This window comes from Anopheles merus, chromosome X (assembly GCF_017562075.2).
Source record: "Anopheles merus strain MAF chromosome X, AmerM5.1, whole genome shotgun sequence".
NCBI classification, from domain to species: Eukaryota; Metazoa; Arthropoda; class Insecta; order Diptera; family Culicidae; genus Anopheles; species Anopheles merus.
Genome location: NC_054081.1, coordinates 8399248 through 8471336, shown reverse-complemented (window position 1 = coordinate 8471336; position 72089 = coordinate 8399248). Strand labels below are relative to the sequence as shown.

Here is a 72089-nt window from a genome sequence, read left to right as displayed (position 1 = left end):
TCTTCTTCCTTGCGGAAATGAGGCTCATCATCCCCATAATAAGCCCTGCAGCAGATAACAAGAGAGAGACACACAAAAAAAAAACAAAACAAAAACAAACACAAAAACAACAATAATTCGCAAATAGGCGCGCACATCCCTCGAAACACAGCACCACTCGAAAGGCGTCGCGGAGCGCGGAAAGGAAAATCAGAAGCAAAGGCGGTAGAGCAGACGACGAACCTCCCGCACGGCACAAGTAACGCTCGTTCTCTTCGAGCATCCCAAGGTGTTCCTTCACGTTTTGTTTTGCAATAGCTGCTATACAACAACACACACACACACAGACACACATATATACACACGGTGGTCAGGGGCAGGTCGATAGCTGCTGTGTACCGTAATATCCTAACATCACTCAAACTCGAACGAAATCACATTTTATAACTGTTTCGTTGGTTTGTTTGCCACTCTTGTGCCGCTGATTTTCCTTTGCCGTGTGCTGCGCACGTGTGTGTGTATGTGTGTGCAACAGTAAAAAACCAACCCAGCTGCAGAGCCATGCAAACAAACAAATAGTAAAGCAAACACAAGTCTTTGAAACAACAGCCGGAAAAAGGGCAAATCAAACAGGATAATTAGCAAACCAACCACCCCTCCTACACACAACACACGCTCGCACACACCTAAGCAAGGAATGCGCATGTGTGTATGTGTGCGTGTGAGTAGGAGGTGGTGCATTGGGCTGGGTTACGGTTTATCTGTAAATATATGTATAAACAAGCTAATGAAATAGAATCGACACAAAACCGGCGGGGGGAATAATGCGTTTAAGGAATGGGGGATTAAAAAACTAGTGGAGCTAAATATAGAGAAGGAAGTGTAAAAAAAAAGGAGAATGAAGCTTTGAATGGATGAGTAAAAAAGCAACAGAGAGAGAGACAGAGAGAGAGAGAGAAAAAAATTAACAGATCTAATAAACAAAACGAACAGAAAACACTTCGGAGAGCAAAAGCAAAACACGTGTGTGTGTGTATGTGTTAGCAGAAAAGAGGGACAGACAGGACAAAAACGAAACGAGGGTAGAGACAACCGGAGCGCAAGATGGGAAGGGTTTTTAAGAGGAGATAAAGCAAAGAAGGAACAAAAAAAAGACGATCGTTTAACAACAATTATGGAATAGCGAAGAACGAACCGAGTTGGTTAAGAACAAAACAAATAGTATTTATATAAATAAATCCATGAAGCAAAAAAAAGAGAAACAAAAATCAACACATAAATGGTAACGGCAATTCTATTGGCTTTGGCAGCTGCGCCATCTAGCGGAAGGTAGCGCAGTCTAGCGGCTGCCATCTGTGCGGTCGGCGTTGAAAGCGTTCGCGTAGCTTTGTCATCCCGACCCTAGAGGGCGCGAAACCATCCGAAAGTGGGTCCTGGTTCTAGGCTCTAGTGTGTTCCAATCCCAGCAGGTTCAGAGTGGTTCAACGAATACAGTTGTTTTTACTTATATTTTCAGTTCGTCAAATTCTAATTAACTGTTTTTGATGCAAAGTTTTCGCGAGTGTCATCTGCTATCTGATTGTTTCTCAATTTCTCTGTTGTTATATTGGTTCATATTACAATTTTAGTTATGACTAGGGACTGAGTAGCAACGAGGTCCTATAATGTAGAACGATTTGACAAGTAGCCAAACGTTGCTTTTTAGGCCGTTTAACATCTTAATGCCCTTACCAATTCAAATTTTAAATGTGATTCTAATGATTAATCGGTCTTTTCATACTGTTAATAGGTTCTTGAGTTTGACATCAAATGTATTTATTCCTCTTGTAGTAATACTAGTTTAAGGGTTTTGAGGAATTTTATGGACCTTTTGCTGTCAAATGGCATCCAAGATAGCCAAACCGATTTTGGCTGTTATTTAATCTCGTTCCTAGACAAATCAGGGTTAAGACTTCCTCAATTACTTCAAAATTCTCCGTAAAGAAATGAATTCCAAGTAGATATTAGAAAACTAGTTATTTAAGTTAATTATTTTTGGAAATTCGTTCTATTCCAATCCAACAAAAACCAATTGGAAAATAGTAATTGATAACTACCCTGCTAGCATTAAATGACTCTGAAGGCGTTTAGAAGGCATTTTTGGGCCTTAGTCGCCTTACAAGGCAAGTACGGATTTCAACAGAAGCTTCCACGGCTGTAACGGGTTTTTTTGTTCGAAAGTTTTCAATGTTTGAATTGAAGGAGAACAAATTGCTTGCCACCAGCAGCGACTTTAACGGTAAGCAAAGAAAGCAAATGCGGGGGCTCCGTGTATTTTTAGTCCAGGATTGATAGAGTTTTTTTTTATCATTTATTTTTATAGAGACTTTGGGCCAATTGCCCTTATTCGCCTCTTTCAATCTGTAGATTAATTCTAAGCTTAAAATCTAACATTCTTCTCTGCAAGTCATTTGTGGCTTGTAGCTACCTTACACCGGGTAGTCTCGGTTTACTTAAAGCCATCCGTTGATTTTATTGTCTGTTTTGCTTGTGGTTGATAAAGTTGATAGAGTATGGACCTGTGTTAGCAAGTAGGGCCCCGTGCGTGACACAAAAAAATCACAAAATTATCAGGATGGGTGAAATATTGATCAAATTTGACAAATATATTTAATTAATCCCATCGAAATGAGTTAAAACATCAAACTATACCTTTTATTGTATTTAAGATCGTTATAATGCAGTCCATCTTTAACAAAGTGAAATAGCTCACAGGTTAACGCAATAGAGAAATAACGTTCGGATCGTGCCTTAAATTCCAATTTGCCAATTAAAAATTCAAATTGGAATGGAAAGTTAAATACGAAATTTTTCATTGAAATATATCAATACATATTTCATTACTGCTAAATCCACTGCTAATCGCCTTCAATTGACCGGCGCTTACAAGGCATTGAAAGGAAATTTCCTGGCAGGGTGAAAATGAGAATGAAACCGTTTCGTAACTTTTTGTGTTCATAATTCCCATCTCAAATGCCAACCGATTTGTACCTGGCTGCATCAATTACAAGGTACGAAACGATTTATATCTTTATTTAAACAATATTAAAGTGGGGCTCGTGTCTTAGCGACGAAAGTTTTCGCGCTTCGTTTAAATAAACTGTGTAATAATGTAGCCAATTTCTCAAGGAGTGTATATTGATTCGCCTAATAGTACTCGTCGAGAGTGTGCTGATTCTATCTGGTTCTATGCAGCTGAATGGAATCGAGCGTTGATTATTTTTCCAAACTCTAAAACTAAGCCACAAAAGCAAAAAAAAAAACACCCTCACTAATCAGGACGAAAACCTGAAAATGCAGCCCACGAATGCCAGTGCATCAACGATCCCAAAGGTGGATGCAACGGTCGCAAATTAGAGGCGATTTTTTGAGCGTGTCCTTTCGCTGAAAGCAGCGCCCACTAATGAAAAATCTATTCCAAACGTGGAACTCAATCTTTTGTCATTTCGCTCCCCATAGCGCCTGCTGTGAATGTGTGCGAGTGTGTTGAGTTTCAAGAATTCATCATTACATTGGCGACAGTTTGGAGCGAGCGGAATGGCGCCGTCCATTGCAACGGCAATGCTTAGAGTGCGTTCCGGGTTCGTTCCAGGTGCAGAGCATTAATTAACAGAACTAGCGTGTGCGCGCGCGTGTGCTTGTAAAGCCTTCGAGCGGTACCACAGCCGGCACGGGGAGCAACGAATCGCAACGCATGGCGAGGTAAAGGTTTAATTAACGCCGCGAAACCGAACACGCGAAGAAATGTGCACCGGACAATGTTAAGGGTTAGTCGGAAATCATCAGAATCGGCTTGCGAGCGCAACGCAAAAAAGTGCGTTGTTTTTGGGGAAAACTTTTTTTGTTGTTACTGCCGAACATGGCTCCCATGGTTTCCAAAATCCGTTGCAGTGTTCGTTCGAGAGGGAGAAACAAAAAATCCCCCAGTCGTAGCGAAAGTCGGGAAGCCAGCACCAACCTAACGTACCAAAGAGCGCGTTTCGATAACACACATTGTGGGCCCGGCGGCAGACTTTGATTGAATCAAAGCATGTGTGTGTGTGTGTGCTTAGCAAAAAGTTACAAAATTCAAACACATTATTCACACGGCGTGCCGGAATTCGTTGGTGCGTAATTAGATATCCTGGCCGTGCTTGAGGAGGTCGAGTGTATAGAAAGCGTGCTTTTCGAAGAAAACAGGCGCACCAAAAACACTAAAAAAAGAAAAACAATTTCTAACCCATACAGTGTCACTCGGTACTACGGGAGAGGTGAGGGTTCAAATGGAGGGAAGGGGTCAAATGTGCCTGGAGCAAATGTGGGAGGAACTCCGTCCATTAAGGTCTACCGAGTGGCGATTCTACACAAAAACCGGCCCAATATGCCACACAACGCTGTGCACGATCCGGTTCGAAGGACCAAAGTTTGGAAAAGTGCGCGAAAAATCTACGGCGCGGAAATTTGTAGCTTGCTACGGGAAGGACAATCTCGATCGAATACTTCTGCCATGTGCAACAAAAAAAAAAAAAAAAACACACAAATTGTAAAAAAACAAACAGATAGACGCCCACCCTTACCATCGATACGCGCGTTGGCGGCCATTAGCATTGGCGAACGTACGTAACGTATGGCGCGCATAATCCTGTGCTCCAGCTACCAGGTTTTTACTCCATTCAAATATATGCCATCAGTTGTTTGGTTGAAAAATGTTACGAAATAGTAATAAGAAGACCACCAGACAACAACAAAAAAAGAACAACCCCGTACGGAACACACAAACAAGAGACCATTTATAAAATTAAATCCATTTTTGTTTCTTTTTGTTTGGCGTGTGTTGTTTACTCTTTTTTTCCCATCTCTTTCTCACCGTAACGTAATACAGAGGAGAAAATGTAAATTTTTCGCGTCCACTTTTTTTCTTGCCTTTTCCCTTGCTGCTCCCTCCCCCCGTCGCCGCCTTCCAATAATGTCACTGGAATTCGTTTTTATTTCACCTTCCCGAATGATAAGGATTAATCACGAAGGCAGGCTTGTGGTGTGCCTTCCCGGGTGAATGTTGTTGCTGCTGCTGCTGCGAGAGAGACCATCCAGGATGGGCTTAATGCGTCAGGCTCACAGTTTCGTGAGGGCATTAGCTGTGAGGTTTTGCCCCCGCTTCCCCACTGCTCGTTGAGTTGTCCGATGGTCGGCCGACAGTGTGTGCGGACTGGACGATAGAACGGCCCCATCACTCATGTCATAATGGAGCGCTAACATCTCGTGCCGGTGTGTCTGTACCTTTTTTTTTGGTACTTCATTTTCCTTTTCCTGTGTGTGTGTGAGTGTGTGTAACATCGAGAGAAGCAAAAATCGGTGCGAGAAAAAAAAATTGCATAGCATTAGAACCCATTAACCCATTGGTGACTAAGAAAACTGGCCGGTGCCGTGACCAGGATCAATGACGTATTTTTGCATTTATGAAAAACTTCTCATTCGATGATACTTTTCTTGCACCAATCTCTGATCATACTGTAAGGCAGCAGGGGTTTTTGAGCTTGCCCGGTCGCTTCAAGGGTTACTACCGACGCAAACCGACGCCGACAAAGAAAGAATCCGCATCCGAGCACGCCCGCTATTGGAACCTACGGGGATGGGAAATCAAAGCTCCGCACGGGCGTGATGAACGGGCTCTCGCACTGATGATGATAGAAATCTTGTTAGCGTTGACGAACTGCTGGTGCACACATGCGGATGCATCAACACTAAGCGGAATAGGCAATAGGCAGCAACCAAAAAAAAACCTCGGACTATAAAGAAAAACTGCGTGGAAATAGGCGTGAAGGAGGCACAAAAAACTGCCCCAAAGCCCAGATTCCGATACGTGCGGGCAACACTACCGGGCAAGAATCGGCTGGCTGCATGAATAATGGATTATGTGAGCAGCAAAAATTGCACCATCAAAAGGCAGCATGTGGGAGGGACAGGCGGATGTTGCGCAAGCAAGGACAGGAGAGCGGGGACAGCAATGGGGCGGGTGAAGCGCGTTGCCCATTCGTTTCAATTACGAGCGGCGACCAAGTGCACTGATGGATGGCGCTCGAACGCCCGTGTGTGCGTCGTACGCCAATCCCCGAAAAAAAAAAACCCGGCGCTGATGGCGCGACGTGATGGCCAAACGATGTCACGGCCACCCCGGGTGGCCAGGTTTTCCCAGCGCGGTGTGTGTAGCCGCCGGCAGGCATCACGGGATCAATTAGAAGAAACATTTGCATTCTCGCAGAGTAATGGGCTTCGGGCAGGGAATGCTTTTAGAATCTGCATCGCCCGGGATTGGTTTGACGCAGCGCAGCGCGTGTAAGCCCAGCGGACGTTGGAGCCACGGGTTTTTGCACGGGTCACACGGTGCGGCAGAGTTGTTGGACACTGGCAATGGAACGTTGCAGCAGCGGCCGAGCAGAGTTTGCCGGGGAAGAATTAAGTAATGAAATAAATAAAAGAGAGATAAAAAGTCCACACTTGCTGCAAAGCCGTTGGCAGCTCCAAAGACAGTATTCGGCAGTCTTCTTGAGAGGTGCACGTGCGTTCGCCAAGAGGCCGCCTCGGTCACAAACGGAATTATCATGTACGCAATTAGCGAGCCGCTCAGGAATCGGATTGTGCCGATACCGATCGCGACACGGCGCGCCGTCGATCGGACCGAGATACCGGCCGTGCCGGAGGCTTTTGCCAATTAACACTTGGGTGAAGGAAGGACGGCTTCTGAGCCTGCCGGGCTGTACCGGGCCCGATTTGTGCCAGAGAAATAGCTTGAAGAAGGAAACACACATACATACACGCACAAAAGAGGTGCCGGTAATAGGATTACCGGGTGGCAATTGGCCAGCGCATCGGGCGGCTTCAAAATGGTGTGAGCGAATGGCAGTTTTCACTCCTTTTTTTGTTGTTGTTGTTGTTGCTCCAGGTACGCTCTGGGCTGAGCAGCCCGAGATAATTAGATTTTCGACCACTTGACCACGCGGCGGGGGCAACGGCATCCGGATCAGGCGCCGGCGCCAGTCGGAGTTTGCCTGCCCAATCCGTTCCGAGCCGGGAGATGGTCGGATTTTTCTGCTGATGGCAGGCCCTTGCGCCTCGTATGCAGATTAGCACCGGGCCCGGGAGCGTTTGGGCCAACTTGATCGCTTGTACCCGGGCCGGTGCTGCTCTGGGGAAGCAACGATTAAGGTAAGCGGCACTGGAACAGTGTCGGAAGTAGCCACTCGGTTCAAAACCACTTACCAACTCGTGGCAGTGTAGCGTTGCAGGATCGGTTTCGGTGAATATTCGATCAATTAGTTGCTGGAAGATGATGCCAAGCGGTAGAAAGGACAGAAAAGACCAGCTTACTGAGGCTGAGATATTGGGCGCAAGTATACAGTTAACCCTTAACGGCTATGCCGTAAGGCAATATGATACTTTGTCGTTGTTTTTTCCTTGTTTTGTTTGAACGTTAATTTGGGATTCTTATTATCAAAATGTTCAGTAAAAAAATACAATTTTTTATAAATATCTGTGTTGTCCTAAAAGACAACTAGCTTTAGACACTAATGTATTTACGTATTCCTATTATTACTAGTACTTTACTTACTTTCTCTCTAACATCACTTCCTCATTTATTCTCTTGTATGTTATCTTTATGTTTTTATTTTTGCTATCTTCTTGTGATGTGTTCTCTTCGCCGAATTTGGGCATCGTATAAGACATTAGGATCTAGAAGGTACGATTAGGATCTAGCAGCTACTAAGCAACTAAGAGGCTCGAAAAAAAAACTTACTTGAACTGAAATAATATTTTTCTTTTTAAAAATTGCCTTTTTTCGAATGGCTGTAGTAGGCTGTGCTTTCCATAAACATCCGTTGAAAGGTTATTATTTACCCTCTCGTGCAAACTGGCTTCCGGAAATTATCCAGAATTGGCGCCAAGGCGGACGAAGACTCAGTTTTTGAGACAAACATTGTTGGAGTAGAGCTTTTGCCTCATATTGATCTTTTTGGAAATTCTCGATTGTACTCGGTTGGGGGACGTTGGACTGGTTCGGTGACTCGGGTTGAGACCCGAAATTCCGTCGAAATGCGCTTGAAATGATCGCATTGAGTTTAGGCGTCTTCAGTGGACTCAATTTCTGCTTCGTGATATGTTTGTATATCTATCTCAGGTAGTATTTAACTGTTTGGCCTGTTGCATCGAACTCCCTGCCAATCGAACGCAGCTTTGTAGCGACTGTTCCCTAGGTCTTCAACTTTCATCTAAACTTCCAAGTCGCTCAGGGTCGTCGGCCATTTGGAACCGGACTTTCGAGCCATCATTCGATGCTCTGATTGTTGTTTAATAGCACCAAGATGTTGTAGATGCCAGAACAGGCACAAACTCCCGCACTAGAGCTTTCAAATGTGGGCTACTGACTCATCAGATACTATTAATTGAATGTTCAATTAACGTTTCGCTAGTGCAGGTGTCCATGAAGAGTTGACACATTTAGTCAATTTTTTTAAATGCTTTTGTTACTTTGAATGATCTATAGTATATCTTTCATTTGTTAGGATTAAATTAGGAAAAAAATGTGAAAATGGAAAGCAATGGCACTATTTCTTCATGAAAAAATGATCCACGAATGTTTTGGAACAACAGCTTCTTTTATGGAGAAACGTTATTGTGGTATTTCCGGAATGTCTTACCAATCGTCACATTGAGAGCTTAGTAAACGTTCACAGTTTCAAGGGTTTCGTTATAGCTTGTCAATTGCAATTGCTTGCTTTTGTTTATCCCAGCTGGGCCTAATTCTTACATGGGCCTAAATACATGATAAATGTAATTATCAAATAACTCAGCAATGTAACATCCAAGCTGATCGTATGGCAACTGGAACTGACACCAAAGTCCAGGTTTCAATTGGCGATGAACAGATCAATATTTTCAATATCTTAAGTAAGTGTAAGTAAGTAAGAAACACTGGTCATAGCAGCCACTAGACTGATGAGGTACTTCACGAAACCCAACATGTTTAATCAATAATGTTCCCACTTTAATCAATAAAAAGAATAGGCATTGATGCAACATACTTCAGTACTAGATGTGAGATTCTACGGGACTTAAAATAATTTTGACTTGGTGCAAACTTAGTGACTAAAGGACCTATTCACAAGTCCACCAATCTTGCTAGTATCGCTGACTTGTCCAATTTCCTAAGAGTATGCCTTAAACTGTTTTTTCTGTTATCTGGAGCCAGATGTTTCAATAATGTCTTAGATTCTGCATGTTACAATTAGTTGGATGCGACGCTTATAATTCCTTAATTCACTTGCTGAGCAGACCGCAAAAGACCAAAAACATATGATTTGTACCTACGTTCCAGGACGTAGAAAGCAATAGGTAGTGTTAAAATAAAGTAAATCACATTCATTTTCAACCTGTTCTCCTTTCCCATATCAAGTGTCAGTGTCATGTGTCAAGTGTCAGTCAAAACTGCACTAAAGACCTGTTTTGAATTGATGACAAAAACATAAAATTTGACAGAAACTTGGGAGTTTCAAAGCATTTTCTGATCGCAGATGAGACTAACACAAGGTCTGCACATTTTCAAGGTCGTTATATTTATACTTCCTTAGATTTTTTAACATTTTCCTTAATGTGTTCGTCTTTAGCTACCTTCTTCTACTAGTTAGTCTTTGGTTTCTGGCACAAAAAAGTGTCGTAGTCTTAAGGACACTATCTGAGCGTTATCTGAGCGTCTGTCTCAATATCAATTATAAGCTCTACCCCATGCCTTTACCCTTGCTTTTGAACACTGCCCTAACGCTACTACTGCAGGCGTTACGCTAAGCGTTAGGATAAGCGTCACTCCCCTCCATCCCACCTCCGATGCCGTACCTCCACCGTACGACAGACAAAGGCTGCCGATGCATTTCAGTAAATTGTTCGCCATTAAAACCGTTTGCCGGCGAGTCCCAATCCAATGCCAATCAATCGACGCATCAACAGCCACAACCGGCGGCTGACCGGCAGCAAAGCAGGGGCAGAACCGTAAAAGTGTGCAGCGCGCAGAGTGTGCGGGAACCAAAAACCGAAACGCAACGCAAGCGAACAAAAGCAACCGGCGATACAAACCGGCACACAACAACGGGACAAGGAAAACAAAAAAAAAAACCTCCCAACCATTGGGCCGCGGCATTTGGGAACGAAATTGCATTTGTTGCAGTTCGGCATGTTCCCGGAGCAGTGCCCGTTTGCTACGGAGGAGTGCGCGCGCGCGCGAGGGCTCCCTGGTTTCGCGAGCGCGCCCAGCGGGTGGCTCCCTTTTCTTTCGCTTTGCCGGAGCGGGGCTCAGGGCTTGCCGTAACCGTACCGGAACGATTTTTCCCATTCCCGCCGGGGCAAGGCGCGTTTTGTTTGATGATTTTTCGTTGTTTGCACCTCAAAAGCAGACAAGCGAGGGACAGAGAGAGAGAGAGAGCGAAAGCGAACAAAAAAGGAAGATCCCGAAACGGTAAAGCTAATCGTTCAACAATGGCCCGTGGGACGGTAATTACTTACCGGTGCTACCGCTCGAGAGAAGTTATACAAACATTTCACCCATGAGGGAGGGAGAGAGCAGGGCTTTGCCGGCTCCCTTCCCTCTCATCGTCTGTTTATCCTTTTTTTGCACAATTTGTTGGATGATCCTTGAGGCGAGGTTCCATAGAGAAGCACGAAGCAGATAGCCGTGGCGTACCTCCTCCAGGGGTGGTCCGTGAAATTGTAGTCAACGCACACTCGAGAGAGCACACACACACACACACACTGAAGCTCCTGCCCCCGCTGGCTGCATTGTTGTTTGATGGGTCGGGCCGCTTTTCTTTCTTTGCATTTGGTTCGGCGAGACCTCCTTAGATCCTACCTTCGAGGCGGGAGATCATCTTCCCTGGGCGATGGCAATCGAGCCAGCAGAGCGCGTAGATTAAACGCGGTAATCGAAACTCGATCGAAGGACACTGAAGAGATTGGATGATGAAAAGAGCGAGAGAGATAGAGAGAGAGAGAGAGTGAAGAGATGGAAGCGCTCCAATTACTGGCAGACTCGCTTTACTGCAACGCCGACTGGGCAGATCCGAGCGGCCAGATAGTGTCATTGCCATCGTATTTTGCGCCATTGTTTACATCTGGCGTCTCGAGATGTTGCGCTTCAGCCTCCAGGTCCGATGAGGAATCTTTTTTACTAACGTAACGTCAACACGTAACGCACTTTGTCACTACTCGCCTAAAGATATGCAATCGACATCACGCATCAACACTAACAGCGCTCTAATTACACAGCTTTAAGCCTTTTTTTTGGGTCATGTGGTACACATTTGGGTTTCAAAGGAGAAACTTTGCATCAAATCCACCCAAGAAGACACCGGGACGTGTAGGACGCAGCATCCCGCTACGCAGAAACAAAAACTTTCTGGCTCATTAGTGCCACCGGCTAGTCCTCGGCTCACATGTCGCTCACTGTGTGTGTGTGTGTGTGCGTGTGTGCTTGTTTTCTTCTTTCTCTTCTCCCGCAGCGCACGGCGGAAGCGATTTGCCGCAATGGTCGGCTTAATTAAACAGAGGACAGGGGTCCTTTCACGCGGGTATGAAATTGATCCCGTGCGCGCGCGCGCTCATCCTTTCCCCGGGGCTGGAAGAGTTAGAGCCCGGTGCCGCACATGCATAGAGGAAGCAATTTTTTGGGTTGGTTACGTACGTTACACTGTTTTTTCTTTCTTTCGTTTTACCTGTTCCCTTCTTTGTTTTGTCACGCTCCCAAGTTGCGCTAATGAGCGCACTGGCAGCGACGGTAACGCAAACGCGATGGTAGGGGAAAGCGGGGCAAACTGGAGCTTCCTTTAGTTTACGCATTAGCTTACAGCAAGGCAAAACTCCAAGGCTCAAAATTTAATCAATGGAGTGTTTCTATAAATCGCATGTGAGTTTAAAAACTCGTAATTCAAAAATTACCAAGAAAATTAAAAAAAAGAGTCAGTGTCAGATTGATGTAATTTATATCACTTCGAATATATAGGGGATCCCAAGCCACCTTCAAATGTGCGTATAATTATTCACCGCATCCAAGATGTTTTTCAACAGCTGTCAAATGGTGTATTTTCTTTAAAATGAAATTTCAGTTTTTAGACATGATTTTCAACACATAACAAAGAACTGTCAAACTCAATCCAGCTTGAATCGTGCTGAAAATCATGCTGAAGAAATAAAAATTATTATGCAAATGAAATATTCATGTGATTTAAGTGGACTAACATGTTGCTCGCGGTGAATAACAATGTTTACATTCGAAAGTGACTTGGAAAACCCTGTAAGCTTTAATATGTCACAGGGATACGTAGAAGTTTTGCATGATATATTTTTAAGATTTGTTGTTGCCATACAAATTTTCTGAGGATTTTTCAAATTTTCAAAGGCAATTAAATGAATAGTTTTATTAAAAAAAAATCATAATGTTTCACGGTGGGGCAAAATGGGCAGTCATGCTTGAGACAAAAAAGGGACAGATACTTTTGACATAATTGACAGACTTGGGGCGAGGGTATTTTTGCCACACAATAATGCTCTCAGGAACAGCTGCAAAAGATTCGACCTCGTGGATTGAAACGTGTAAAAAGTGAGTAAATTTTAATAATAGTTTATTGGTTAAAATTTAAAACGGCTTTGCTAAACAGCAAAAGAACAAGATGCGGAAGAGAAAACATGTCACAATGCGTCCGTCAAAAGCTTTGGCTGCATTATCTAAGTGCTGTTGTTGTGGCCCATATTTATTTATTTATTTATTTATTTATTTATTTATTTATTTTGACAATTTTGGGATCTGGATCTACATAGACTATGACCCTTGTCATTTAGATTCTATATGTTAAAAATAAGCCTGATCTCCTTGTTTTGTAGAAATGCACGTTGTCTATGAGTGCTGGATATTTTTTAGCAACTCAGGCGCATCAATCCTCATGTCTCAGCAGCTTGGCTACAAACACAGTTTGTGCAACTTTTCGGCGATTTTCGAGAGATTGCAGCCCAAGCAACACACATCGCGTGCGGTAGTTAGGCATATTAAAATTTCCCCTCCAAGGGAGCCAACGAACCGTGACTCTAGTAAATCTACGCTGCACAGATTCAAGTGTCACACAGATCCCTATAGTTTGAGGGCACTACATTACAAAGCCGATCTTAAGGATGAATGGGACTAGACAATTATACAATGACTTTAAACACAAAGAATCTCTAAATTCAGTTGATTGTCGGATAACGAAACCTAACATTTTGTTTGCTCTGTAAGCTATGTTCTCAATATGTGTCCTGAAGGAGAGTTTTTCGTCCATTTCATCGCCCAGATCCCTTGCTATAGTACAGAGTTGAAATTCTGTTTCGGTTAATATACGTTTTGGTGAACTTTTATATTACACTTTTTTCCATATTTTTACGCTATTTTCAGGCTATGTTGCAAATTTTATCTATAGATAAATGATGGAAGGATATAACAATGTTTAACAGATTGGTTTTAGTGAAAAATTGCAAGAAATATTCATTAAACTGCCTAACATGCCCATTGTGCCCCACTTTGCCATAAGAAAGTAAATATGTACTCACACCGACACACATTTTTCGGGCCAAAGTAATTCGAGCCTGATTTGTGCGAGCACCTTGTGCCTGGTCCTGTGCATGTACGCGCAAATCATTGTATGGGTGTGTGTGTGTGTGTGTGTGTTTCACGCTTTAGGTCCTCGGATTTTGGACGATGAATTTTAATGGTTGCGTCCTTCAAACGGAGCTTGTTTCATTTAGTTATTTTTTCATTTGATTGTCTTCTTTAATTATTAGTTTCACTTTATTTCTTTGTTTTATGTGTTTATCCATTTTGTTATTGTTTTGTGCAATAGCTTATTATTACACTATCTTATGTTTCTTCTTCCCTTTCACAGTTTAATAGACAGTTGTTTGTTATCATTTCATTACTTTATTAGGCGTCATCCATAAATTATGTAACGCTGATGAGGAGGGGGTGTCATCAAACGTTACAATTTGTTACACTAAAGGGGGAGGGGGTAAAAAGCTTGCGATTGTTGCGTTACGTAATTGATGGATGACACCTTAATCACTTGTGTATGATGTTGGTGCTACTTGTTTTCTCTTTCATTTTTTTTATTTGTGTGTCCATATTTGTATGTGGATGTTTTTTTGTTTTTAAAATTGTTTGCTGAACCCCATTTCCTATTTCTCTAACAACCCCTCTCCACCACCACCACCAGCAGTGTAAGTGTGTATGTTTTGCTCTTCTCCATTGCTCTTCTCCTCCTTTTAATTGGCATTGCTTTACATTGCTGTCATGCGAGCTGGAAGGTTTAATCTAACTTCTTGCCCTTCTCCCCCTCCTCATCCCCATTCCACCCCTTTGTTACCAATTTCTTAACGCTTCCTTTTCCACACACACACACACACACGCATGGACGACGCCCACGGTACGCCATGTTTTGCCCGAAAAACTTTTCACTAAACGAAAGAAACGAAACAAAAATACAACATACGAAAAATAAAATGTCCTCCATTATACTACATGAATGTGTGTGTGTGTGTGTGTGTGTGTGTGTGTGTGTGTGTGCACGCACGGGAAGGAAAGTTTCGCAGCGACGGGTTTTCTTTTCCATCACGTCCATCACGGCGCTCAGGCAGGGGGACACGTTCCGCGACGGGGCGTGTAATTTTCGAATCCGTGTATGTAAATGCCTCCGCCACCGGGTGGCGGCGGGCGGAGAAAGGTTGAGTGCTCGTGCGCCTTCTCAGCCCTGCAGCACCGCCATCGCGGTCGTCGTCGTCGTTGTCGTCAAATTAGATAAAAGTTTATTAGCATTACCTGGTAGCAGCCTCCGGTTTCGTTCGCTTTCGCCCAATAAACCACGGCTCGCGCACCAAACAGTGGAACAGGCAGGCACTGGTGGCAAACGGGGAGCGGCGGCGGCAAGAAGCAAGGCAAGAAATTAAGTAGTTTTTATTAGCAGCATCATAATGAGCCAACATCTTCCAGCGGTTGTACTTTCTCCGTCTTGTAATTTTAACATTTTCTCCCGCTTCTCCTTTCACTCTCTCCCTCTCACACACACAGACACGCTGTCCTGCTCGATCCCGTTTCATCCCTGTACGCTTTATCAGCAAACGTTCTTTTTACACGTCCTTAGTGCTTGGCCCCGGTGTAACGTCGCCCCGAACCACGCGACGGCAAAGGCAAGTCAAAGTTGCTTCCTTTGCGGCAGAATGTGTGTGTGTGTGTGTGTGTGTGTTTGTATTTAAAATTCATAAGAAGCACAGCACAAGAAAGCTCATATAAATGGTAATGATACCGGGCGGTACTTTCCCACTGAAACGGGGGATTCGTACCTTGGGCGTAATGGTGCAGTATCGGCTTTTATTTTGCATGCCATAAAATGCGAACTGCACGAGTTTGATGGGTTTTTGGGTACGTGTGCAGGTGTCTATCTCGCAACCGGGCACGTCCGCCTGACGGGTGCCCGAACCATCATAGCGTGGGCGGAGGGATGCGCTTCTCGTTCTGCTGGAAAAGATTAATTTAAACGCGCACCATTTTTATAGACCTCGCCCTTTTTGCGCCACGACGGCCATCACGGCGGATGATTGGACCAAGTTTTATGCCACCTACTCAGCTACTTATCCGCTGCCTTGCTGGAATGTGTATGAGGGGGGGCGCTTGAGGAACGTTTCGTGCCCTCTGAGGTGAGATATATTAATGCGGAAAGTGGTTTTCATCGTTCCCGGCGCCCGCGGGTGCTGTTTTCGGCCGTGTTTCATGATTAAACCTGCCTCGCAGAGCTTCCCCCCCCAGGGGAGGTGGAAAAGATGGCTGCAAGAAAAGCACCCCCGCAGCCACCCCGCCCACATAAGCTCTTGGGAATGGGAAATTTCCTTCGAATGGGAGCGTGATTGTGGCAATTTCACGCAGCAAGGTGCGCTTTACGCTTAAAACGCCTAAAAGTATGCAGCTCGCAGAGCAACATTGCAGTAACAAGTTGGTATTAGCCGCTTTAGTTGCTTAGCTGTTTGTTCTTGACGGTGCTTTATGATAGAGGAGAAAATTAAACAAAAGTTAAAGGGCAAGAAACGAAAAAAGGAATCATTTATAATTCAGCCCGGCTTCTTGGACCGTCTACAAGTCAGCCCATACTAAAAGGGTAGGGTTAAATCAATCTCAGTCGGTGAACCGCTTGACAAGACATGCAAAGTGAAGCAATAACCCTTCGCCTCCTCTCACGCTGCACTGCCGGTGGTAATATTTACGAGCTGTCGGGTTCCATTCGGTGCTTCCGCCTCGGTGCGCTCGTTCAACAGCTTCCATGCATTACGTAATGGCGTTAAAATTGAGTTGTTTCAATTTTCAGGCAGCGCTGCTGGAATACTCCGTTACCGATATTTTAATGCTCGAATTGATCCGATCGTTTAACTGTTTAACATACAGCTGACAATTATATGGAACTGAAAGTTGTAGAAAGATATATTTATTGCATTGCATTATAGTCCGAACGCAATTTGCTCGGAGGAAATATGCTCTGAGGGTATTGGTGCATCCCGTATACAGCAATCTGACTCATACTCCATCTTTCTCAACTCACATTTTAAAATACAATGTGTCGCACTCTTTTTATTAAAGTGTAACGTTACACAATTAATGGATGCTCCCTGTTTTGCTAACATTAAAAAATGTAATTAATTTTGAACATGATTTTTTTTACATTACACGGATGAGGTTGTCCAATGGCTGTGTGTAGGGATAGAGGCTAGTACAATGTTTCTTTTCTAATCGATTTTTCTTTCAAATGCTTTGCCTGTCAATACGGGATAAAAATACTCGTTAAAATGGCGTTTTTATCACACTCTTAGCTCTTTTTAAAATAAATTTTTTTTAAATTTGAATTTTGATAAAACCATTGCCAACAGCTTAATACAGTTGCCTTTCGCTCGCAAAAGGATTAGTGCCACGGTGATTTTCCTCAGTGCAATGTGCAAGAAGTTGATGGAGTCACTGTACCAAAAAATTAAAACGGAAAGTGTAGTAAAATATTAGATGATTTTAAACACTTGAAGATCTGCAAAGTATCGCCTACGTTGAATGAGATTTCATTTACTTAATTCTACTCTTCTCTCTCTCTCTCTATCTCACACACACACACACACACACACACACACACACACACACACACAAACACAAACGCAATGCAAGGGAAATAGTAAAGAAACGAGGAAAACTTCATTCAATAATCTGCTAAGTTTCGTGTATGAGAGATCACAGGGAAAATACAGTCGTTGCCGCTAAAATTTGACTCTAACTCATCTGTTTTTGTCTCGAAAGCACCAATTTTTGACACCGTCTCACGATTTTTGCCTCGAAGGCATCAATTTTTGACCGTGAGTCAATCGCTTTATTTACAAAATTTTAAGGAATTCCTGAAACTGTGGGTTTTGAAATGATTGATATTAAGTTAAGTAGTGAATCATTTTAGAGATAGAATTTAAAATTAAACATTTGCCAACTTTGGAAGCTTTAATGGAGTGAAAAAAATTGGCATGTATTTTCAGCTGTAAACAAAAGCTTTAGAATTTCTAAAATTTCATCATTTTTTTTCTCAAGAAACAATCAATTTACACAGTTTTTGTATTTTTTGAGATGTAAGATACCAAATGTTTAAAAATCTGCTTAACAAATACCTTGTAAAATTGTCATGATTTCTACAGGAGTCAAAAATTGATGACTTGCAGACCAAAATAGGTGCGTTAGAGTTAAAAATTGATGCCTTAGAGCCAAAATTAGGTGGCAACGACTGTAATGCGAAATCTCTAAACATTTAAAGAACTGATAGTTTCAGACTTACGTAGACATATTTTATAAAAAAAACTCAAATCGCAGCTAATAAAATAAAACTTTTAGCTGCACTACGTGAAACCAGGGAAAACCCCTTGTTGAATAAAGCTTGGTGGCCGACCATCAGGGAGGTTTGATTCGGTGTAATTAAAATTGAAGCAAAAACACTCGCAACTATGTCATCGGCAGTCACATTTTTTACACATTTTTTTCAGTTCAAAATTGTCATAGCTCTCAAAGTAATGGATGAAAATGAGTGAAACTGTGGGTGAAGTAACCATCCTACTATCAGTAAACCCTGCTTGAGTATGAAATATTGCGAAAAAAAAAACACTTTTGAAGCCTTATGTCCGCCCACGAGACCGCTGTGGGTAGTATTTTCCCATTTTGCATTGCCTACATGCAGGCGTTTTGTGATGCTGCACTCCCGCTCACTTGTCACAGCAAAAGCTACTTAATAATGAGCTGGTGGGTGGCTTAAAAATCGTGCACACACACACACACATAGATATGATCCTAGAAAAAAACGGTGTCAACTGTGACGTCTGCTGTTCCATTATTCCCTTTGCCCTGCGCGCTGCCGCAGCTATACAGGATCATCTTCTAACATTAGCCAGGCACTTTGCTCCCCCTAGGCCAACGTTTAGCCGGTTGAGGCGAAGCGCTAAAGTGCAGAGACTGCATACCCACTCACACACAGGCGCGAGTTAATCTTGCGCTTTGCCGTGTGTGTTGCCGATAATGTGTGCCATTAGTGTTCTCTGCGAGCGGCTAAATGGAAAGCATTCCATCGCCATCGGATGCAACAACGCAACAATGGAACTGCCTGGGACTAGCCGCATACAAAGCTGCACCCAGATGAGCGTGTGTGTGTGTGTGAGATGGAAAAAGATAGAGAAAGCGAGTGCATTAGCAAAGCACTTTGAAGAATGCAGCCGGCCCCGGGAAGAAAATTGGCTCCCGCACCGAGTAAGAAGGTTTGTTTTTGTTTTTTTTGGCAACACTCTTGAAGGATGCGAACCCCTCCTGAACCGGGTGCGGGAGGTACGCATTGTTGGCTCGGTTGGCGGCGGCCTCTCGAGCCTCGCTGTGCCCGGTAAGCGATATGGTTCCGTGAAATAAAATAAACATATCACCTACACGAGATTATCGGTGGCGAGGAACTGATTTTGTTCATTTGTTCAGGGGTTCCTCTTTCATTGATCCCGTGCGCCCGTTCACACATCACGCACCGACACACACACACACACAGATGGGTGCGGACACACACACGCACAAAAGGATGAGCTGGGTGTGTTAAATGTTTGCTCTGTCCGTGTTCACACAACAACAAAGCCAACAACGGGCAGCCCACTTGTGTTCCGCATTCTCGAGGTAACGCAAATCCCTACACATGGGCCTCAAAGAGAGCGACACACACACACACACACGCACACACCGCGGAAAAAGGAGCCGGTATGCATATGTGCTCGGTCCGGGTTTGCTTAGCTGGGCCGTTAAGGAGGGCTCAGCCCAGCCAAAAAAGAAAAGAAAAGAAAAACAAAGGACAATCGGATGATGCGCGTATTACAGTCTTGACACCGTTGCTGCTGCTGCTGCTGTGTGCGCTGCGGCCTGGCAGAACAAAACGTGGATGAGCCGGCGTGACTGTGCTGCTGCTGGGGTGAAGATGCCGTGTCTTGCCACGGCCTGGCGGTAAATATTTTGCCTATGCCGACCAAACAATTGCATTATCGCGAATGCGCGCCACAAAAGGGAATGGAGCGGTGGTACGTCTTACCGTGGGCAGGAAGTAATGCGTTTAATCCTAATCCACGATTGAGGGCCGGTGGAGGATGCAGAAGCCATGATACCTCCACGGTTCGGTCAGCAAAAAAGCGATTACCGGTGTTGTGATGTGGTAATGCGTTTCTTGTCGGTCGGCTGAGGCAATGCGAGGGAAGTTTAAAGCACGTGCTGAGTGTGTGTGTGCCTCGTGGAGTGCATCATTAGCGATGGGAGATGCTCCACTCTGAGTGGCTGGGAGTTGGGTTTGGTGAGCTTAACTCTTTAGCGAGTTGTACAAAATTGGACCGAGGGAAGTAGAGTTTGAGAGGTGTGGACTTAAAAACAACTCCTCTTTTCTAGATTAAATCCTTGATAGAGTTGATTGATTCGCGAGTGAAGAGAGCTGAATTGAACTCTAGAAAGAGTTATTTTGCGCACAAGTCATCTCAGCCAACAAGCGAGAGCTACTAGTCGATGTGGAGAGTAAAAACCTAGCTCCTGAAAGAGTTTTGTTAAGCTCCTTTAGTGAGCATTCCACCATGAGTTATCTGCTCACAGGGTGCTCGAGGATTATATTGACATGTTCAGCGAGTTGTTGATTCGATCGGGCATATAATTGACTCTTTCAGCAAGTTATTGAATTGTACGGAAGCAGGCGTTGATATGTTCAGCGATTCTGTAGTGCTGTCATTTGTTTTGTTTACACCCGGTGCCGCAGCGTTTTATTTTTTATTCTTCAATGTCCTAAAAGTAGCTAATAATCATTCCCCAAGCTGTTTAATACATGAATTAGTTAAAACAAACATATTTTTACGAAAACCGTTTGTTTACCTTGTGATGAGAATGATCCAAGCTGCAGTCCAAGGGGTACGAAAGTGACAGCTCTATAGTATCGCCGAACTTGTCAACGCCTGCTTCCGAACAATTCAATATCTCGCTGAAAGTGTCAATTATATGCCCGAACAAATCGCTCGCTGTTTGGGCTGAACATGTCTATATAATCCTCGAAAACCCTGTACTAGTGCGCAGAGCGCTCAGGGACACTAATCTAAAAAAATGTCAAAGTCACGAGTGGTTTAATGCACTGTGGAGTTACTTCATCATACATTTAAGTCTTCTTTTTTGCTCTCTCGGAAGAGCTATCGAATGTAATGTGGAGAGACACCTTTTTTATAAACAGATAATTCTTGAGTTCCTCATCGCGTGAGTTACTCTTCAATCACTCTTCAATATTTAACTCTTGATAGAAAGTTCTTTCTTCAGTCATTGAATGTACCGTAAGTGGGTTTCTGGTGATGGTGTGAAGAGTTAATATATTGATAGAGCTTCTGAGCATATTATGCAGCTCACGAGTGATTTAATTCCGCAAGAGATTTAATTAGGCATTCGGGGAAAGTTGAAGCACCTGAACACAGTTAGTGAGCTCTTGATATACTACCCAAAAAGCCAGCTCAAACTCCAAGAGGCGAAGCATTACCTTGTGGAGCTAGAACGCTTTTTAACAAGCACACGGTACTCTTTGGAACTTTGTGGTTGATTAGCAGTATGTGTAGGTTTCATGATAAAGCTTGAAGGCTTTTTAATGCATGACATCGGTACAAGGTGGCTCTTGTCAAAGAGTGAAAGACAGGCGCCCTCTCGTGTTTTGAACTCCAGTTAGATTAGTTGTTTGAAGTGAAAATATTGAGTGAAGTGATTTTGATTCAACTGTGAATTATTTAAAATTCTGTGAACGTTATGAACATTTACAGTTCACAAACAAACATGTACATAAAGAAAAAATGGGTTGTTTATTTCAATGATGACGCCTTGCTTGAAAATAAAACACAAAGAAAAATATTCCCCTTGAATGAAATATCAGGAAGCTGCTTAGGCGCTCTTTAGAAGGACCACCTGGAACTTTGATGCTGTTTATCTACTGCGAACACAATAACTCTTTGCGGTTGTTACATTAAACTCACAGTACCGCAGTAATTTATTCCACCAGTACACAAATAGCTCCAGCAACTTCACTAATGTTGTGTATCTTAGACACTTTCTAAAACTATTATTTTCTCCCTGGGCTCTGCTCCGGTTGCTCTATAGACCGCTCACGGCAATACTCGAATAACAGTTCCGTGTGTGTGAGTGTGTGGTCCTCCCATAACCTCCCAGCTCACGATCCACCTCACCGTCCGGATGTTTCGTATCTTCCGCAGTCGGTCCTGATTGTGCTAATTACTCACGATTGTAGCCTTCCACAGCCCGCTCTTTCCCACAATTGGGCCACTCCCAACGCTAAACCATCCTCCCACACACACACCGGGCCCACCAAACCGGGTACACAATTTAGGCAACTGTCCGAAATGCTTCGCTCCATTAGTCGTATTGGGCTGAGTGTTCTAGCCGCGCGCGCCCGTCCGCTCGGAACCAAGGAAGAACGTCCACCATCCGCCGAGAGCGGCTTCAGCTTCAGGAATCAAATGTCTTCCTTTTTGCTGTGCGTTCTATTTCGTTCGCTCTCGCTTCCCTTTGCCGTTTGTGCCTTGCCATGCCTGGTGCCGTGGGTAGGGAGAGCTATTAGTGCGCAAGAAAGCTGCCCCCAGCAAAGCAACTCTTCTTCGGCTCGCCTGGACTTTTTGCTGCGTTTCTTCATCGCCATTCCCGTCCCATTTCCCAATGAGTGAACCTCTTCTCTTGTGGGGGGGGGGCTGCAACCGGAACCAACCTATCGAAAGCCGCAGCGCGTACGCGTACCAGCAACACGCTCGGCCCGTTTAATGGCTGGATCTGGTTCTGGTGTGCCGAGTGTGGAATCGATCGAGCACTTCGTGCGGTGCGCGCCAACGGTGCCAGACCGGAGGGAGGGCGAGCTGCCGGTACGGAAAGTGAAAGGACGGCTCGATGTGTGGCACACGGGCCTTTCCACGGGCGGGGAAACACACCAATCGATAACTCGGCGCGCACGGGACATCCGGGCAAGCATCGGCGTTTGGAGTTCGACTTTATCCGTGCTGCTGTAATGCCCAGAGCTCGCCCGTTTTCGTGTGCTAGGATGGATGCTGCCCTTTTCCCTTTCCTTCCCTTCTCCCCTCTCGTACGGTTATTTCGGTTTTCGGAGGTTTGTTCAGGTTGTGAAAACGCTTTGTGCTCGGAATTGATCCCCCCCACCCCACCCGCTCGTGCCATTCGCCTCGCTCCGTGAGGAGGATTAAATGGAAGCGTGGGTGGGCGAGGAGGGAAGAGGGCTTTTTGTTAAACATTATGTCTACCCCGCGCGGCCCCGGTACGCAACGGTGCGTGCTGTTAGCAGAGTTTCATTTAATCGTGAAACACAATGAAACGCACATGAGCCATCCCCCGCTGATGGGGTGGTTTTGGTTGTTTTTTTGCCTATTCTTTTCTTTGCTCTTCTGTGCCGAGGATTTGCCTTTTGGGAGGCGCATTATGTGTGTGTGCGAGCGAACGCAATGGCAACATTCGAGCGGAAAAGCGCAGCATACTGGATGAGCGCTTCAGCATTCGGATCAATACAAAGATGGAGGCGTAGGCTTTGGCTTTGGGATCAAACAGCGATGCGAATAACAAAAAAAAGTATAGTGGGTGGAGGGGGGAGCGAGGGGAAAGTGCCTTTGATTTTCACACTGCGCGATTGTTGCGAGCCGTTGTGTCTTGCTGGTGTAAGAATGGTGTAAGAATGAGGTAGAAGAGCTCAGCAAACGATGGATACTTGTTGGAGCTCTTGAGATATTTTCATTTTTTGCTTGATAGTACATGGCGCAAAAAAAAAAACAAAATACTATGAATAAATTAATTGTAGTTTAACCGGGTGATTTTTGCAATATTTTTTTTTTAAACAGTTTTGAGACAAAATGTAAACTTCATCGCAAAACAATTCACTTTAATACTTATTTATAGCCGTTCTGCACAAATCAGTGCCATGATACATAATTTATATGAGGATTTTTTCGCCACTAACGCAGCACTATCTCGTAGTGCTGCGACAACCGGTTGGGCTAGTGTCTTGCCCGTCGTGGGTTCAACTCTTATCAGCGCCGTTTTAGAGTGATGATTAAATCGAACTTGTATTGCAAATCGTGGTACAGCGGTTGTTATGAAGGACTATAATATCTTCTTTGAAGTGTTTTACCAAGCAAAGAAGAAGAAGAAGAAGAAGAAGACCATATCATAGGTCCGTTGAGTTTTGTGTACACGAATATGCATTCTTCTCATACAACTGAGCTATATTTGTTTGCTATCAAAGACCTTACAAACATTCTGACAATGAGGTACACAATCAAGAGTGCTTGTTTTTTTTGCTGTATGAAGTAACCTACTGTTTAATCGGTTGTCCGTTTTTGAGGAGTAGATTCGTGCACTGCCAAGGATCCAAATGAAATTAGGTATCCTTTCGGTACAAGATATATACTTCCTTAGTATCATCATTCCTCTAGAGTCGTACAACTTCGCACAAAGAAGAAAGTAGCACAACAACCAACTGTGTGTGTGTGTGCTTTGAGGAAATCAAACAAACAAACAAACTACTGCCAGCCATGACACGGGAATGCTCAATGCATTTCGAAAACTGAATTTTCACCGAAACTTTCCAAGGGTCCCGGTACACCATTTACCCTTTGGCTGGCGGATAAATGTAGTGCGAAAGCTGAAAAACCCCCCGCACAAAAACACAATCTACAACCAAAAGAGTGTGTGTGTGTGTGTGTGAGAGAGAGAGAGAGAGAGAGAGAGAGAGACAGGAAAGCAGCGGCGCTTCTTTGTTGCCACTCTTCCCCTTCACGCAAGCCGTGAAAATCACAAAGAAGTCCGAGAGTGCCATAATAAAACGCTTACAAATTGTTCCGGTACATAATTCCCTCGGTCACTGCGTTGATGGGGAAGCAGAGCGGGAGGAGGGGGGGGGGAGCTGAGAGTATGGCCGCGCGCAAACGGACTCGGTATACATATATATGCACAAATACGCGGGTGACCGAGCTGTTATATCTTAACCGTGCCGAAGGTCCGCCAGAAGGATCGCGCGTGTTGTGCCTTTGCCCTCCTCCAGATTATGTGTGTGCACAAACGGTGGATGTATGTGGGCAGTGTGTTTTTTTTTTGGGAAGCAGGAAGAAGATGTGCCTGTGTAAGGCTCATTTTGGGTCCACAAGGGGGACCCAGACACTTACGGGAAACTCACGCGTGACTGCTGTAAGTAGGCACGGGGCTGTGCCGGATCGATTGCATGCCTGCATCTTGCAGTGATGGAGCGAAAAAAGAAAGAGCGAGAGAGTGAGTGAGAGTGAGTGAGAGAGAAAGCTCTGATTCTGCTATAATCTTAGCGGCAGCAAATCGCCTCAATCAAGTGCCGGACGCCGGACGCCGAAACGGATTAATTGACAAGATGATGTACTTTAAATTTGTTTTTGATTCTGGTGCGGTCCGCTTGCACCCCCCTCCTGCACACTAATGGGCAAAGGGGGACAATTTTACGCCTTGCGCCGCGTAGCAAGGGCAAAAAAAAACGCGTGTAAAGTGTTTTCCGCAGGGCAGGGCATACGAAATAGCGAGACGAGAGCGAGAGAGCGCGTTTGCAGTGTAAATACAGCTCACCTCGGCTTGGCTGAAGCGGTACAGCACGCTGTTGCGCCTGCCGGAGCCTGTCCTGCCAGCCGCTCGTCCGCCCAGAGCGCCCTGATTGGACGCGCCCCGTAGCTCCGCCCCCGTACCGGAAGCGCAAGGATAACGGCGAAAGGACGGCCCCGGCTTGGCGAGCGAGCGAAACGGCACGAGCGAAACGGCTCTCGGGCACGGCCGTCCGAACGCACCGCGTGCTGGTGCCCTTGGTTGGGCTTTGGGCGAATCCTTGCCGTTCATTCGCGCACCGCCAGGCGAAAGAAAAACAAAGCTGCCTCGCGGGCACATCAGCACACCAGACACAGCGGAGCTCACACAGGCAAACCGTAGAGCACCCGGGGCACGTTTCCTACTTTCTCGGGCTCAGCTGGGCTCACACGCAGCGGTTGTTTGTTGTTGGTTTTGTTCGTGTGTGTGATTTTCGTTTCAGCTGGTTTGTGTGTGTGTGTGAGTCTTTTTATGTGTTTTGTGCAGGAACATCGTACCGTGTGCGGAAGCCGGGTGAATCCTCAACCGCTCGACGCATACCGTCGGTGCGAAAGTCGGTAGTCTTACGTGCAGTGCGGTTGTTGTCACACCGGAGACGCGCACCCGAGCGAGCGAGCGAGCGAACGAGAGAGAGAGAGAGAGAGGAGCCGAAGCGAAGAAAAAGCTAAAAAAAGGGGAGCCACAGTGTGAAGGAGCGCCGAAGCGGCAAGGTGTATACGTGTAGGCGCGCGCTCCATATGTGCGGACGTGTGTATATGTTTGTGTTTGCCAGGCGTGTTCGCAGCAGCGTTCGAGCAGTGTGTGCGTAGCGTGCGGTCGGTCGCTGGTGTCCTGCGCCCGAAAGGTTGGCATTGCGCTCGACGCGCTGATTGACGCGGGCCGACTCTGAGTCAGCGTGTAGACGACCCACCGACAAGAGGAACAGTTTTGGTCTCCCCGTTGCGCCCCAAAGTTATGCAGCGTGCGTAACGCGCCGTGCTGCAAAAAGTGTACGAGAGTTCGTCGCGTGTGTGTGTTTTTTTTTTGGTTTTGCTCGCAGGCCTTGCAAGACTCCGACAGCGTAACCGATCGTGAGCCGCGCGCGTGTTGAATATTGTGTGTGTTTGTGCCAGTGATGAATCTGGAAGCGAACATGTCCTCGCCCGAGGTGGACATTGACGTGAACGTTGTGTCGAGCCCGGAGCCGAGCCCGCGGCCGCTCGACAGCCCGCCGCCGGGGCAGCCGGGCAGTGACGACGAGCAGCGCTCGTCGCCCGACACTCAACACCACAACCAGTCGGGCTACTCCGCACCATCTCAACAACAACCACCACCATCACTACCACCACCACTACCGCAACAATTAAAAGCGACGCACTCGCCAACGCTGCAGCAGCAGCAGCAGCAGCCGCACCACAACCACCACCAACACCACCAGAGCCACCTGAGCCCGCACGGCGGTGGGCACGGGGCAGTGCTGCAGCACCATTCGGCCATGGTGGCGGCTGCGGCGGCCGCCGCCGCCCTGCACCACCAGGCGGCCCAGGCGGCGGCGGCACAGGCGGCCGGCCAGCACGGTTGCGGTTCCTACCACGTAGTGGGCTCGCCGGCCGCGGCCATCCCGGCGGCCATCCCGGCGGCCGGCAGCAACAGCAGCGCCATCAACAGCACCAACAGCTCCAGCACGAACAGCTTCAACCACAGTCCCGACTCCCGCTTAAGTCCGCCGAAAACGCCGCCGGAAAGCCAACACCAGCACCAGCATCACCATGCGCAGCAGCAGCATCATCAGCATCCCGCTCATCCGCATCCGCCGCACCATACCCACACGCATATCAATCAACTATCGCACCAAACGCAACAGCAGCAGCAGCAGCAGCAGTCGCCGACGGTCGGCAAAACGGCGACCAATCCGGGCTACACCAGCTTCTCCATCTCGAGCATACTGAGCCGCACCGAGCCGGTGGCGAAGAAGGGCCTGGGTGTGATCACGCCCGTACCGTCGCTGCCGCTGTCCGCGGCGGCGGCGGCTGCGGCGGCCGCCGCGTCCGTCTCGAACGGCACGGTCAGCCTCGGGTCGAACGGGACGCCCAGCACGCAGGACGCCGCCATGCTGTCAAGGTAGGTTTGATTGGGGGTTTGTTTTTGTTGCTGTTACAATGTGCTGTGTACTCTTGCGAAATAGCTTGGAAAGGTGTGCTGTCAGAGGTCTTCACTTGGAGGTCCTGAAATCGGGGTAGTTTGATTGCTCCAAGATGTTAAGAACTGGGACTGGGGTAGATCGTAGCCTGTTTCGGAATGTTTGGTATGTATCTTGAAAACGATGCCATGTCAATGTCTTCGCCTGGAGGTCAGAAGTAGGTTGTTTGAATGCTCCAAGGTATTGCCATTGACGAGATGTGTGACTCTGTGAGACTCAGGAATGTCCCAACGTGTTTTGGAGAAGGCTGAAGAAATATGTGGGAGACATCTTGGTTTGGAGGTCAGAAATAGGACGTTTGATTGCTCCAAGATATCAAGATTTGTGTCTCTCTGTGACTGGATAATGCTCCAACGTAGTTTGGCGAAGTCTAAAGAGATGTTTAGGAGATATGTTGCGAAGATCTTCTGTTAATGGCTCGCTTTGGTGAGTGAGAAATAGGATGTTTGATTACTCCAAGATATCAAGACCGGGTGTCTCGGCTGAGCTGGGGAATATTTCAACGTGGTGTGCAGGAATCATCCAGGCATTGTTGACAAATATCTTGGAAAGATCTTCTACTGATATTGCTTGACTTGCAGTAGTCCAACCGTGCATCCTAAAGACATCCAGGAAATCGTCCGTACGTCCAATCCAATCAACTCGAGTACCCATTCGACAAGGTACTAAAGCGCAAACGATAAGACGGGACGCTCTGGGTGTTTCAGTCGTGTCGGCCGCTCCAAACCACAGCAGCAAACCGTATCGCCCCACCGTGCTGGATCCTTCCGGTGTGGCGTCTCGTGTGAAAGATAGCGAGTAATTACTTGCCCGCGATGTCACTGTCGATAGTGTTGATGCCTGCGTCGCGTTGGTGGTTTGCTGTGCGGCGTTGTCTTGGGACCCCATTACCCTTTTCTGTACCGTGTTCTGATTTGTCGGGTTGCGATAGAATCTGAAGTCGCAGTGGTGCTTCTGTTTATCATGTTGAAAGCATGTAGCTCGCGTGTGTGTGTGTGTGTGTGTGTGTGCATGTGTTCTAGTTCGTGAAAATCTGTGCTCTGTGAGGAGAAAGAGCCGTTGAGCAAATGGGGATTGAGCTGACATGAAGGAAGCAATTAAGATTATGCTTTGTGTGTTATACACTGCTGTACTACTGATGTCAGAAGGTTGTGTTAAACCTAAAAACACACACACACACCGACATGAGGCGCAGAGGCGATGAGGATCGACTTTGGTCGTGTTCTGACGGTGAATCCTCATCCACTGTCCCTGTCCCTGTGAGGAAGAACCAATCCGGACCACCCGTCGTGCCATCCCAAAGTACCGAAAAGATGGGACGGCTAACCCCTGGGATGATCCGCTCGTCTGCTCTCTCTCTCTCTCTTTCAAGGCATTGTTGATTCGAGGACCTAGAGACCCAGAAGCCCGGGAGAAGGTTTTGTTTGCCGGCCAGTACACGGCGCTAAAAAAAAACCCCCCGCACCGAAATTGCGTAAGTTTTCGGTTGGACTAATTGGTGATAATTCGCACATAATGGTTGGCCGGGCAACCAGGGATGGGAAAGTGTGCTCGACAGCGTGACAGATGTACGGACGCCTGCCTACCTGATCCCGTGTTTGTGCCCCGCAACCACAGCGCTTCACAACAAAGCGCAAGCAACGGATCGCAAAGATTGAGTGCCCTGTCGCGGCGGGTGGTAAATGCTTCAATATGGTAATGCAAACAGAACCAGGGAGGGAACAACGGTAGCCGGCCTCCATCCCCACCGTAAAGGTATCGTTTTTTTGTTGTTGTTTGCTTTCGCTATCTCCCCGTGCCCCGAGGGCGTGTGTACTGTGCAACTCGTCCAGAAAGAAACAAATCTTGCCCGCCCGCGTCTTTAAGTCACTCATCTAGCTACTTAGGAGCGATGGCGTTGACATCACGGGGAATGGGAGGTATTTGTTTCCTGTGTTCTGTTTGTAAAAATTGTGGACACCCTCAGAGTCGCGGAGCAGCATTTTTTTGTTGTTGCTTCCTCACTTTCGATGGTTTCGGTGGCAACCGCTGGCAACGCCACGCAGTGTTAAACGCGACGCTATAAACAAGCTAATGTTAAACAAGTGGGTGCCCCTGTGTTTGGGGGGAGGTGAAAGCGGATTTTAAGCGCTTTCCAAGGATTCTTAATTTCGGGGCGCTGGATACGGTTGGCCCGGGTCTAAGACGATTCCGGCGAACGCACGCCGAGGCATCATATTTCCCTCGCAGCCGTACTCGGTGCGCGATTTATTCCGGATTATTTACGGTGAGCCATTTCTTGTCGTTTGCGTTTGTTTTCGGATGGCACCTTGTTTTGCCTGCTCTGCCTTGGGCTTAAGCCGGTGGGGCGGGGTAGGGTGGAAGCCAATTGAAATGGAGCTTGATTGTTTTACGCGTGTTTGGCGTGATTGACATTGGCATTGCCGTGGGTACAAATGGGTATCGTTAACGACAATCTTAGCGCGTGGGAGATTTCTGGATTTATAATGTTTGATAATTTTAAAGTCGCTTTGACTGTTTAATCTTCGTTTATGCATATCATCCCAAGGATGCAATTGGAAAAAAATGAGCAAAATGATCTTTATCCGCAGTTTATGCTATTACAGGGCTTTTCAAGACACTTTCCAAGGTAATTGTTTTTGACTGCGTCCAAGAAGTTAGTCCTCATTACTCTGATATTTCATTTTTGTCGTAATAGTTTTTAATCTCTTCAGCATGATTTTCAACACATCAACGGATGATTTGCCGGCTTAAAACTCTGGCAAAAAAGATGATGGAAAAAGACTGTTGAAGTGTTGAAAATCATGTTTAAGATTTTAATTATTTAGATAAAAATGGACTATCAGAGTGATGTGGAATAACTTCTTGCACGCGGTCAAACGCAATGTTTACATACGAAAAGGACTTGGAGAATCCTGTTTAAATGTTTCTGTTGAATGTGCTTAATAACGTTTGATCTGCCTGCAAGTTAAACAGTGTCGATACAGTTAAATAATCCACGATTACACTAACCATGAGTTTGGTACACTGCATTTCACGCTAGACAAGGCTCGAAGAATTATATACTGCAACTGGTACTAAACCTCAAACTGAAATTGCTTATGAAATGACTAAACGGAGCAAATAAATAAACCGAATAGTATGAGTTCCTTTTTCTAAGGGTTTTTTTTATGTAAATAGTGGTTTATACTTTATTCTTCGTTAGGTTACGGCTAGACTCTCCCAAAAATGTATTGCAATGTTTAAGCCTAAAGGAAAACGCTAAACTGACTCTTGGCAAATTCGAACTTGGGGGTGAAAAGCTTATAGTGTCGGTGATGTCACTATTCCCCGTGTGTCCTTGTCTAAGGATCTTGGCGTCTTCTTTGACCCGTGTCTCTCTTTCAAAGACCATAAGGACTGTATCATCAACAAGGCCAAGTAATGTCTTGGTTATATTTGTCGCATGTCCACTGAAATTCGCGATTCTTTCTGTCTTAATTTCTGTTTTATTGTTGCTGGGTCCGTTCCGTACTGGAATATGCCTGTATCATCTGGTCTCCTGTCCAAGTATCTCTGCTCCAAAGGGTTGAGAGGATCCAGAGACGTTTTACGAGGATTGTATTTCATAGGTCGCTGGGTCATCACTCTACTGCGCTTCCTTCGTATGACGATAGATGCACTCCAACAGGCCTTGCTAAGTCGAGGCATCGCCTCTCGGTCGCTCAGGCTTCTTTCGTTGCTTGCATATTGCTTAATACGATTGATATTCCTTCCCTTCTGTCGCGTTTACATTTGTACGCGCCTTGTCGCACCTTATGTTATCATTCTTGTCTGCAGTTACCTATATGTCGTACACGTACAGCCTTTTGTAAGAGCTCTTTCGTCTTTTAATAGTACCTCAGATCTGTCCGATTTCAACCTATCCTATCTTGTTTACCGATCCCGTCTTCGCTCTTTTTTCGCACCATATTCTCCTTACTCCTCTCTTCCGGCCTCTTTTTACTCCGGAACAATTGTACACTTTAGTCAGTAAGCATTATTTCTGTAACCCAACGTGTCCGAGCAATTAATTTAAATAAAAAAAATAACAATAAAACACAGAGTTGTCCAAGTAACTTTCCAATGTGCACATCATTATTCAACGCCTGCAAGATGTTTTTGCAACAGAATATAGAATTATTCAATCTAGCTTGAGACGGGTAGAAAATCATGTAGAAGAGCTGATTGTTGTGCCGTCGTTGACATTATTGTGATGCAAATACATCATTCGACATTTGACAAAAATGTTGTAGTGATTGGAAGTGTACTCGGCCAACCCTGCAATAATAAAACACTGCATTTGCGTCATGGTTGTACAGGGAGAATTATTACCTGTCATATTAAAACGAATCTAAAAATTGTTTTATTTATATTCGTGCTTTTCTATTTTATTTCTTGTCATTGTTAATAGTTCCGTGTTGTGATTGTTTTGTTATGGTGAATGATACTTACTTTTACTTCCATTTATTTTGATATTTCATTCTTCATTTGCTATTGTCATGAGGATTAGTCTTCCTTTTATGCACGAGTGCTAGTATGAAACCCTTCATCACTTACTTTTCCTCTTTGATTTAAGATAACGAAAAAAAGGGAAATTGTTTTCGCATTGCCACTTACACCCCAGCAGCGCGAATCTTACACACATCTGTGCACGGACTGATTCGGACATGCCCAACCTAAAACCTAAAAAAAAAAAACGGTCCCCGAACCGTTCAATTACGCTAGTTGCTCTCTATTGTTTTCGTTCCCGCTCCGTCCCACCGTGCATCAATTCATCCCATCTTCGCTCGCTGCTTTTCCCCCAACTACCCCATACACCCGTCCCGCTCGGGAGGTCGAGGAGAGCGAGAACGATTATCCGACATGCGATAGGCTCATTATTGTTCCATTTCACAAATTAGTTACAGATTAATTTGCGAAAATTAGACCGCTCGTGTTTAGGCGAGGTCAAATGTTTTTTTTTTGTTTCCGTTTGCTGGTGTACCCCTTCCCCCCACTCCATCGGTTACGCCGGGGCACGCGACACAACCGGAAAAAAGCATAGCCCGCTCTTGCCCACCCTACCGGTTTACGGTTCGCTGCCGGCCGCGAATGGGGCGTACCGGCAAACGGAGTGTAATGTTTGTTAGTTTGTTTATTTGTTTACTAACCGTTTGACAGTTAGTGCTGCTCCGGCACCCCGCTCCGCGCGCATTGGGATGATGATGAACGCTAATGGTGGGGTTAGTTACCTCCCCCCCTCCCCCCAGTTGGACTAAACTCGTCATCGTTGTGCTCGGTGGCGATTTGTTAATTAAAAGTCAGGGCGAATTATGAGCCGGCCAACGGCCCCGGCACATCTTGCGTTGAGCTTTGCGGGCAGCGAGGGACCAGAAACAGCAAGCCCCGATCGGTCTGTGTGTGTTCGGACAGGGGACCTAAGCTACTTTAGAAAGCCAATAAATTCCGGCAGACAGTTGAATGTTGAATGCGCGTGCGGCAGGGTCCGTCCGTTGCTTATCGGCAGCGCTCGATCTAGCCCAAGGGTTCGAATATTTTAGAGCTTTTTCTTTTTGGTGCGTTTTGCTTGTTTGCGTTCGGCGGGTTCGGAGGAAGGTTAGAAAGCAATTACACCGGGGTAGGGGGGGGGGGGGGGCGAGTGTTTATGCGTTCACTCACTCGGGCACACCGATCGTTATCAATTTGTTAATCATGAAATTTCATTAGGTGTCGTGGTGTCGTCCGTGCGGCACGAGCGGTGCGGGTAGCCTACCATTCGGGGGCGCCCTATCGGCAGCGGTATCAGCAGGCTCGATCGAGCTGCGCTTGATGCCTGTGTGGTGGTTCGGGAAGGGAGTCCTTTCCGTCTGTTTAGGTAGCGAGGGGGAGGAGGAAGAAATGCGTTATTTTAAACTAATTAACAAAGTAAATATGAGTGTGGCTATCGAGCGTGGATTATGGCACCCGGAGCCCTGGGCGCATTAGGACCCGATGCGGTTTCCGCGGGCCGGCCGGGTTTATTAAACGATGGATTTGTGGGGGGGGGGGAGGAGGAGAGGGGTTGAGTAATCCTTCATCATCGCAAACATGTGGTCCCGAGCGGCGCTGCCCAACCGTGCAAGACAGTCGGGCAGCGGCATATACGTTACCAAGCCCGAGGCGGTTGGGCCGCGCCGAACAGATTAAACAATTTGCGCTTCTTTTGACGATCGAATATCAAGCGCAGTTTAACGCCGTGCCCCCTCCGTCCCGTTGTATGGTGACACCAATCTAACACCCGTCACTTCCGGCGTACCCGGACGCACCCGGTACGCACTGCAGAGTGCCTTCCGGGCGTGCCCGGCGGGCCCGTTCCGGTGTCGGATGCTGTTTGCGCGTCGTGGTTTAATTTCGTTAGTTTGTTGTGTTGTTGTCGTTGTTGTTGCCGCTGCCCGTGGGGGCAAACGCCTAAGCTTCCTGTGGTGCGGCTGTAGCATGTTCGCACAACGGGTGGCACAGATTTGCTGCAGAGCGCTGGGCTCTTGTGCGCCAGTGAGCTGGGGAAGGATAATTGTGTTATTGTTTTTGAAAGCAATTTGATGTACGCGGTTAAGAGGCATATGCTAGCGATGGTGCTGCTTTTGCCGCTGCGTGTTGCATACATTTGGGCGAGATTTAAATTAATTACAATCATTACAACGTTGGTGGCATAAATTGAAGTGATTCAGAGAGGGAATAGCGAGGGAAAATACATATTGGTTGGTGATTTTGTACGTTGCTCAATGTAAGATGGAAATGTGGTGGTATGGTTCCTACAGTCGACGTATTGTATTCCTATAGTGGTGGTCCTATAGTGGAAACAAAGATACCTCAAAAACAGTGTCTAATATCAATGGAACTTAGTTTTGCAGCTGCTTTCGTGTGAATAGCAAGGATTACTGCCATAATTTCGATTTCTTACATAATTTGATCGTAAAAAATGTTCAAATTTGATTCATGTAAATATTCACCTGCTGTCAACCCACACCTTTGCTTTATTCGAAATGGATTTTTCACTCAGCCAGATATGTAAATTTTGGCTTTCATTTGGTAAATTGCTTACAGCAAACTCATTTCTGTTTCTTATTGTAGTGAAAACAGTACGACATGTCAAAAATATCCTGGAAAAAAAATCTAAAATGTCCTGTTTTTACTGATTTCATGGCTATAACCACTATAGGAACATGTCTGTTCTGTGTACCTATAATGGCACTATGGCAAATAACACTTAAAAATGCAAAAGTATAGTCAAAAAATAATGAATCTAAGCAAATCAATTACATTTCATAACAGTTATGTTAATAAAAACCGACAATTCATTGCTATGAGGTCATTTAGAACGTTAACAAAAATATGAGATTCGTTATGAAATCCTAAGGATTTTGGAAAAAGGTCGACACATTCCACAAAATAATGGATATTTTGGTCGATAAGTTACGGCATGGTCCCATTTAACTTTTAAACTTTGTTATAGACCGGTGAACATTTCACACTAACAAAAATAACTTAAATACGTGTAAATTATTGTAGGGAACGCATTTTAGTGCAATACTAGTGCAATACCACCAGTATTGGTTCTACCACCATTATAGGTACGTTTAACCTATTTATTATTTCAATTAAATAAAAATGAATATATATTTCAGAGACTTTTTTCCTTATCTTAATTTGTGTCAGGAAATATTTCTGCTTTAAAAATGACAGCGATACAATTAGGCGAATTTTGTATTATCTATTGCATATATTCAGGCGACAATTTGAAATATGAATTATTTTAATACAACCGTGAGGATAATTTTGATCGGCAATAGAGTCATTTAGAGTCATAGGTTCTTAGATTCTAATAAACTACTGTTCACATGGGTAATACAATGTCCGATTTGAAAAACACAATTGTCTACCGTATGTGGTACAGTTTGGTTCAGTTTGATACATCGGCTTGATGATGATGCTGTGCCTATTTTGAAAGCTGTTTAAAGTCGGTTCAGAATAGTTCAAAGTATTGCAAAAATATTTTAAGAGTTAAATTCAAAGTTTAAAACAACTGTTGCAATATGTGAAAATGCTCATTACAGGGGTTTTAGAGTTTTAGATTTCCAATGTCTACAACATTTTTCATTGCCTGTAAGATGTTTTTCAACAGTTGTTAAATGTTGAATCACACTATTCTTTCAAATTTTTTCTTCAATATTTTCAACGTCTTTCGAGCTCGATGGAGTTTAACAGTTTTTTTATGATTTGTTGAAAATCATGTGTAAGAATTAGAATTTTATTACCGGGGGTTTAAATTCAGTGTCAAATGTAAACTTTGTTATTCACCGCATGCAAAATGTTGTTCCACATCGATCTGACATTTCATTTCCATCACATTAATTTATAATTGAGCTCAAGCTGGATTGAGTTTGACAGTTCGTTGTGATGTGTTAAAAATCATTTGTTGAAAGTGAAATTTCATCTTGGAACAAATAAACCATTTGACAGGTGTTGAAAATCATGTGTAAGAATTAGAATTTAAGTATAATGCAAATACGCCATTTGACGGCTGTTGAAAAACATCTTGGAGACGATGAATAACGATGTGCACATTCGAAAGTGACTTGGAAAACCCTGTATTTTGCTCATTACGATAATTAAGTTCTGCACTGTTGACCAGAAGTACACCCAACTCTCTGCAAGCTAATTAAGCTGATTTTGCCATGTGTATTAAGTACATTTAGGCGCTACACGATTGAAGGAAATGATTGCGGTGCAACCATGGCTGCAGTTTGCCGCGAATGGTGAACTCTTGTTCTCATTTAAAAATCCTTATTTTTTTTCCAATTAACCTCATTGTGCACTGCGAGTTGCATAACTGCGGGCGTAGATCATTTACTTCTCATTATCCCCCACCAACGCACACAAAACTAGTTGTTAATTATGTGTTTGTGTTTCATGAAAAACAAAGCTTTGCATGCAAGTTTAATTAGTGAACTATCTCCCCGCTTCAGGGATTGAGCTGATTTGTGGTAAAAAAGGTAGCAAAAACGTGAAACAAACCTTCACATAAAATGCATAAAAAACCCAATTAAGTGTACAGTGTAATGGATACGTTTGCTATTAATAGGCATAATTTGTGGCTTCATCATACACCCTGCGCGCCTCTGTTTCCCCCCCCCCCCCCCTTCAAAGGTACAAAATGTCAATTGAACGTTAATCATGATGACGGTTAATTTATATTTACACTAATTGTCGTGTACGGTCGGTTTCGGTAGCAGGGAAGCTAGCAACAACAAACGGCAAACCACACAGCAAAACAACGGAAAGAACAGCGGCAACACAAAACTGGAAGACAAACCGACCACAAAACAAAGCCATTCTGTTGCACCGAGCAGGAACAGAAATGAGCAGCAGCAGCAGCAGCACATCTTTGCCGCCCGCTTTTAATTTCTTCAACCGGTCAAATGAGTCGTGAGAAGCGCACCAAGGGGAACAAAAAACCCGGGGCGCTTGGCGGAAATGTGAAATGATGATTTTTCCAAGCGGTTTTTAGCCCACGGGTGGCAGGCAGAAAACAAAAGGGCGCGCAACCCGTTGCCCGCTGCCGTGCTCGCGCGGCAAATTGGCGAATGAAACAAGCGATAAGTTAACAACAAACGCGCGCGCGACCACTCTCGGCGGAGCGGCGGGTTTTACACCCAGCTGGAACGGTCTGCCCGGGCGGAAAATGTGCCTTCTCCCCACTCCACCCCCAGGCAGTGCGACCCGAGGGGGGGGGGGGGAACAAACAGCAAGGCCCCCGCCCCCATTCCTCAGACCGGAAATGTTGGGCGCCGTTTCGCGTTTTTGGCGAGCATAATTTCGCTCGTGGGCTGCGCTACTTGCTGCCTGGTCCCAACTGCACATCCAGGTTTTGTTTTTGTGTGTGTGTGTGACTTTGTGCAACGCAAAAGCAGTCAAAGCTGTGTTCACTTTTCAGGTCTCTCTCTCTCTGTACTACCCTTCGAAAGTAACCACACAATGCTGTTGGCGGAGGGGAAAGAATAAGGTGGGCTGGCTGGGGGCTTTACAACACGCAAGCATACATACACACAATGAATCCCGGAGGCCTAAATCTTAAAAAAGAAGATCAATCAACATAATTGAAAAAAAGCAACGGTGCGGTATGAAGAGGGCGGGAGGGAGCGAGGGATGTCGCTGGGATTGCGCCTAATGGTTATGTTATTTTCGGTCTTTAAAGGAAATTGAAAAGACACGCAAGATTATGACACCCGGCCGCAGCCGAAGCCTGGAACGATAAAAAAAAAACTGATGCTGCTGCTGTTTTCAATAGAGTGTGTTCGGGTGTGTGTGAGAGAGAAAGAGAAAGAGAGCAAAAGAGAAGAACTAAAAAGAAGGATTTCGGCTTGCAAATCGAGCCCGGGACAGAGGGGGGACGAAGAACAACACAAAAGCCGCTCCCTATAGGAATACCCGCAAGTGATCTCATTCAATTGCAATCTGCAGTCTCGCTCATCGGCGAAGGAGGAGTACGTGCAGGGAGGGAAGCTAAATGAAAATCGTAATCGAGAGAGGGAGCGGGGGTAAATTTAGAAAAGAATGATTGAAATCCAGCAAAAATTAAGTGAGCACTTACGACTGTTAGCGTCAATGAAAAAAAAAAAAAAGTAAACCCCGGGCAGATGTGGACGAATGAAACGGATCACTGTGGGGGGGATAGGATAGCGGGTGGGGGAGGAAGAGGGGTAGGAAGAAAAGAAAAGGCCTGTCGGATTGCCATCTACCCAGTGTGTCCGCGCGCGCGTGTGTGTGCACCTGCAGTGCGCCACGCAAACGCCGATCCAATCACACAAATGCGTGTGCTCGTCCGCCCGAATGGTAGGCAACACGCGCGGCACGCCCAGCAGCAGTGGCGCAAAGCGCAGTAAAGTATGCAATGGAAGGTTTTTTTTCTATGTTTTATTTACAACTACCACCACACTTGGAGCAGGTGATTGATTTTCCTTCCGCGGTACAACACTCAAAATGGCATAGTGTGTGTGTGTATCGAATAGTTTATTTTCCGACTGCACTCCTGTGAAGGTGTCGACATGATGATGATGATGCGTTTCCAGTATCCACCGTGCGGGATCAATGCCTTTGCACCGTACGTTTGCCGATGTCTCGGTCGATCCAGCGTCAAAGACACTGTTGTACCTTGTGTCCCTTTCACCCACACGCTCTATCTCTCTCTCTCTCTCTCTCTCTGTCAGACGACATACTCGTACAGAACGGGGGCTGGAGGCGCTCTTGTGTTGCGCAATTAGTCGTAGTACAATGTCAATCTGCATCTGCCGGTGCACACTTACATGATTGCTCTGATTGCTCTCTGGCTGCAACACACACACATACATACACACATGCAGGTCTATTCATCGGGCACAATTACCGCGATTCCATTTGTGCATCCGAGGCTGTACAGGGAGTTGCTGGGATGTAGTGGTGGACCCCCTGCAGCAGCGATTAATCGATGTCAGACCTATGTGATGACAAACTCATCACACAAACACACACACACACACAGAGTCAGTGTGTCAGGCTGGGTGTAGGACGGAGTGTGCGGGGTGCGGGTCTTGCAGCATTCAACTGAGCCAGTCATGTACCGTACTGCGTAGCTGCGTCTGCTCGGTCAGTGACGACTCCAGCGCAGGCAAGCACTCCTGGGCGAAGTCAGGCCGGGGTCAGGCCGGTACAGCCAGCAGCTACACAATGGTGCCGATCGATCGACAATGCCGGGCGGACAAAGACTGGTCTTGTCTGTGCGGCAAACTGACTCTGCAAGGGGGCTCCGACACAGGTTTACATCGGTACAATGCCGCCCGCCGAACATTGTCGAGGTGTGCGAGCTGATAACGAGCGAGGGAGATAGAGAGAAAGATAGAGGGAGAGATCGATTGAAAGGCTGTTTCGAATGTGTTGTGTTCGCAATGAGATGATGGGCTTAGTGCGATTGCCTGCCTGCTGCCGGGGCCAGTCTGGCGTCGATTCGCGTCCATGAATACTCGTATGCCTCTGTGTGTGTGTGTTGCTCGATGAATGACATGTCATCTGTCTGCTAACGGGAGATCCCCCTCTCTTTTTGTTTTTGTTTCGCGCACACCGTAATCGACGACAATTAGCGTTTTTAAAAAGCTGTGCATCCGGGGCGACCGATTTCAACCGATTGTGCAGGGGTCCACAACCATCGCGATCCTTCCGATAGAACATGATGTGTTACACACACATACACACACACACTCTGTCCACCATTTGCGCCCGTCGGCTGTAATAATGTTGCGAATCGAAACCGATTCAAATTATTGTCAAAGCATAGCATACGATTCACGCGGTGCCAACAATGTGCCGGCGGGTTTTCGCCGTACTCCTGTTCCGGCCTGCCATATCCCGGGTCCTGGCGGGTTCGACCGATAATTTATTTCCACCTCGGTTTCAGCGAGTTCCCGCGAGCAGGCGCGATTAAAAGGAGGCGTTTTTGTGCTGTTCCTTGCTGCTGCTGCTGCTGCTGCTGCTGCTACTGTACAAAAACACAGCACACACTGCGACCGATTACGGCGACCGGTCTCCCGACGGCTATTGTGACACATTGGTTTTGCCGTGTGAATGGAGGTGCAATTCACATTTACCGGCGGTTGTTTTTGTTGTTATCGTTGCCACCCGATTGTACTAGCTGCTGCTGCTGGCGAGAGTTATGTTTTACACGGCTCGCACAATTGTGAAACACGCACCCGAGGTTTTGTTTGCTCTGCTTGAAGGACATTAGCGGAGTTGCAGTTGGAATGTTGTGTTCGTCACCTCTTTCTCTCAGCGTCACCTTTTGTAGAGATATTTGTTGGCAATTTCTAACTTCTTCCTCTTTGGCTCAACATCTGTTGTCGGTCAAGGCTTGGCTGTAACAATTGTGGGACTTGGCTTTCAGTGACTCATAAGATTTCTAGCTAGACTGTTATTATTAGCACAGCTTCAGTGTGATGTCCTGCAGACCGCGAAGAAATATCTCTGATGTTGATGACTTCCGACTGTGATGACTCTCCACAAAGCTATCCGTGTCTAAAGACTACAAGTCTTCTGAAGATGCAATGTTTCACAGCTATCTTTGATGCTCACAACAGATTCGCTAGCAACAGGGTTTTGCAGCTTCTTTGAAAATTGAAAACATACATAATAAAGAGTACTTATCTAAAGACTACGCGCCTTCTTACGATGTAATCCATCACAGATATTTTCGATTCTCACAAAATAATCGCTTGAAGAAACGTAAGATCTTGAAGCTCTGAAAAACAAATGTCTTCTATCATATATATTGACGACTAGGTAAATGTTTCTGTCAACTCTGTAGTACGTATAGTACCTACATGTACCTCCAAAAATGGAATTAGTCACCATGAGCAAACCAAACGGAAAACACGGTTCGTTTTGTTGCAGCAATATCACTCGGCTGGGTGAAATGGCCAAGCGGTATGAACTAGGAAGTATCTTGCAGAAAACGCAGTTCACACAATACGTCAACAAGAAATGAAGAACTCCTGAACCTTAAACAATTCAGTTTTAGCTGCAGAAGATTTGCTAGAAAAAGCTCTAACATAATTTCATGGATCTTGTGAAGTTTTAAGTGAAGTAAACGAACATCTGTCCTCTTCAGATTTACACTAGATGTAAGTATCTCTCAGAAAATAGATATCTACTATCCGTGAATGCTCCAAAAATGAATTTTAGCAATCCCTAAGCAATATTTTTAGCATTGGCTCTTTGTTGTGCCTGCTAAATTATAATGTATATGTCCAACTCCTGAAGATCCCAACACAAATCTCCAAACATTCGCTGCTTCGCCCAGTTCACGCTCGCGTACATCTGCACCTAATCTACATCTACATGCACAGATGTGCCGAATAAAATGGCGCCGACGGTATGTATCCCATTCCCCACACACACACACACAGACACGCGAGAGACTTCCTAGGGGTGGAACCGGTCCCCTAGCACTCGGAGTCAATTAAACGACAACGTCTTCCATTTAAACGCCATTAATGGTACACTTACACGCACTTTTACCGAGCCTAATTCAATAAATTATCACCAGGCCTGGCCTGGCTGGAGGGTGCGCGTGCTTCCGTGCATGTCAGGCGTGTACCCACCGCCACCGCCAGAAAGCCACGATACATCCGGGCCACTCAGTCAGGAGGGTTTTGCCGAGGTTTTAGTGGTTTCTCACGGCGCACGGCTCCCCGCCTATGGAGCAGTGGTAGTAGCGACGTGTTTTAAGGGATGGGTTTCTGTTCTCCCTCTTTTACACACACACACACACACACACACACACACACACACACACACACACACACACACAAAGCAAACTCGAGTACGGTACGAAGCGGAAATAGTCAATTGCGATGTAACCACTGTTTTATGGAGCTATCTGGACAACATCATTAAATCGTTACGTTACGGCTGACCGTTTAGGGGCGCATCTGTGTCTGTGTGTGTGTGTGTGTGTGTGTGTGTGTGTGTGTGTGTGTGTGTGTGTGTGTGAGGAAGGTGGCGACGGAGGGCTGTCTCGTTTGCGGTTTCGTTCCGTGCGCACTCGGACGCCCACAGTTCCTCAGTCGACCGCTTGTTGGCGCTTTTTTAATTTATTAATCTTTGCGTCGGTTTTTGCGGTGACGGTGATGGGCAGCCAGTGAGACAGAGGCGTTCGTGTGTGTGTGTGTGTGATGGATAATGAGTGCATGCATGATTTATGATGACGCGTGCAAGGGGGCCCCTTGGGTTCGTACAGAGCCGGCACGGCTGCTCCTACTGTGCCCAACTGTACCGAAACAGAACAAATGATGAAATGTGCTTAATAATGGGTCGAGGATTAACGAAATTATACTGCTTCGAGTGCGCTCCAGACCTGGCAAAAACTCCTGGAAACTCCCGGCAGAAGGAAAATTAGTAATGCTAGACTACAGCACCGACCAGCGGTGGCCAGAAAGCAGGCAAAACCAGGCAGCAACGAAACAATTAATAGCACCGGAGGTACCACCGTGCCCACAACGCTCAGTTAGGTCCTCCCCCCCCCCCCCCACCAAGAGCTCCAGACGTAGCACCTCAAGTGAGCGAGCTGAACTTTGACAGGCGACTTGCGTCAACACTTGAACCCTGCGGGGCATTAGCAAAACGTCTCGATTATGGTTGCGAGCTGGATGTGGACGTACACTCGAATGTCCACCGTGTGCGTGTGTGTGTGTGGTAATCCGGAGCAGCCTTGGGGGGGGGACCATCGGACACGCTACATTAGCAGGGCTCGCTCCAAAAAGGCGCAACAAAGCGGCTAAAGCCTCCCGCGCGCGCACACTGCAAGTTGTTTCGGTTGACCTTTTTTTGTGTTTTTAGTTTCTTTTTTAATTCCACACTACATAAAAAAAAACAACTCCACACACACTTACAGACATGTAGGACTCTTCTAACCTCATTTTAGCGTTACCGACGGGGCACCCAAGCTAGGGCACTTGGCGGCCGGTAGGCAGTTGTTGGGCTTCACAATCAATACAAGAGCCGAGCAAAGCGACACTGGGCGAGCCCAGGGCTTGACGCGTCTGGTGCTCCCAACATTGTACGCTTATGTGTTGTTTTACCTTGTCGAGCTTACGACTTACTATCGGTATGGCCGGATGGTTAATCCCGGCCAGTTTGCAGTATTAATGCGCGCTACCGGGAGCGCGCTGCAACCTCCCAAAAAAATGGAAATTCCACGTGCTCTCGCGCGTCTTTTGCCGCACCCTATGCAAGCATCGGCAACGTTCACGGCGGAATTAATACGGCACCAGGTTGTTGCGCACGAGGTGCGAGGTACGCATCAATGCAGCGCTAATTGTTAATGCGATTAGCGTTAAATAGTCTCAATGGTCGCAGCGCACCGGTGTGCCGGACTGTGAACGGAGTGGCGTGCTGGATGTGTCGCTGCTTCTTCGGGATTTTCCCCGAAAGCTTTGGGGTTCATCATGATCCTGCAGGATAATGGTTGCAGCAAGCTCCTTTGGCGGGTCGCTTCCAGCTAGCCCAACCCAGCAAGTAAGAATAGAGCATCGAGAAGGTGGATGCAATTCGGCGAATGTTTCTGGCGATGAACGAGCCGCCACATCAGCCAATCCGTGGCAATAAAAGAGTTGCTCATCAACAGTAAACCAGCCCCCCGAGGTACCGCACACATGACCACCGAGCAGGTGGAACCATTTCTTAATAGTCAATTAAGCACGGCATCACAATGGCAAATAAAGTATGCCATCACTATCGAGCCAAATGGCCCCACTAGATAAGCCACTGCCGGTGTGCGCGAGATGGCCAGCAATAAAGGAGCAGGCAAACGTGCAGCAAACAGTGCCGCAAGAAAAACCGCACAACAAAACCCGCACAGCAAATTGCCAAGCTGCCGCTACAGACTGTCCCGGTGATTAGCTTTTTGTTGCTGTTGTTGTTGCTTCTGTTCCGCTGCTGTTATTGCACTACCGGAACAACTAGCGAGCCAAACGAGCTGGATAAAAGAAGCCCCCAAGCCCATCCCCGATGCGAGATCGATAAATGAACGTTCCCAATTCGAGAGCGAAAGGGAGAGAGAGAGCATCATCCATTTCGGTTTGCTCTTTTTCTGCTGCCTTCTCCCCACCCCCCTCCTTCTCAAGGGAGCAGTTTTTGCTGCGGCGGTGAATTGAAAGTTTTTATTTTTCAATCCAAGCATTCGATCCCCCAGGATAGACGGGCGGGCGCGGCCATGCGGGAGCCACAAAACGGGCACTCAATAGTAATGATAGCGCTTGGGGCAGCTATTTAGAGCTAGCTAGAGGGGGCGGTGAGGGACGAGGAGGAGGAGGAGTGAGTGAAATAGTAGCAGCAGTTGGAATGAAGGGGAGCAAAAAATGTAACCAACATGGCGCCATTGTTGTGTTGCACTAAACTCGTGTCGTACCGAGTGTTTGGCCTTCCGATATAAGTATTTCCTCTCTCTCTCTTTCTTTCTCGTTTTGCTTCCCATAAGTGGACGCAGCTCGATTCACATCGATTAGGCTCTGCCCGAAAACACACACACACACACCAACAAAAAAAAAGAAATCCACTAAAATTGGATCCACAAAATGGAGTGTGAAGTGGTAAAAATTGGTACTCTTTGTGTTGGATCTGTGAGTACGTAAATGTGTGTGTGTGTGTGTGTTTTTTTTTCTGCACAAAACAAGCAAACCTATCGCGCGTAAATCGACGATATTTTATCAAATGTGTTTCACTTTGTTGCTGGACGCTCCACACCACCATAATCGCTCGATCGCTCGCGAGAGTAAAGATGGCGTCGTTTTGAGCGTCGTTTTGAGCGTCGCTTTTGCTGCTTTTTTTTTTGGGGGAGGTAGAGAGGAAATATTTTGCATGCCGGCAATCAAAAAAAAAAGCAGATTCACGATTCATGGAAAGTTTATGTTTTTTGAATAGTGGCCAACATGCCTACCCTCCTCCCCCCGTTCCCCCTTTCTTTTGTGCGCCAATTCACGCTTTACAAATGTTTTGCGAAATGCGACTTGCCCATTAATATGGACGATACCCCGTCAATTGAGTTGCGCTGCTTTGCGGCAAAATAAGTACCCGCTCCGGATGCGTGGCAAAGTGGCAAATACAGCAAACTATGGCGAAGAATAACATGCCCTAACAAGGCTCAACAACAGCTACAAGGGGTTAGTACTTTATTCAAATGGACTTTGCTAAAGGATCTTCTCATTACAATCGCATAATTTATTGGACAAACCGTTGCTCGACATTGAGCGTGAGCTTTGTTAGAGGCCTGCCTGCCATGTTTCCCACCTGCCCCCCCCCTTCCCTCCCTGTCCGTCCGGCCCTCCGTCGATGGTTGATGAGAATGGATGTGTTGTCGTGTCTGTCGGAAGGTGCTGTCGGTCGGGCCAAACCGTAACCATTTATCTTCATTCCAGCCCGTGGCCATGTTCTTGGGCAAACTGTATTTCTCCCATTACACACACACACACACACGCACACACACGCACATAAACACGATTGGCATAGCAACCAGAGCCGTAAGCCTGTAAGCCAACACGGCGTTGCGTGTGTAGTGATCCTGGCAGGGGGCCACGCTGCAAAACTGAGCGTGCACCGAGTGTGGAAAAGCGAAGAAGCAGAAGCAGCGAACTCAACGGAATGCCCCTTGGTTGGCAACGGGGACTGGCGCAGGGGGGGAGAGCGGTACGGCCGGGAGCGTAAGCCAAGGATAATCACACGTCAACAAGTTCCCGAACCCCTTCGGGGTATCCTGACGTCCTGTCAAGGGGAGAGAAAAAGGGGTATGCTCTCGTTTTTGATGGCGGTCGATGATGTGCAACATCATCCGCTCTGTGTGTGTTTTCTTCTTGCCCATGTTTTTGGATTTGTTGTTGGTCGGGATCGTTTGTATCCTCCCGGAGTCAATGTGCGCTACACTCTGCGGCAGGGCAGCAGATTCTACTATGTACAAATCCCATGTACATAGGGCCCTCACCCATTCACAGCAGCCATCCGCCGAACACGATATGACGTTCACAAACACATACACAGGACGTGAATGCCGCTTGCTCTCGACATTCTCGGGTCGTCCTGGCCGGGCTGAAAGGCATAATTGAAGTCGAGAGCCCCCTGGAGCAATTGGCTCAACAAAAGTGTACCGAGATGTATTCGGGAAATTGGCAAACAGGCAAACAGCATCCCTGCCCTCCCTGCTAACCTCAATTATCAATACCCGAGCCCAGCGTGTCAAGTAGCAGCAGCAGCATTACCAAGAATTGTCTAGGGGACATCCGAGCAATCTTTCCAATTTCCAATTTCCAATCAACAATCAGATTTCCTCAGAGAAGAAGGTTTCCATTCATAACCCTTTCTTTATTTTCTCTCTCTCTCTCTCTCTCTCTCTCTCTCTCTCTCTCTCTCTTTCCCGCTCTTTCTATTCACAGGTTGGGATTCATGTCACAGTGGAGCGCGATTGCTAATCGGTATGCGGCCCTCTGCCCGCCCGGCTGGCCCTGGCCACCGACGTCCCATCGGATGCCTTTCCACAGCCCCACCAACGGTAAGTACTGGCGGGGTTTTTATTTGCTAAACAAACAAACAAACCTACAACCAGGGCATACAAAGGGGCTTTTTGTACCGTTTTGCGAACCGTTTTGTTGTAAGTTTTCCCGGGCAGGCGATGCGAGGCGACAGAAGCTCGCTCAAGGGTCACACTATCCTCAGGGCCTCCTTTACAAAAAAAAGAAAGAAAGAAAGCAAAACATATGCAATATCTTCTCCGTTGCCTCCTGTGTCGTATACGCTGACGATGTTGCGACAGTCTCCAATGTTTCCGTCGGGGCGGTACAATCAATTTAGCTGAGCTTCACGGCCTAACGGCAAGGCTGACAGCGGCAGCAGCATCGGCTAGAAGTGTGGGCACGCTAGAAGTAGTATCAGAATGCTCACATCGCACCGACTCGCATCGTTGAGTGTTCACATACACACTTGGACAGAGTCAGGTGTTGTTGCTAAGCAGAGGGAGATAGAGAGAGAGAGAGTGAGGAGAACTATTTGCAAAACTATTGAGCAGAACAGTTTTTAAGAGGCTTAAGAGGCACACAAGCCGCCGTCACCACCACCACCCTGACCCGGTTCGGGACTGGCTGGATCCACGCCTCCACGTATGGCTTCTCGCATAGTTTTCGACCCCTTGGAGAGCTGTTGCAAAGTGTTAAATCTCTCCCGAAAACAAAAGCAAAAAAAAAACAGTGAGACAAAACCTTTTGGAGGACCTTGGGAGTAGGTGAACACGTGGAGCAGGACGCCATGACTATGGCTTCCACGGTGACTCTGCCACGGTGGGTTTGTAGCGACCTTGCGTTCCGTGCATCGTTTTGGAGTTGGTGTTATTTTGTGCTCCTCCTCCACCTCTTCTTCTTCTTGGGCTCGAGTAATGTCCGGAAGTGGTGCCTCAGGTGAAATGAAGCCGTGAAGCCACATTTCGGTTGTTTTTGTTCGAGGCGCGTCGGGGCCGGGAGAGGGCAGTTAGCGGTAAATTAAAGGGTAATGGAAGGTAAGTACACACACTCACACAAACTCATATGGGGATTTTTTTTTGTCACGTGTGTGTGTGTGTATGCTCCTCAGTAAGGCAGCGGTGAAACCTGAAGCAACAAAGGGCCTTGGCGAAACTAAAGTACTACCGGCGCAGGTTAGGTTAACGCTAGTTTAACCTAATACACATATGACAGGTAGAGCGTAAGTTTTGCACTGCGGCAACTTTGTCGTCTGGTGGACGTATCTGCACTGTCCTGGGGTTGGGGACCGCTAGGAAATTGGAGCTGCTCACGGTATGCGCTCCCTGGGTAGGTTCAGGGCATTCGAAGAGCTTGGACACTGTCTGGATGTGCCAGAGATGATGACTACTCTCAGGTACACTGTTGGAATGTCGCAGGGGAGTCTTTTTTGTGTTAATTCTGCCTTATTCCGTTCCTCCAACAAGCTTGTGAGGTGTCACTAAGCCTCAACAGATAACTTTGGAATGTCGCTGATGACTTTGGAATTTCAGGAAAATAAAACAACATTCAGAACACGTTTAATTCTACAACCCCCTTCCATTCTGTTCTCTCCTTCGCTCTCCTCCAGACAACTCGACGAACGCGATGGAAAACCAGTCACCGTCGCTTACGCCGCCCCCATCCCAGCAGTCCAAGTCCCCGTCGCCCCATCCCGCCTTTCTGGGCGGCCGGGCGAGCGGGTGTGGTCCGGGCGGTCCGGGCGGCATGGGCGGCCCCGGGACCGGGGTCGGCCCGGGCGGGTCGGGCGGTCTCGGCCCCGGCGACGACTGCGAGTCGGACGACGACGGGCAGGAGATCATCGAGGAGGACGACGAGAGCGACCGGCCGTCCGATTCGGCCTCGCCCAACTCCAACGGCAGTGCAATGCAGGCGAAGCGCAAGAAGAAAACGCGAACGGTGTTTTCCCGCGCCCAGGTCTTCCAGCTCGAGTCGACGTTCGATCTGAAACGGTAGGTACCGCCCGGGCTTGGTCTGTTCCCCCTGCTGGAGGATGCTGTTGGGAAGTCATCACTAATTGGACCTTGGAACTTTTCCACCAAACGCCCATCTTCTTTGCAGCTACCTTAGCTCCTCGGAACGGGCCGGACTGGCGGCATCACTGCGGCTGACCGAGACGCAGGTCAAGATCTGGTTCCAGAACCGGCGGAACAAGTGGAAGCGCCAGCTGGCGGCCGAGCTGGAGGCGGCTAACATGGCGAACATGGCGCACGCCGCCCAGCGGCTCGTGCGCGTCCCGGTGCTGTACCACGAGGGGGCCACCGGTGGGTTCGTGCCGCCGCCGCCCCATCCACACTCCCAGCAGCTGTACTACACGACCTCGGCTGGCCGTGCCGGTTCGCCGCCCCGACCACCCCTCTCCTCGCTGGTGTAATGGAGGCTGCCGGGAGCCGACGTTGGACAGCTCGGCTAGTTGCGGCGCTACGGGAGTCTACTGCAGTCTTCCACACAGAGCGCCTAGCCACTAGGGCCGCACCTTCGGACTTCCTTGCAAACGTGTGCGCGAGAGATGACAGAACCGGCACACACATACACAGACACAAACACACATAGAGATACAGACAGAGAAATAAACAGATCAGGCAAACCAATATCCAACCAACGGGTTTCGTGTAGTCAGCGCGATTCTTCGTGAGGGATTTGTGGAAGAATGCAGGCGTACCTCGTACCCGGCCTCTTGGACAGCAAATTTAGGGTTGGGCAGAGCGGGAGGAAAACAAGAACCTAGAACCTAGAAAATGATATATATATATATATATATAACGACCTAAAGTAGTAAATTAAATAAGCTTTTTTGAAGAAGTGAGAAGATGTGGTTAGCGGGAGGGGGTGGGGTAGGAAGAGCAAAGATTAAAGATGTCGCACGCACGCCTATTATCCTCTTCAGTAGTGTTCGAACGCAACTTCCGTGTGTAAATAGTATGCAAATGTATGCGCGCAGTGCCCGGGCGCCCGTCGGCCAACAACCGTATTAAAACAAACAAACAAAAACAAAACAGTACATTGCTAATCACAAATAAAAACAAGCAAACAAGCAAAATTAAAGCAAAAACCTAACAGCTGCTCTAAACAAATTGGACCTTTCATTCTACAAAAACAACCACTCATTCCAGCGTTGCTTGCGGCCGAGTGCTGGGTGCTTCCTCTGGTTGAGCTCGGCTTCATCCGAAATTCGTCCCGATTGGGGCTCCCGCTATTGAACCGTGGTCGTGTCAATGGCCGACGGGCTTGTTCCTGGTGAACAATAACTGGATAGATCTTTCCGCACAACTACCTGCGAACGGCAAATGTGAAACTTGCGAGGACGCAACGGAATGGTTTAGTGTGAGTTTTTTGTTGTTGTGAACGGGCGTGTTGTAGAGCTCTGTAGTCGAAGCAGGAGGCGATGTTGATAGTGTCTGCTGCTGCGTTAATGTTATTGACACTAGCCGCACACATGTTAAGACGAGCAGGATGAGCGCAACAGTGTACTGCTCCTGCTGTTTGTGTGTGTGTGAAGCTGCAGTAAGCGAACGAACGCGACGGGTTTTGCGGTCGTGGAATCCTTTCACTAAATTTGCGGGCGCTGCAAACGCAAACCTAATTGGTGGAGCTTGAGTGCACAGGCGAAAGATACACATACAGTGTACATAGCCTAGCTCACCTTCAAAGATGGTTTGTGAAATGTTGGGCCCGGTGAAAAAGGGAACGACATGTAAACGCGTCAACTAAGCAAACACGTACGGTGAACGAAACTGAGCGCAATCGAGTTTGCTGTTTCATTGCTTGGGTTTTGTTTGATTGGTTTTGGTACGAGTTGAGAAACAATGCTGCTTACAATGCAGGGAGCGATGCTGAGAGTGCGCTAGGTGGCATCCAACCATTACGTGACGGTACAAAATGGAAACATTCCGCCTGATCACGGCACTCGAGCGGCAGTCGAATGGAGCATAATGCTTCGAATGCTATTATTGGAAGCATGTCAACCAATTCACAGTGAAAGTTCTATCGACTTTTGAAAGCTTTTTAGCAGTCCTATGTGCATCAAAGTGTAAAAAAAAAACAAATTAACTACGTTCAATTTTCTATTTTACTTTCCGTTCGACTTTCCGTTCGATTATCGCGTTCAAGCGGATTGTAATAAACTCTCATCAAAGTTTCAATTAGGCTCGTTCTTTTGGAATTCCTTTTTTGATTTTTTGAAAAATCAGCTGAAAGCTAGTGAATACAACGTATCAAAGCAGAAGAAAGGCAAGAAAAAAAAATATAGTCAATCGCTTACTTGTAGTTTGGATTTTGATTTTGTAATTTGATAAAGAACGCAAACAACTAGGTGGTATTTATTCGAATTATATATTCCTCAAATAAATATAATGTTATGAATTGTACTGTGTACAGCTCTCTGCAGCATATTTGATTGCATCTAGCTATAAAGCACCTCAAGGATTGTATACTAAAGCTACGAGAATTACGGAATTAATGGATGTTACCTTAGCAGTACAATGAGGGTCAGAGTAATATGGCTGGGAAATAGTATACACAGGGTACTAATTTGCCAATTCGCTACAATCTATTCTTTCCAGATGGAGCCTCAGAGTCAATAGCTTTAGCTTGAGATATTAATGACGTTTTGCTCTCAGCTATATCACACAGAAATTGAAGCAAAAGCCTCAAAATAGCGTTATTCTCTTACCGGGGGGCTCTTTTTTATTTCGATTATTGTGATCGAATTGCTGATGTTGCGTTTCGCCAGGAACGCCTTTCACTAGCTCTTAACTGCCTCCACTGCGATTAAGCTTGTGCAGTGGGTTGTGCAAAAAGCGCTTGCAAGACAGCGGACTCTGACAGCGGGGAGCGCCCGCTAGTAATTAGTAGCACAATTTACCTATTAATCAACCGTGCCATTCCGCCTTCCTAAGGGCGGCAATGCAATGCACAATGCACGGCACCATAATGGTGAACCAGGAGCTCACAAAGAGGGAAGAAGAAGAAGAAAGAAACACAGTGAAAACCAATAAAAGACAAAATATGTACGACAAACCGAACCCGGAGCGATAGTTCCCGGATTGCCCGGATGGAATCGTCTCCGGAGAAAACCCCTCCTGCCGCGAAGGAAGGCGAAAGGAGCGGTGGTAAAAGCTTTACGCGACGGGTTCGCTGGGCACTATTCCTGCTTGTTGGCGTGGGAGCGGCGCTCTGCCATCTCGTGGCCAACTCGTGTGTGTGTGTGTGTGTGTGTGTGTGTGTGTGTGTGTGTCGATGGTTACTATGTATCCGGTTCGCCGTGCGGTCGTTGGAAAGTAGGGGCCCGGCAACGGAAGCGAGAAGGTTGGGATTGGTCCGCGCAGCCGTGCAGTGCAATGGCGTGTCGTACGGGCTGCCTACCATTCGGGCGCACAGTGGCAAACGTGGAAACTCCGGGGGGGTAGAAGGAAGGAGAGAGCGGGTTCGCAATCGCTTTTTAAGAGCCACTTTTAGCTGTACTGCTGTTTTTGTGTGTCTGTTCCGGGAACTCACCCCCTTCTACCTGCCCAACATCTCCCCCACCCCCTCAGTTTGGAGTCTACGCTATTTGTTGCTTTCCACAACCCACCCTTCCCGTCCGGTGCAGGCCTCCTCGAACTCTCCTGAGGACAGCCCTTTAACTTTGCCGCTGCCCCCACCGTTACCACCACCAGCGCCCACCACGGTGGAGAAATCTGGCAAATGGCGTACGGGCTGCCTACCATTCAGGCGCACTTTTGCAACGTGGACCGCAAGTGCGCACGCTCCCTTTCTTAGTATCGTTTGCTCAGGCACTCTCTCTCTCTCTCTCGTTCGGGCTGGCTGTCTCGTTCGTTCGCTTCATCGTGCTGCCGCACAACCATTTTCCTGATTTCTTCTCGCTCTCGCTCCTCCTCTCGCTCGGTACGAGCACCTTCTCCACCCCTGCCCCATTCCAGTGGCACATTTTCGGGCATATAACCGTGGTCCTTTACGATTTTGCATCCCAGTGTCGCCGTGCGCGGTTATTTACTTGCCTGCCGCTTGCTTTACAACCATCCTCTCTCCCCTCTTAACGCCTCTAGGAGTGTGTGTGTTTGCAGCAAACCTCATCGGCGTTAACAGTTCGCAATCGCTGTCAAAGATATAAATATTCCAAATGTAATCACATAAATATTGCTTTAATCTTGCGCCATTCTCCGGGAATCAGTCGTCCCTTCCCTTCAGCGGGGGACTCCCCTTCCCGTCTGTGTGTCTGTGTGTGTGCGCGCGCGCGCTCTGTCTCGCTCTTGGGGAGGGCAGAAAATTGCTTCCGCTTTTCCACCTTTCCGTAAACCACCCTTCAGTCCACACACACACAGACAGAGGGAGAGAGAGAGACTATTAGACGAACCAATAGACATTTCCAGGTGCCATTTAGATGTAATGAAGTTCCACCGCTCCAAAACTTGAAGCACTCTCTGGCCGCGCCTCTCGCTTCGCAATTTGCGGTTTTAAGCGTCTCCGCCGCCGCCACCGCCGCCGCCCCGCTATCGCTTTCCCTTTCTCGCTGCATCGTTCATTTTGCCGCTTGGGTCGGATGTAGCTGCTTGTATCGTGTTCGTGTTTGTGTGAAGCGCTCGTTTACGGGACAATGCTGTGTTTGTGCGTGTGTGTGTGTGTGTTTATCTGCCGCAGCAATATTAACCATAATAGGCACGGCACGAATTACGCGACCGAGCTAGTCTTTTATGAAGATGGATTGACCAACAAAATGCCTGCCCTCCACCCCCAACGAAAGGACTTGCTGGGGCGCGCAAGGGAACATGGGGAAAAATGGATAATGCCCAGCATACTTGCAGATATTCACTGCTCCGGCTTTGAGCGTGAATACCTGTAAGCACACACAAACGCACACAAAGCATAGTGCGAGAATTCTCCGAAACCATCTGCCCCGACGGCGGCTCGATTGTTGTGAAGATTGATAAGTAAGCTGGACGATCGCATTGAAGCGAAATAAATCGATCGATGCGCGCCATGCATATGATTATTTCCATGAAATTAACTACCGGGTTTTGTGGCGAAATAGTTCTACGAAACCGCTCGTCCTTTTGATTGGTTTGCCGTCGGGGCGCCAGCCGCTACCGTTTTGTGTGGGATATTTACATTTGCTCTGTGCATGATCGATCGATTGCGAGGACCCCATTGGAATGCTTTTGTTCGGTAGACAGTCAATCAATGCCAGCATTCTGGATGCTGGCGGGAGTGGATGTTGGGTTGGGCAAAAACAATTTTGCAACATGCCGGAATTTTCCAGAATTAAACCTAAAAAAAACCCCGTACGTGCTTATCGGGACATGTGTACCACATGCGATGCTCATGCAAACAAGTTCCAAGGCAGCACGATGTACTCGATACTCCTGAGGTACAACAGTAGCACAAAACAAAAAAACAAAATCCATTGTAGGCCCGTGTTTTTGCACGTTAGCCCAAGCACCAGCATCCATCTTCAGGGGCGAAAAAAGACGCATTATCCTTTGGCAGGCGGGCAGACGCCAAAGCTGAAGATACGCGCGGCAAAATGGTCCTTCGAGCACGATTTCTGTTTCAAGCGGGCAGGGGTCCCGAAACCCCTTGCAGTAAAGTGTTACATTTAATGCTTTTACCGCATCTTTACATCTCTCCCGGTGTGTGTGTGTTTAGGTCCTGTGTTTTCGTGTACAGTTTCAGCGCTACGGATCGGTTAGTGTGCTGCGTCCGTTTTGGCCAAACGAGTGTGTCCAGTTTGGTGGATGTAAAAAGTAAGCGTCGGTTGCACATCCCGACGCAGAGAAGGAGGAGAATGGAAGAGAACGGGAAGGTAAATTGCAATCTGGGGAAACGATGCGGAACATGCTACTGAATGGCAGGAAATTCAAACCGACCCCCTCCCCCACACACAAAGGGAGATGGGATAACATAAACATAACAATTAATAGTGGTGGCAGCTGTATCTGCAGCCTGGCCTCGGACTGGCCTCGTACGGGCAGAAAGAGAGCACGCTAGCGGTTCGTTGCGCTCGCAATTGACGGGCGACAAGTATTGCTATTGTTTATAGCTGCCATAACCATCACCGATGACACCGCCATCGAGCGGATCGTGTGGACGCGTAAATGGAACTGGTTCCGATGCGCGCAACCACTTGCTGGCGAGCATAATGATTTGTCACTGAGTTCACTGCTCAAAGCTTGTTGCCAGTTGGGTGTAATACTACATCCGTATTAGAATGTGCTTGCTCTTCTGCCCCCGTTTTGCTGCGCACGTACGGTGTCATGTTGAGGTTGAGTTGCGAATTTCTCGAGCCTTAGGAACTTGACTTTACATTTAAAAAAACGCTACAACTCAGCACTCAGGAAGATCCGCAAAACCGCAAACGGATTTTGAAGAAAGTAAAAAACAAAGAATAAACAGACACAGCAGGTCAACCAACAAACCTTGGCGAAAGACACGGAAGGCTTGCCGCAATCCGTCGTTAGTCTTTTGGAATGATCAGAAGGATGCTCCTTCCCAAACTTCCGAACTTCTATGCAATTAGTTGCTTCGGCATCCGTCAGGACAGTGTAGGAGCATTGGGGGAGTAATAAGTTGCTACAACACGAACCAGCGACGAACACATAAAGTGAAAAACAAAAATGTACACAAACGAATCTCACGAGCACGTGCAGAGAATGGCTGCAAGGTTTCAGCAGCTAGTAGCCGTCGGGTTCGCCGCCAGCGGGAGCAACACGGACCTGGTGAAGTCCGTCCGCACTCCGGAGTAAAAACGATGGTAAGAAAATGGTGCTACCATTCGGAGTGTGTGTGTGTGTGTGGGGGGGGCGTTGTAAAGAGAAACTTCAAACGAAACATTCACATTTAATTTTCCATCCCGACGTTTTGGCCGCTACACTGAAGAAGGTTCTGACCAGTCGGCAGATTAGATTGACACAGCTCGAGCAGCAACGAGGGCGAGATTGGGGGAAAATTGTCATGCCATAATGGGCGCTGGTATGCCTGCGAGCTAATGACAGCGGCCCGCGTTGTGAGGATTGGAAAGGGAGTGAAAAGCACAGCGACGACGCCCTTGTTTCTTTGATTATTAGAGTCACGATCAAAGGCGGAGTCGGCGGCGGCTACGGCGTTGACAGTTTTCGTAGCCTCAGCCCCGGGTCCCGCAGGCCACGGGTGTTTCGGCGACGGCCAAGCGACCGTGTAAGTCAAGGGCGGCAGAGTACAAAACAATAATAACACTAATAAGCATGAACTACTTACAGATTTGGGAGGCGCTGCGAAAGGAGAAGAGAGATAATGTGGCGAGGCAATGGTTGCAATTTGTTTTCTGCAAATGAGCATGAAACAAGTGCGCTACTTCCAGTGTACTGACGTCAAACGGTCAAGGAAGGGATGGGCACAGATGGGCCAGAAATAATTCCGAGTGGAAATGTTGTCAACTTGTGCGGTAACGCTGCAGTGCACTTTCAAAGAAAGGTTTTTGTTCTGCGTGGAAAGAAGCGAAAACACTAAATGAACGTTGTCAAAATGAGTCCCACGCGGGGGTAAACGAGGCGAAGGCGTCTAATTGGTAGCTTTGTGCAGGAGATTTAGTAAAGAGTCGAGAGTGTGAGTGTATGAGTAACTTTTATCATTATTATAATTTCTTCTTATAAAGTCGCCACAGCCTGTTTCATTTCAAGTTAGTTCATAACTGTAAGGAATACATTGATATAATTTGAGTTTCATGAGTTATTTGAGATACGACTTCCGAAAGAACAACCAGAATAACAGAGAATAGTTGGATTACTTAGTTATTTTTCGTCTTGATGTAATATAATGACGTAGAAAGCAATAGATTCGATGGTTTTGAGAAAGCTCTGCCACTGTTTTGTGCTCAAGTACTGTAGACTGTGCTGTTGGACTTCCTTGGCATTACCCCGGTGAGATCATCAAACATCAAACTGGATTATAGCAACGTCGTCAAATTTGGACTCTCTCCAGGCTCTGAGACTAGGTGACGGACCTTGTCGTCTCCTATGTAAGGCTTCAATTTCTCACGGTTCATGGATGCTACGAAGACGTAGGGCTTGCAATACAATGAAGAGATAGCGATGGAATTCCTACTATTGTGGGTTAGTTGGGTCCTCATACAACCACAAACACACAACGAAATCAAGTGTTACCAACATCCAAGATATCTACAAGATATCGTTACTGGATATGTCCCTCATTGATTGACCCAGTGGATTGCTACAGTTCAAAAGCAGAAGAGGTTTGGATTGGTGTTTCATGTGCTTAATGAATCTTTGATTTACATTCTTTCATATGTATCTCCTGATTCCGCAATCCATAAAGATACATGTATCTCTAAGTATTTATATATTCATACTAGCTGGTCCAGTAAACCTAGTTCTTCCTAAATAACTAACTTACATATACCATCTCTGCTTTGTTAAATGGGATATTTGAGACAGCATTGTATACCGCTAGGCACTTTAAATCGAGTCAAAGTGCAACAACAATCTTGTTTATGCAACACCAATCTTGCTCTTTGTATGGGAGTCACAACATTTCAATTAAATTAAGTCAAGTGTAACATCTAAAAATGTTGTAAGTCTTAAACCCTATTCTCATGCCACCATAAAGGTATAAACTTATATTTGTATTTAATAACTCAGAATATTTATGAATCTAACGGGGCGACTGCGACCTACTTGGTCATCACCGCGTATACAGGCTTACGAGATTTAGTTAATACTACGCAGACAAATAAGTCAATCCTTCCTACGTGGGACGGGTCCATATGAAGATTGAACTCACGACGGACATGATGTTAGGTCGCGTTATGCACGAGTTGACAACTGCTCCACTGGACGACTGCTCCACGGGATCGTGAATCTGTATAGTAATTCTCTATCTCTATAATATCTATAGAGCTATGAAATTAACACTAGAACCGCCGGACTTTTCAACCTTACTAAAACCGCCATATGGGACAATTTTGTCCCATTCGTTATGTGTACATATTTAGACATGTTTATTATTTCCTAAGGGTTTCATGTGGTAAAATAATTAATAAACTCCATAATTAGGTATAATAAATCTTTATTAGACGACGAACCAGTGCTACTAATAAAATTGCGCTAGAGTGTAGAATACTTTTATGGACTAGCCGATTGAATATAGCGAAAACATAAGCACGTAGTAAGCAAGAGTAAAAGCACGTATGTAGTCAAATACTTTCGCGCACTTTTATTGTTCTATTCGTATTGATATGCCTTGTCACAAAATGCGTACACGCCAGTGCTGCCAGACTTGCAGCAGCACACCCCTCACTCGTTGACAGCAGGGATGCCAGCCATCACAATAAAATTTGCTAATGGGACAAAAATGTCCCATATGGCGGTTCCAGGATAAAAATGATTTTTTTAAAGAACCATATGGAATACAATTATTTTTATTAGCGCATTCGAAAGATCATTCAAAATAAATAAAAGACAGAAAATTTCAATGGTTTGTCACGACGACAAGCGGAATAACACACGAGTGCGATGGGACAAAAAAGTCCCATCGGCGGTTCTAGTGTTAAAGAGAGTCAGTAAGGAACCCTTCTGTAGTTGTTATCATGAATATCTAGTCCCTTCTTCTTCTATTTCGCGTAACGTCCTACGCGGACATGCCGGCCCATACAAGCTTTTCAGACTTAATTCATTACCACGGAGCTGGATAGTCAATACATACGGGGAGATGGTCCATTCTAGGCTTGAACCCATGACGGGCATGTTATCGAGTCGTTCGAGTTGACAACTGTACACAGGGACCGTTTGGTACAGTGTCTCTATGTCTCTTTTCCCTATAGGTCAAACATATCTGAAAATTCATGAATTTCTCAATGATCTTCAGAGATTAACGAATCTTCAGAGATTCGAAGATTCATGAATCTTTAGAGTGGTACATTAATCTTTATGGATTCATAAATCTATGGAGATTTAGATTTATTCATTAATTTAAAATATTTTATCAGATTCATGCATCTGAATCATTCTGCATTCATTCATCTGAATCACCCATCCTTAGTTTGGACCAAACATAACACATCGTTCCAAAAATTTGTTCTGAACATTTCTTCAGATATAAATTCTGATAAAACTGATGCAGTTTTTGAGAACATGAAGTTGCAAAACTAGGCAACAATATTGAAAGATGTCACTTTGAAGCAGTAAAGCAAGAGTGTATCTGGGTTGCTGCAAATTAGAATGATTAATTAGCATCAATAGGGCGTAGGAATAAACGTTAAATGTACAAAACCAAGCAAGCCCTTTTTTCCGTACAGTTGTACATTTTAATGGAACCAGCGAAACGTATGTCTTTAACACCCAGTAACCAGTGGCACACTTCGCTAACGCTTCTTCTTCATTCCTGACCCCCTTAATGAGGGTAATTTGTTTGCAAGAACCAAGAAGTCAAAAATGTAAATACAAACCCCCAAAACAAGCCCGCTTTGACAGCTCGCCGTGTCAAACAGCGCCACCCAATTGTGGTCTATTTGTAAACATTTCTTTTCGCCTGCCAGGCCCTAGTATTTCTTCTCCGGTTGTTCCTACCATCTGTTCGGCTTCAAAAAATGGCTTGGCTACTTAAAAAAAAGTCCCGCCAATGCTCCAAAACCCCTCCCTCATCCCCTCGTACCACCCTCGGGGATAATTAGTCCCGGTCTGCTTTTGGCGTGCTCTTGGCCCTTTTCCCTTCTGCTCGTCCGTCCCTCCCGGACGGCCTTAAAGACAAATTACCTTACTTTTTATCCATCACCTGAAAGCGCTGTTGGTGTTGTTATGGAGTCCCGGTGGCTGTCCTGCTCGGGATGGGCCATTATCACCTCTCTTTCTCTATTTCTCTCTTTCTCTCGCTCTCTCTCTCTTTCTCTCAGGTATCTGGCAGGAGTGACATCTGCTAATGGTCTGAGCCGCGGCCGGTTTTGGCGGTGCCATCGGCAATCGCAACTTATCACCTCGAGCGCGCGCCCCGACCGGACAGGAGTCGTCCTTCCTTCCCTACGTCCCCCTTAGGCCCGCGTCCTCCGGGGGGGAACCGCAGTGTCCGGAAACATCAAAACGCATCAATCAAATTAAAAGTTGGTCCACCCTGGTACGCGGAATCCGCCCCTTGGCGGAACGCACTCACCATTCATGCGGGCGGATGTGTTCACGTCGGCTGCGAGGGGGCACCGAACGAGGCGACACCGCGCGCCTGTTTTCCAGGAGTGTTTGTTTGTTTGTTTGTTGTTTTTCTATTTTCCCCCTTCCAGCATACTTCATGCGGAAACGCCTGTGTGTGTGTGAGAGAGAGAGAGGAAGAAAGGCGTAGAATTAAACGATCGCCTAATCACTGGTGTCCGTTGCCGTGGCAGGGGCATGGAACGAATGACCGAACGAGCATTTAAATCGAGATAAGCATCGCGGACAGCCGCGCAGTGCCGGCAGCATATGCGAACGGTGCCCCTTTTGTCCGACGGTTCCTCAGGACGCTGCCAAGGATTAGAGCGCGCAGGACGGTGGCACAACACTTTCGAGAATGAAGCACCTACAAAATGGGCCGATAAGGCGGTGATACCATCGGGCGGCTGGTAGGGTCCGGTAGGTACCGTGGACGGGCAGTTTTGAGCTCCGAACATCCGCTCCGTTTACGGGCAAGCTGCAGGCTTCGGTGGTTGGTTCAAATATTTACAAGCCTTGTTTTGAAGAGCTGCTGCATGTACATCCAGCGCATATCGGGCATCTGTTGGAGTGTCCAGGAAACTCCAGGAATTCCTGGATGCTCCAACAGATCGTTTCGCAATGACATGGGCGCGTGACAGATACTGAGCTGGACAGCTCGCATCCTTCGCAATATCAGGGCCACAAAACGACCAATGGCCTGGTAGCTGAAGCCACCGCGGACAACCGTTGTCACTGTCCGGATGCACCCGATTTGCCTATTAGCGTTCGCATCAATCTATTCGATGCGCAATGTTACTCCAAATGCAGCCGATAAAAGGGACAAAGGCGGAGGGAATGCATTTGGCTACGGGTCGGCGGGCTAAAGTCATTTACAACTTTCTGCTTTGCCGCTCGTGCGCGACCCGCTGATACATGGAGTGTTAATTCCGTTGCCGTAAGCTGTGGTTCTAGAAGCGCGCGACTCGCGTGTTCTCCCCACGTGGTCCCAAAACGCAACTCCCTTTCGTTGGCTCTCTCTCTCTATCTCTTTCTCGCTGTAACTCATTAAAAAAACACACGACAAAACCAACACACACACATCCACAGCTGGGGAAGCAGTGGGTGCGCACCGTAACAGCCGGAACCGGGGCGGAATAATGAAAACAATAACGATAATCGTAGATTTCCGGCCACCGATAAGCTGGCCGACAGGGGCGCACGGGCCAGCGCAACCGCGAAGGTTAAATGCGCCCCAGCCCGGGGCCCTCCGCTCACCGCCCCTGCGGAGTTCCTTATCATCATCCCTGCGGAGTATGTTTGTAGGTTAAGTTACACCGTTCGACTTCCGTTACGAGCGATTGATGTCATTTTCCTATGCGTTGCGTGCCCGCAGCGGGGCAGCGGACGGCAAAGGGAAGAAGTTAATTTAATTAACAACTTAAGGTCTCGTTTTCGATGCGTTCGATGCGTTTTCCGTTGAGGGAAAGGGAGGAAAGGCGGTGAAAGAGCAAGCGGAGCAATTATACTAATTCGCTCGCAGAGCGCGAAAGAAAACCTCACCGACTGATAGACACAGAAACCCGGGTGGAACAGGAGGAAGAAGCGAAAGAGGGGGGGGGGATGCAGAGGTTGTGAAATTGGAGGTGTTAATTTGATGAGGACACGTCCTACTATGCCTTGCTATCCTCGCCATGGCGAGGACCGAAACAAATTAGACCGCAGGCCTACCCGGAACGAATCTAGCCGTGATTAGGCGGCGCTGATCCAAGCGACAGCCGCTCCCCCGACGGCTTTCGATGCGGATCGATTAATTAGTTGTATCGAATTCGGCGAAAAACCGTCGGGGCTTGTCAGCGGGATGTTAGCGGATGTCCCAGCCCCTATGGCGTCCGAAAACCAATACGCTTTTAACGATAATTGCAGAGGGAGCGATCAAAGGTGTGCGGATGTGAGCGTTTTGCTGGTCTGCGACCTGGTAGAAGAGGGTGTTGTGGGGCAATGCTCAAAATAATGTTGTTGAATTACATTTTACAATGATAACGATAGAAAGTGCTTTACTTTCGGGGAGGCAACGTGGGAGCGAGGTATAAGTGTTGGATGTTTAAGGAGTAGCATTTAGAGGATCTGATATACCTGGGGCGGTATTCAGCTGTTTGATGCTCAGTAGAATGACACGCACAGTTATGGAATCAGAGATTAATATCCTAATGCTTCACCTGATGATATATATAGCTCAGAAAGATAAGTTCCAAACACATCCAACATCCGATTGCGTAGCTTTGGAGCTAGGAACTGTCTGGAAGTACTGTGGAAGCTTTTAGCAATGATGATATTGACCCTGATGACATGAGAGTACGCTATTAATCACACATTCAAATGGCGGCTGTCTGAGCACTGTGAAGATGTCTCTTTGTCTGCAGGAAACAGCCTTCCTACAGGTTGATATATGGAGGATTTTGAGATGATAGTCTCTCAGGATGTAACGAGAAGCGAGGTATAAGTGTTGGATGTTTAAGGAGTAGCATTTAGAGGATCTGATACACCTGGAACGATATTCAGCTGTTTGATGCTCAGTAGAATTACACGTATAGTTATGGAATCAGAGATAACGAATATTCTAAAGTAGCGCCTGACGGTATATATAGCTCAAAAAGATGAGGTCCAAACACATCCAACGTTTAGCATCCACACGTTTTAGCAATGATGATATTGGCCCTGATGACGTGAGAGTACGCTATTAGTTACACATTCAAATGGCGGCTGTCTGAGTACTGTGAAGATGTCTCTTTGCCTGCAGGAACCTTGAGAACAGTCTTCCTACAGGTTGATATACGGAGGATTTTGAGATGATAGTCTCTCAGAATGTAACGAGAACTCTAAAAGATACATTGGGGAAGTCCAGAGCTCCTTCAGGCAAAACGGATCTTTCACAACGGAAGGTTTTAGTAATGAAGATATTCATCATGATGGCATGATAGTACAATATTGGTCTCATAACCAACTCGCATACGTCACGGCACTGAGTAGATATCTCTTTACCAGCAGGAAGCTAATAAAAGCTTTCCAGTAAATTGGAATACAGTGGATTTTAAGAATATAGTCCTCCAGAAAGCAAAGATCATTCCAAGAGATACTTTGGGCACGTACAGAGCTTCTTCAGGCACAACGGATCTTTCACAACGGTTTTAGCGTTTTAGCAATGAAGATATTCATCCTGAAGACATGAAAGTATGATAGTGGTCACAAAGTGAAATCGCGACCGTCTTAGTACTATGTAGTTGTTTCTTCACTAGGAAGAGCCTTTGAAGAATGCTTTCCAACAGATTGATATATTAGCAGTGAAGAGGATTTTAAGAAGATAGTTATCCAGAATACACCGAGCCTTCCAAAAGATACATTGGACAAGTACAGAGTTACATCAGCCACAACTAATCTTTTGAATTAGTACAGCAAGTGATTAAAGTAAGGGAAGCATCTAACCTAATCAAAGTAGCGCCAAGGCCACAAGTGGACAACAGACAACGACGCATTTGGCTATGATCTCGGTTTTGGCGTGATCTTGTTAGTATACTAATGTCTTACTAGAATTGGGTTTGCGGACGACTATCCCAGGCACATTCGATTCGAGCACCTCGCAATCAACCCTTGGAAGAGGAAGATCCTGTGACCTTAATCTGGAATGAGCTGGCCGGCAAGCATCCGGAAGTTTGATCAGCAAACCGTGCCCAACCCAACTCCAAGCACGCTCTAATTGCGATATGGCAATCACTGTGTTGGTACCTCTCCTACCACCCTTCGATGAGGTCCTCTCCGTCCGTCCAGCAGCAGGCTTGTTGGGCGGGTACTACAGAACAAAAAGCTACTCCAGCAGTGTTTATCGATATGGCAGCATGCCGGAGTGCACACTAGTAGCTTGCCGTCGACTTCACATGCACGTACGCACACAAACACCAGTGTCTCGTATACAACAGGCAGCAAAGGCACGGTAAGACCCTGTTAGCAATTTATGCATAATCGGAGAGCAAATCTATTTCCAGCTGCTGACAGGTAATTTTGAAACTTTAGCTCCCTTCCTGCAATGCGCCCACACTCACACGGCGTGATGGAGAAGGTGGCATCATATCGAAATGTACACGCCTCGGCACACCTTCCGTTTCATTCGCTTCCTCTCTCTCGCTTTTTCTCTCGCACACACACGTGGTGACGATGGTGTGTTTGGCTAAGTGCGAAAGCAAAGTTCAACCGTGCGAGCTAGCAAACGGGATCAGTTTTAAGCGGTACACCAGTGTCCCGGCCGAAGCCGAGATTTAGAATTTGCAAATCTAAGGTACACACACACACACACACAGACATGCACAGCCACTCCGCAATCCAACAGACAGCAATGGTGGAAAACTCAATTTTCTCAGAATTCCAATTTGGCGTGTAACGCGCTCTCATCATCCCCGATAGATCCCGGGCACCATTTACCACTGCAGCAAATAGGTTTTCCCCCCCCACCCCACCCGCTAGCCTACCCGCATTCCCTGCACACCGCTCCTTATTGGTCCGCTGTCGTCAACGCTGTCAAGCGCATCTTGCTTGTTCTGTTTTTTTTTGTTTTTATTTCGCCACTGCCTGCCCGTAGTAAAGTATGAGTATTTGACATTTTTGCTTCCATTTTTCTCGCAAGCTTGAGATGTGTTGAGATGGGTTTCGTGGTACGTAGTGTGTGTGCGGTGTCAAAACTGTGTACACAACAGAACAACACGCAGCAGTGGGAAAGCTGGGGAAAAGTAAACCGAAAAAAAAATCAGAAGAAAAACAGGTGGCAATAGCAAAACGATTCGGGCGCAGTCAAGGAAAGAAAGAATACAAAGAGACAGTGTGTGTGTGTGTGTGTGAGAGAGAGAGAGGGGGAGAAAGAGAACGGAGGAAGGGGTGTACTCGCGCGGCGGAAGATCCCTTCCATCGACAAAGAATGTTAATAGGAAAATGACTTATTCGTTAACAATCTGTCAAACTCTCGCGCGTCGCTGGCGAACAAGTAGATGGCAGTGTCCTTTCGTGCCTGTTTCATGTGGCCACCGAGCAAGCGACTTTCGTTTGATGTACGCGTGGATGTGTCCACCCTCCCCTCCCCGCATCCCCGCTCTCCTAGTCCACCCTTACCCGGGGTGGGAGAGATTCTTGTTGCCGTTTCTCGTTAAATCATTTCCTGAGTTTCCCTTGACCGTACGCTGCGGCATTGTTCCGCCCGAGAACATGGTAACATGCCTGCCCGGTGATCGTGCCATCCCACCGTAAACCCCTTGCCGCCCTTCCTCCCACAACCCCACCCACCCCCTTTATTCGGTCGGGTACGCGCTTCTAGATAAACAAGATAAACAACCAAACCCACTCAACTGACAGACGCCTTATAATAGCTTAATAGCTTTATTTCCAACCCCAACAGCTGGTCCACGGTCGGTCTACGGGATCTGAATGAGCACGGCATCAGAGAGAGGGGGTGTAGGAGGAGGGGGAAACAAAACCCGGGGAAAGGCAGCGAAAGAAAACGGGAGGAAAAACCCCCTGGGCGTCCCTTCCGTTTTTGGTTGGCTTGTTTCCTCCTCACCAGTTGGCTTTTATATTTGCAACCCACCCACCTCCCCCCCCCCCCCCCAACTCTTTGTGTAGGGCTCATCCCGAGAGAACGACTTCGACCACTTTTCCGAGCGCGGCGAGGCGGCGTCGGCGGGGTTTGGGTGGTAAAGTGACACTTGGGAATTCCGAACCTCAACCGGCAGAAACAGAAATCATGACACATGAAGAAAACGGATCCTGCACGCTCTGGCGGGTTGACGGGCCAAAAAAAAAAAAAACAGGAAAAAAGAAAAAGGGAAACCTGAAGCTATACCTTTTCCTTCTCTTCCCCCACCACCACCACCACCTCAGCTCCGTTCCCTTCTTTTCTCGGCCCTTTTGCGCCCGCTTCACCCGGCGGGCCGAAGTGAAAATCGCTGAAAATTGAGCCGAAAATCGGCCGGCCGAAGGGGGAAGAAATTGCCGCATCGTTTCCCGGGGGCTGCTGCTGCTGCTGCTGCTGTGATTTCACTCAACCCCTCCTTCCCCTTTCGGCACCCAGACACCTCGACAGGGGCGAATGGGGTGGAATGATTACTAGATTATGATGCGTGCATTAACAGATTACCCTATAATTGAGCTCCGGGGGTAGCTGGCATCCGATGCCCTCCTCGCTCCGCGCGCAAAACCCCGTGTACACTTCCTGCACAAGGGACGATCGATACGGTGGTGGTGGTGGTGGTGGTGGTGATGGTGGCAGCGCTGCTGCAGGGATGACTCGGGCGAGTCTATTAAATCTCGGTCGTTCCGTTCACTTTTATTGGTCGTCTCGATAATGAAATGGGACATCATTCTTTCTCTCTCGCTGTCTCCCTCTCTCCTTTTATTTCTCTCTCTCTCTATCTCTTTTACGATGACATGAGTATCGATCCCGGCACTGGCCGGTGTAGCGAGCTTGTTGTTATTACTCTGCCCTAAGGAGCGGCGGATCGGGTGGATTGGCAAATTTATGTTAACTTCATTTTCGCCGCAATCAATACACAAGTCTCTCTCTCTCTCTATCTCTCTCTCTCTGTGTATGTAGTCCCATCGCAATGGAGTAGCATCCTTTCCCTCTTCCCGTGTTCGAATGTATCTTTGATCCTCGTGGTGGTCTTGGGTAGGGGGAAAAGCACACACACACACGCACACAGATAGCAGCAGGGGATGATGCGGAAAATAACGAATTATATACCATTCTCCCTGTCGCTTCCCCGTTTGCCCCCTTTTTATTTTGCTGCGAGCGGCCGAAAGCGAAAGTCAAAAGCTGCCGCAAATTTATCAAAATATGTTAAGTTAATTTTGATGTTTTTACGTTTTCATAATGATGGTTCGCCCGGCCCGGGGGAAAAAAGGGATGCTCGCGCTGCCACTCCAGATGGTCGAATCGGTCGATGGCGCTGCTGGCAGGCCCGTCCGGGGTGCAGCCGAGGGTTCTGGGCAGGAATAGTTTCCCTTCCAAACGAGCGGGGTGGTGCTAGAGGTTGGTAATTGTGGTTGATGGTGCTGGTGTGCTTTGGCGGGCACTCCCGTTTGTTTGTTTGTTTTGTAGCCGGGACGATTAGGTGGTTAAGTGTGATGTAATCACAATCACAATATTTGGCCGGGGCTGGGGAAAATTGCTTCCAAATTGTTTAGCGGTGGTGTCGGTACGTGGGACGAGCAACGAAGGAAACTGACACCAATATTTTATAATCAAATATACAAAAAGATTAGAAAAAAGGCTATGGAGCAGAGGTGCTAAAACGAAAAGGATTATGAATTGTTGTATCAAGAAATTGAAAGAATAAATTGATACGTAGAAGAATGACATTATACAATGAAATAAAGTAAAACCCAAAAAGCAAAAAATGGCTAAATTGAGCTAAAACTTTAAATCAGAGCAAAGAGTATGGTTTAAATAATAATAATAATAAAAACAACAACAAGGAAAGGGAGGAGAAATAAAGTGTAATAAATGAAACAAAAAATATATCAAAATTTAAAAGTTATCCTGTAACAGCATTTAAAGAAATAAAATCTTCTTCTTTGGCTCAACAACCGATGCCGGTCAAGGCCTGCCAACACACTTGTGGGGTTGGCTTTCAGTGACTTATTGATTTCCCCCCATAGCAGGATAGTCAGTCCTACGTATGGCGGCACGGTCTATTTGGGGCTTGAACCCATGACGGGCATGTTGTTGAGTCGTACGAGTTGACGACTGTACCATGAGACCGGCTAAATAGTCTAAAAAAAAATAAAATATTTACTCGAAATTAACCGACATTGATAAAAAATCATTCAAATAAGCTGAAATAACATAAAAAAGCAAGACATAGTAAAGATATACATATTAAAATACCGACTGACATAAAGACCTGCTCCTTTAGAATCTGGTCACTTAGTACTGGCTTCAAAACAAGTCATTTTCAATTTATAAAAATGATACTAGCATTAAACAAAATGTACTTTATTGAAATTTCATTAGTGACATTCCATCAAAATAATAAAGTTTTGATATACTGCTGAATGCATCTACTTATCCATCGATCATTTGATCGATATTTTATTTAACTACAACCATACAACTGATATTATAATTTTTTTTTACTGAAATGTTTTCTCATACATTATCATTTTTTTAAACTTTGTTTGACTGAACCATATTAATTTTAGATTAGGTAAGCTTTAGGTTAAGAGTTCGTATCTAAGTATAAGTATTCAATTGTATAGTCCTTGAGGCAAACAATTTAAAACACTTGAACTTGAAACACTTGAAACAAAAAATACATAAAAAATAAATAAATAAATAAATAAATAAATAATTAAATAAATAAATTAATAAATAATTTAATAAATAAATAAATAAATAAATAAATAAATAAATAAACTAATAAACAAACAAATAAATAAATAAATAAATAAAAAAAAATAAAAAAATAAATGAAGAAATAAATAAATAAATAAATAAATAAACCAATAGATATCTATTGGTCTTATCGTCTTATCACGTTTTTTCTCCAATTGCATGCATTATGTATCCAAATTATTGCCAGATCTTTTCCTTTAGACAGTGGTAATAATTTCCTTTAGTTATTATAATGCTGTATTTAACTGCACCATTTCAACACTTCCCGGCTATAATGACAGCAGGTTATTTCTTTCCTAACCCATTATGATCAGTGCTATCAATGTCATTCTGTGAAATCTAACAGAACCAAAATCCATGACAGCGTCACGTACTCAGTTTCGATAGTCAGAGGTGATACTCAAAGCGATTGGTGTGATCAATGCATGTTTTGTGAAATTTTTGCGACCAACACTTGGTCAACCACTTTGTCGTGACTTTTTTTACTGTGATCATTTCTGCAAAATGTCACTGACATTGTCATGACAAATTCTGGAAGAAACAAAATCATGTCAGCATCACGAGGTCTACTGTGATGATTAGAGGTGATAGTCAAAATGATTGTTGGGACCATCATATGCTTGGCGACATTTTTGTAGCCAAATCTTGGTCAGTCACTTGCGACATTTTCAGTCGGTGATCATCATGATATTCATGGTAAATATGAGATGCATGTGAGTGGTTCCAAGAAACAAAATGAGCATGGTTTCTAGTTCTGTTTGACCTGACAGACCATCAAACCAGACAGAGCCAGAAAGCATGCTCGTTTTGATGCTTGGGACCACACGCCATGTATATTCCAAGAATGTCGTGATTATCACCGACAGAACATGTCGTGATCAAGTGAGTGATCAAGAGTTGGGTGCCAAACAAAATGTCATCAAGCATGTTATTGGTCCACCAACTGTTTCAGTCTTACCTCTTATCATCTCAGTTGTTTATGTGAGCTGATTTGAGCTTCGTTTCAGTCATGAGTGTTGGTGACAGAAACCAGTGACACTTGGCAACACTGTTCATAGTCAGAAAAAAGTCATGATTGTGACGACACTAAGCTCAGCTTGTCAGTCAGAGTATCACGGTTGACTCAAGCACTCGCATATGTCGTGTTCGGCATGTCATGACGCAGTTTCATTGAGTATCAGCAATGAGCATCAAGCTACCACGGATATGTTCATTGTTTTCGTTGGTGAAAATCTCGTGATGTTCTTGACATTTTGCAGCACTTATTATGACCCTTGATATTGAATGAAATCCATCTGTATGGCATGTTATTTATTTATTTATTTATTTATTTATATTTTTATTTCTCGATAGGACATTCCGATACAGCCGTAATTCTATTAAATCAGGAACTGTTTTTTTTTTCTTAGGTAAATATTTGAGTTTATTGTTTCATTGGTTATGAAAGCCCGTGTTGGATATCGGCATCTGCCAATGTTTTGTCAATACTTCAATCTGTCGGAAAAATTTCTCAGCAAAATAGTATTTACATTTGTTGGAGACATTCAGGCTTTGGTAACATGTCAGTGTTGACCAGGAACTCCAATTTCAAAAATGTTTCGATTTTTCCATTTTCGGACCATGTTGGACATTCCTAGTGTTCTATAACTATCCGAAAGTTCCAAACTAGGTGACGGTGACAAACTAGGTAAGAAAATAAAAAAATAAAAAAATAAAATGAAAACACAATCACACCAATGATACCAGTTCACAAAAAACTGTTAATAGAAAAAAAGGAAACAATATAATACAAGCTCGAGCAAACGTGCAATAAAACGGCCGCAAAGCAAACCGATCAACCGAGCCCGAAGATGCTTCTCGCAAATGGGATTAAAATTTTGTAAAATAAAGTGTAAAATAGGCTTATCGCATAATCAGCGGCCCCGAACGGCAGTTCAACACGGTACAGCACTTCAGCACACAGCACCGGACACAATCGTCGCACTTCACGCTTCCCTTCTGTTCGCCGCTGGGCGGGCACTAATTCCTCGGGAGTTCGTGTTTTTTTTTTGGTTCTTTACTTTCCGTTTTTTTTTTTGCTGTTGATGTTGATGTACCCGTTGCACATCCGCTTTCGGCTGCAGGCGCTTTTCCAGGAGCTTTAAATTAATTTCAAATTCCCTCTCAATGAGGTGCGCATTGAGCAACATTACGCCAGCAATTAGCGTCAAGCGGCGGGAGTGGGCAGGCAAAAGTAAGCAAAGGCAAAGCAAAACGCTAGCAAAACGAACGCAGCGACAAAGCAGTAAGGCGAGCGAAGAAAGCTGAACGCAAATACGCACTCCAAAGAATGGGAACACGTAGAAAAAAAAAAACAGGAGAGAAAAGAATAGACGAAAAAACGCACGCAACACCTCACCTTACCCAATGAATCAGGGCAGGGACAAAGCGTTGCCTAATGCACAAAACGGATTTGTCCGGATTTGGAGTACTGTTACCGAGTGTTGCTTTCTTTCTTGGCTTTTCGGGTGCGTATTTGTTTCGTCTTGTTCTTTATCTGAGACTTACCTTTCCCTTATTTGGGCCACACTGCAGACCAAATGCGCTCTAAGTGCGCTCTAAAGCGGTGCGAGAGCGGCAGGCAAGGAATTCTGAAATCCGAAGCGTCTCCGACCGGGTGGGAAAAAAAGGTGGCAGCGCGCGGTTGGGACAATTTTGTGTGGCGAAATCTCGAACGCACCAACGCGGACGGAAGGTGCGAACCATGTTTTCGAGGGGTCCCGGGACGGCCCGAAGGCACTCGGGGCATTCACATGCAGTCGTCGGGGCATCGGGGAGTTGACACGGCTTTGGCTCAGTTTACAAGCAACGAGGAACTGGGTTGGGGGGGGGGGGGGGAGGAGGGCCGAATTACGGACACCTTCGCGCAGGAAAGTGCTCAAGGCTGCACTTTGAGCTGCACATTAAGGTATTGGCAGTTGGAAATCGATGAAGCGATGGCGCAAGGAAATGGTGGCAAGCTGAAACTGTTAACCCGCACCGCGATTGTGTGTAAGTGCCAAGGGAGGTGGTTGTATGTTTATTATTTTTTTTTTTGGAAAGGACCCACGGCTGCAATCAAGAGGTGCTGGCAGGGATCTGTGTCATCGAGTTGTTTGTGCGGGGCTGGCAGAAATTGAAGATGATAGTTTGTTTTTTTAATCTCCAAACGCATCGGACACAAAAAAAAGGTGTGAGCCCATGCACCGGATGGTCCCGATTTCGGTACAGACGTACGGTGTAACACGGCGCTGGTAAATGGTTGTCACCGGATGCGTTGCTTGGTGGAATGGGTAAACTTGTGTCTTTTGTGATGTTGTTGCTGTTGCTTTTCATTTTCTGGCTATTGCATTAGCTTGCACCGCGTGACGCTCGTATCGATACAGGTCGCCTTAATTGAAGAGTAATGCTTGAGCTCACTTCAATCTGCAATGCAATAATCGATAAACGGTAGCACAATAGGTACTGACAATCAACTTACAAATTTGACAGATGATACATACACCAAATCGGTGTATTATAGAGGGGGCTTAGCTTTGTTTGGTACATTTAGCCCACTTGCTCGACTCCCTACTGTTGCAAAGAGTTCCGAAAAGAGGCGAAGACTGTATTACATGAGGTAAAAACCCCTTTACTTGATGATGGTTTAATCTTTTCAATCTCGAGCAAGTATGCAAACTTGCTCAGATCTCAGGTGCAGCTCAGAGCATGTGACAATAAATGTTGTGTTGGATATCTGTTATACAGAATATATTACAATAGGACAGACTATATCAACTATAGATACTATAGAAACTCAGCAATAGATCACACCGTAGCAACACATTCGGAAGAATTCAGGCCACACCATTCTTTCAAAAAATAATTGAGACAATCAGAGCACGTAAGGGAATCGAGAACACATAGCAGCTTATCGCCAAAACGACAGCATAAGCAAAGATAGACACTGGACAGTTAG

The 72089-nt window shown here is 46.2% G+C and overlaps 2 protein-coding genes across 6 annotated transcripts in view; both read left to right on the top strand.

Annotated features, from left to right (window-relative positions):
* The window catches only part of LOC121593903 (ephrin type-B receptor 4b), a 42882-nt gene extending 41947 nt beyond the window's left edge, over positions 1–935 (top strand). For all 5 annotated transcript variants that reach the window (XM_041917040.1, XM_041916868.1, XM_041916784.1 and 2 more), the window contains one exon: positions 1–935. This exon is cut by the window's left edge and continues 6932 nt beyond it. The gene's annotated coding sequence lies outside the window, so the exon portion shown is untranslated.
* Positions 936–25521: 24586 nt separating this feature from the next.
* Positions 25522–50579, top strand: LOC121597757 (homeobox protein Hmx-like). Its single transcript, XM_041923838.1, has 4 exons — positions 25522–27355; positions 46421–46536; positions 48105–48486; positions 48596–50579. Exons 1-4 carry the CDS (start codon positions 26370–26372, stop codon positions 48906–48908), a joined length of 1797 nt encoding a protein of 598 aa, XP_041779772.1. The 5' UTR covers positions 25522–26369; the 3' UTR covers positions 48909–50579.
* The last annotated feature ends 21510 nt before the right edge of the window (positions 50580–72089 follow it).

Coding starts and splice junctions, on each gene's coding strand:
- LOC121597757 (XM_041923838.1), top strand. CDS start 26,370: ATGAATCTGGAAGCGAACATGTCCTCGCCCGAGGTGGACATTGACGTG. Junction 46,537..48,104: donor TTTCCACAGCCCCACCAACG/GTAAGTACTGGC, acceptor GCTCTCCTCCAG/ACAACTCGACGAACGCGATG. Junction 48,487..48,595: donor TCGACGTTCGATCTGAAACG/GTAGGTACCGCC, acceptor TCTTCTTTGCAG/CTACCTTAGCTCCTCGGAAC.